We start from the raw sequence: 72089 nt of genomic DNA on the forward strand, positions 1-72089 counted from the left end.
GAAGCATTTTGTCAACATCTAATCAAATCTTTAAAACCACCCTAAGGAAAATGAAGCTTTGAACATGACAATGATCAGAGGCATTTGAGCTGAATACATCTAGCTTCAACTCCTAGCTAACCAGTTCCAAGTTGTGCGTTGTTTAACTTTAGAGGAGTTACTTTATTTCTCAGTTTTAACTCATTCACCCCTCAGAGATGGACTCTAGCCCTTCAATAAGGCAATCATATCAGAATTTATTCTACCTCCTAAATCCATCTTAAAGATGTCCACTTTTCTCCATCTGCACAGCCACAACCCAAGTTTAAGAGGCAGATCCAAAATTTGTAGTACATGCAACTCATCCAAATCAGGAGGACGAGTTTAAGGAGAAGGCATACAAAGCTCTGAATACAAAATTGGGTACATTTTTTTTAACAATGAATACATATATAGACTGAGAAAAGACATCACACACATAAAAAAAAAATTTTGAATCTAAAAAAATACAAAGCTTATAAACAAAAATGACATACTATTTTTATTAATATGTTCACACACCTCTATAATTCTTCCTGCATGTTTTGGCAGCATATTCTTTGATCACCTCTTCGTATAGCAACAATTTCATAAAAGAGTTTTTGGTAAAGATAATAAAGAATTCAATCTTTGCTCTAACAAGTTGAAGATAGTTAACTGACAGCTTAAAGTGTTTATTTCAGCATCACCACAGGTTACTATAGTGCTATGTAAATGTTTAAATTTTTTTAATTTGCAAAGATCATTTTCTAGTTTCTTTGGTAAATGAACTAGATTTCAGACCACTTCAAGTTTTCTATGTAGTGATTAATCGTAAATACTCTTTGAACTACCAAAACTCATTAAGGAGTTTGTTGTTGATGTTCACATTGAAAATGGTGTAGTATGTTTTATGTTATATTAATCTTGTCAAAACAGCCCAAAATTTAAATTTGTTCACAATATGTTTCTATGATTCACTTATCTTCATTAAATGGGTTATCAAATAATCAGCAAACCATCAATTACTTCTACTCAGAATTTGTCTCTTCCTCCTGATAAATCAATGAAATTTGAAAATTGGGGGAGTTATACAATATGCTTCTGGATGCCAGAATAATTTCTAGTGATTTTAGTGTAATCTTTATCACTTTTCATATCTCAGTTTTTAATCTCGATATCTTTGGTTCTTCAGTAAATACAAAGATTATCAAAGAAGTTTGCTTCATTTGTTTAATGGAAGTACTCCAAAACACCTTTCCAAATTTTAGTTAAAATAACACATGACCAACTCAACTTCCCCTTCACGGGATCCTAAAAATGCCCACAGCCACTCCAACATCACCCCGCCCAAGTGGAAATATGGTGAATGAGCATAATGTCAGAGTGGAAGAAAACAGTTGTTGTAATAGTTGACAGCTAAAATATCTTATTCGTGCAAATATCACAAAAATATATGAATACATTGCTCAGGCTCTGCCCCAGCTTAAGAAGGGGCTCATGCAAGCAAGGGGCCCTGGAACTTAAGGGGAATCTACCCCAGGCCACTATCATCTCTCAGCTAGGCTGCTAAAGTAGCTTCCTGAGTTGTCTCTGCACTTTGATCCTTATCCTCCTGCAGTGCATTCCCATGTGCCAGCCTGGGAGACTTTCAAAATGCAAATTAATTCATGCCCCTGTCTTACTTAACACCTTTCTATGGCTTCCCATTGCATATATAATAAAGGCCAAATTCCTTATCATCAAGATGCTGTCTAGGTCACAGAATCAACCCATACCACCACCGCCCCATTGCTCACATGCTGTCGACATACTGACCTTGTTCCCACAAGTGTCCCATGACCCCAGGGAAAGTGATACCAGTGTTTCATAACCTACAAAGCACTATATCCATGTTAACTCTTACTATTATTAGAGTCAAGAGCAGGATGCGTTGAGGAGGAAAGGCTGCACATTTTTACTTTTGTCAAGGTAATTCCTATTCTTCTCTTACTCCTGTAAACACCATTCTGAATCTCCACAAAGGGAATTGCTGCAAACACAGGTCCAGGACTTACAGCCATATAGCAAGTTACCATACATGTACACATGGTACACATGTATACATACAATATGCATAAGTAAATGGCAAGGTATTTAGCTACAGCAGCTTGCCTACACTGCCTATATTTTATCAAATGACAGTCTACACTTCGAAACCCAGCTAGCAATTAAAATAACAATGTATGGCACAGTGTTGGTTGAATTAAAATAGCAATGAAAAGTTCTAAGATTTTAGTCAATGATTTCTAACAATCCTCCTTGATCAGAAAGAGTCAATGTTTTTCAACATCATCTAGCGGTAATGTGGCTGCTCTCCCAGGTCCGAGATAAAAAGAGTGGAGAAGAAAGGGCTGATTCAGGTCATGTGTAATCAGTCGAGCAGCCAAAAAGCGCTTGTTATTCCCAGTCTTTAGAGAGCTTGTTCCCTCGACACACTGGACTTATTTCCTGGATACAGCAACATCAAGCATTTTTCAGCAACATACAACATATCAAAGACACACATGAAAATTTGGTGTCCAGATGAATATAAAGAGAATTGATAAAAAGAAGAGGAGAAACATTGCAGCAAGCCACCCAATGGGAGGTCGTTATAACGGTTCCATTGTCTGCCTAAAGAGGAAGGTGATGTGTTCACAGAACAACGGACATGAACTTTGAAAACGTCTGTAACAACTCCCATTTCATATCTCATACAGGCCAGGCTTATCATCTTTCAAATGTGACCTCTCCAGCATTAAACCACTTGGCATTATCTGACAATTATTCCTTTAGGGGATGCGCCATTTTCACAGCACTGGGTTTACATAACTTCCAGTTTCCCTCTCAATTTGGAGGTTCATCTTACCTGTATGTTCAAGGATTTCAATAGTCTTGCCAAATTTAGGTGCTGCCTGATTCAAATTTCCCCCAAGTAAATTTTATGTAGAGATTAAGTAAGTTTATTACGGTCCCCTTTATAGGTCATGATTATTCTGCCTGTTTGCTAATGTGAAAAGATCCACTGAATTAGACTCCACTACTTCTCTGTTAATCCAAAATTTACTCAACTTCCAAAATGACCCCAAATCTTTTTCCTCCATAGTCTGTCTCCAAACTGCTCTACAATGCCATTGCCTAGAAATGCCTATAGCTTGCTCTGGTTGGTTTTTCTCAGTGGTTAGAATGTTGGCCTGGGCACCAAAGGGTAGTGGGTTTGGTTCTAGGTCAAGGGCACATATCTGGGTTAAGGTTTTGATCACTGGCAGAAGGTAACCAATCGATGTGTTGATGTCTCTCTCTCTCTCTCTCTCTCTCTCTCTCTCTCTCTCCTTCCTCTCCTTTACACTCTTTAAACAGCAATGAAAAAAATATCCTTGGGTCAAGATTAACAATAACAAAAATGCCTTTGGCTCTGAAAGCATGATTTTGTGCTGTAATGTATACATTCCTCACGTGCTTCCTTAAGACTTTTTAATCCCACAATATTGTAAACTCCACAAGAATGGAGACTTTAAAAATTCTCCATAATATCTACTCTTCAACTAAGCATATACTAGACACCCATTAGATATTAATTTATATTATTAATAAAGTTACCCTCCATCCTTACATTTTTATTTTCTAATTTTAGACATCATTTTATTTTACGGTGGTATCTGGAGTCAGATTGCAAGGTTTAGAATCACAGCTCCATCGTTTACTGACTTTGTTACCTTAGACAAGTTACTTTGCCTTTCTGGGCCTCAGTTTTTTCAACTACAAAAAGAATTATCATACGAGGAGTTATGCCAGAAGTTTAATGTCAGGTTTAAATAATAGTGCTTAGTATAGTACCTGACAACACATTGTTTTCAATAAATAATGTCTAATATTATTAGTACTGTTATTAGCATTAGAATGTTCCTCATTCTAAGCATATATCATCCATGCTCATATGTACTCCACAGTCAAACATCTTCTTATATTTACACAATATTTATTTTAAAAGTTATGTATTTCATTGCTTTATTCTTATCAACATTGCTTCCTATATCTCATATATCCTTCTAGTATCATGTTCCTTCTTCTTGTAGGACATATTTAAGACACAACAGTTCACAACAGAGAGCCTTATGGATATCTAAGACCCTATCAAGGGATCCTTGATACACCACATAAACATAGGCAGCAAAATCTAGGCACTTCTTGTGGCAAAATTTTTTCTGATATATTTCCTTGAACAAGGGAAACAAACAAAATAAACAAATAGAACTACATCAAACTAAAAAGTTTTTGCACAGCAAAGGAAAATTCAACAAAATGTAAAGATAACCCACTGAATGGGAGAACATATTCACCAATGATACATCTGATAATGGGTTACTATCCAAAATTTATGAAGAACTTACAAAACTCAACACCAAAAAAAAGAAAAGGTAAAACTGAGTACACACTTCTCCAAAGAGGGCATACAGATGGCCAATAGACATATGAAAAGATGCTCAATGTCACTAATCATGAGAGAAAAGCAAAATTAAAACCACAATGAGATATCACCCCACACCTGTCAGAATGGCTATCACCAATAAATAACAAACAACAAGTGGTGAAAATATGGAGAAAAGGAAATGCTTATGCACTGTTGGTGGGAATGCAGATTGGTGCAGCCATTGTGGAAAGCAGTATGGCGTTACTGGAAAAAATTAAAAATGGGACTGCCTTATAACCTAGTGGTTCCACTTCTAGGAATATATCTGAAGAAACTTGAAACACTGATTCAATGCACCCCTATATTCATCGCAATGTTATTTACAGCAGCCAATATTTTGAAGCAGCTCAAATGACCATCAGTAGATGAATGGATAAAAAAGCAGTGGTACATTCACAAGGGAATACTACTCAGCTGTAAAAAAGATGGAAGTCTTACCTTTTGCAACAGCATAGATAGACCTGGAGAGTATTATGCTAAGGAAAATAAGCCAGTCAGAGAAAGACAAGTAGCAAATGATTTCACTTATATGTGGAATTGAATGTACAAAATAACTAACAGACAAAATAGAAACAGACTCATAGATACAGAAAACAGACTGACAACTGTCAGAGGGGAGGGCTGTGGGGGTGCTGGGTGAAAAAGGTGAATGGATTAAGTAAAAAAAACAAACTTGTAGACACAGACATAGTGCCAGGTGTTCTTATTTTACACTGACAGTTGAGGAAATGAACACCGGTTAAATACCTTGCCTGAAGTCATGCAGATTGTAAATGATGGAACTAAGTGGTAAACATGGAAAGCCTAGTTCTAAGGCTGTCTGCATAATTATTAACAATAATGCCTTATAAATTAGAGCAAATAAACAGTGAAAGGGACAAACTGAACTTCATCCTCTCTGTGCATATAATGGTGCCCAAGTAAAGCTTTTAAATACTTTAGATATCATGAGAAATGAATTTTAAGTGTTTCTTACACTATCTGATGCTCTCTGCTACTCTAACATTTACATCAGAAATAAAAGGTTCTTGTCGGCAGGTATGGCTCAGTGGTTGAGCGTGGACCTATGAACCAGGAGGTCAGGGTTACATCAGAAATAAAAGGTTCTTGTCGGCAGGTATGGCTCAGTGGTTGAGCGTGGACCTATCTCATTATTGATGTTTCTCCCTCTCCCTCTCCCTTCCTCTCTGAAATTAATACACACACACACACACACACACACACACACACACACACATATATATATATATATATATATATATATATATATATATATATATATTAAAGGCTCTTTTAATAACACAGATATCATTTAGGACAAGAAGTTCCCATGACATGATTCTTGATAAATTAATGATAGTGGCCAAAACTTAGGTAGATGCCATAAAGCTCATGTCAATACTGGTATTACCTGCTTTCACACTTGAAGAATTCTCATGCACTCAGCCAAGAATTGTGTGGTACACAGCAGTCCCTACTGGGTGGTTTTTCTTGGGCAAATATTTCAAATTACCCTTCATCTACAACTTAAGGTTAAAATGGCACCAGATCTGCAAATAAAACACTTCTTAAGATATGTGTTTGTGACTTCTGGGTTAAAATTATGCCTATTCCATCAGACTGTGAAGTCCCTGAGACCCAGTCTACAGCACATTCTTATCTGTACCCATAGGCTGGAAATAAGCTCAACAGCAGTCGGCTCTCAATTATTTGGCATGGAGTGAATAATGGTGGATGGATCATATTTAGTCTAAAACCAGAAGATAGTCTGCATAAATGGGTGTTCTTATCCTACGCATCCCATGGAGATATCAACTACTTTGGGTTCCTAAGTAAGAAAGTAAAATGTACCCCAAAGCTGAAAAGGAAAGGGATACTGTTGCAGGGACAAAATGACACTCCCCCCCCCAATAAATTTTTCTCCATTTCAGAAGTATTTCCATTTCCAATTTATATTTAATTTGAGAAATTTAAAACAAGCATAGTTTTTCATTTAAAAATATATAAAGAGATATATTCATCTTGTTTTAATTTTTTTAAAGAGCTTGGTGTCAGCAAAACACACACACACAAAAATTAAAAGTGGAGAAATACACACACATCTCTGGATTCCCAGGACGACAAAAGGCAACCACGTGTTTCTCTGATGTGTCACATTATGTCTCCAGGGCCATATGTGATGTGTTTCCCACACTTACAGCACCTCTATTAGTTATTTATAAGGTGTTTTTCTATCCGTAGTATACATATTTATATCTCCTCACACTCATTTATATCATGTATTCATAAATGCTGTGGATAACAAATTGGCAAGCATTTTGTTTCTTCATTCGTATAATGCGCACATTGTGGTATGTGCCTCTTTGGTAGGAGTTTCACAATGCCAGGTCCTCAAAGGTATAAACCAAAAATATATAGATAGCTTATTCCATCCTTATATTACCTGAGGACATACAATAAAATTCAGTTATTCAGTCACAAGAATATTCAGGACCTTGATAAAAACAGCTAATGAAAATATGTTTACAAAATGAAAGCATCTCTAAAAGTACTATGTTACTTCCTGCCTCCTAAAACCAATTCCAGGGAACATAATTAAATCTTTTGTTGGTAACTTTAGGATGAAGATTGCTTATTCCCCAGTTTTATAGGACACCTGTGAACAAATTTACTCTTTCAGTAAAGGTCTATTGATTACCCATTGTGTTCAATGGACAAAGTTAGACTCTGTGCTATAACCATATAAAGAAAATGATTCCTGTTACAACTGTCTCACAATTGGGCAGGATAACTCCCTGGTTATTTGTAATGAATGCAGCAGATCACATATTAAAGAAAAAGTGTTTAAAAGAGATGCTATTTCCCCATTTCATTTGGTCCTCAAAATAGATATTTTTTTATTCCAGCAGGTAGAAAAAAGGGCTAAGATATTCCAGGCAGGGGAATATGAAGGGGTGAGAAGAGGGAGAGAGAGCACAGAGAAAGATAGTAACAAACAATTTGAATAATGGTTAATATCATGAATTTGGAATCATACCAACCTGATTTTGAATCCCACTTATTAACTTCATAAGGTTTTATCTTTTCTGAGCCTTTTTATTCATCTGTAATTGTGGTGAGAATTCAATGAGATAATGAATATGAAATATATAGCTAAGGTCCCAAACCATAATAAAGAATAGTGGGAGCTATTATTATTGATTTATTATTCATGCTGTTTTTATGAGGAATGGCCCATATGAGTATCTCAAGGATAGGTGACTAAAGGTAATCTCCCAAAGGGCATGCTTCTCCATGCGGCAGTCTTGCCTTTTTTCACCCCTGCCCACCATTTGCCATTACCATGCCCATTACCCTAAACACTGCTGATTTTTTTCTTACCTTGATAAATATTTTCAGATATTTTCCTAACTCCCATTTTGTCAGAGCTCTACTTTCTAAGATACAAGGGTGAAACTACCAAAAAAACAAACAAAACACCTATCTATGTTCAATTAAAAATTGGTTTCAATTGAATTAGTATCCCTATCCTTGCAGAATATTTCTATGCATTTCAAAGGTTCTCTTACTAAAAGGATGTCTTAGACCCAGAATTCACTGTAATTGTGAGAATTTCAGATACAATGGCAGGCCTGAGGGAGAAATTTCCATGTGGACATTTCCAGACCCTCTAATGAATTAGGAGTAGGTGGCGTCTTCTACCAACATGAAGAGCCATCTCTGCAGACAGCATGGGAGCTGGGACCCAGCTTTGCATTCCATGCATTTCCAGTTCTGTAGGTAGAAGATTTCATGACACCATCCAGTTTATTCTTAGCATGTGTGGGTCATGAGTTATTCAGCATGATGAGACACCTATTTGAATAATAAGGTTAAGATTATTTTTAAGGCTACGGCTACCACAACTGCAAATATTATTTAGAAAGACAGAGCAACTGAAGCCATGAATACTCACAAGACACCAGCTATAAATTCAAGAAATTTGTATGAGTGCTAGGAGGAACCCATCGTGTTCCTCTAATCTGGGAAAATCCGAATCTCCCTGTGCCCAAAGGCCTTGGAAGGCCCACTTGTTGCCAACTCATCCTTTGCAGAACCAGTGGGTGTCCTATCTGCCAATCTCCAAACAACTTACAAGTTTTCTGGGATCAGATAAATGAAGTTACAAGTATCCATGCACAAGAACTTATTAATATGATTATGGGTCTTGCTTTAGATGGAGGAAAGGATGCAACGGAATGGTCCTCAGGCCTGGATAAGTAAAATAATTCAGCTGCACGTTACTTAATTTAGGAGCCCCCGACCCCACAACTTCTTCAAAGGAAGAATGGGCAGCCAGAGACTGTGGCTGATTAATGCCGTGTAGGGTGTGGCTGTCTGTCTGTAGGTGCTTTGATAAAAATATGTTCGTGCTAAAGACACTATTCATTATAAGCAACATCAGGGTGTGGTGTTTCGATGTTTCCATGTTTAGCAATTATAAGCTGAAACTATTAAGTGCTTTGAGAGCAAGCCAGAAAGCAGGCAAGCTGAAAAGAAGGCAAGGCTACACCGCTCTGTATGGACATCCTTTTCTCTGATCTTGAGTTATAACAAAAATACATATCTTCCATTCCTCTTGTCCTTGGCACAGTATCATCTTAACATGTGAACCCTAAGCAAAACTAAATGCTAAATTTGATCACCCCTGCTTCAAATAGAAAAGATTGGTATTGAGATAAAAGAAGCAAACAGTTAACACAAGTAAAATTAAATCTGTCCAGGAACCTTTATTTTAGAAAGGTTGGTATTCAAATGTTGATTCCTCGTGTTGAAACAGATGGGCTTAGCAGAAATAATTCTTACTGTGTATCACCTAAAAATTCACTATTATGTGACGGATTTCCATTTCTAGAGTGCCAGTAAAATGGCTTTACTCTTCTTTTCCCACGTGCCTTTGAACAATTCAACCACTCTTGTGGTCTCGACTATCACCCCAGGGTGAATGACTTCTATAGCCACATTTCCTCTGCCTCTCGCTTCAGTTTAACAACATTTTTGCCTACTGGTTCTGTCAGCTGTGTCTCACATTAACCTCAAACTCAAGCTGGTAGAAATGATTCATCACCTTAGCCACTAATTCAGCAAAAGGTCTGGGCTTTTAATTGCTCTCAATGACATCTCCGTTTCTGTAGTCACGGACTCAGAATTGCAAAGTCACCTTTTCTCTCCCCATTTCCCCTTTTCTTTCTCTTTCTGTCCAGGAGGGTTTCTTTGACCTCTCTGCCCTGTTGACGTTTTTTGCTCCTGGGAGAGGGAGGTTAGAGTCACTCTGTGCATTTTACAATGTTTGGCAGGATCCCTGGCCTCTCCCTGGTAGTTGCCAGTAGCAGTGCCCACTCCCCCAGTTGAAACAACCAAAAATGTCTCCAGATATTGTCAGATTCCCTGGGGGGTGGGAAGGGCAAAATCATTTAGCTATTTAGATAATCTTGAAATGTGGTATTCTGAACAAGGATATTGGGTTACAGCAAAGAATGTAAGTGTGTACTGTGGATAGAACATGGGGTTTAGGGCATTAGGTAAACCAGATGTGAATCCCATCTTTGATAATACGATGTTAGGAGATAAGAAAATCTAACACTGCAAACTTGATCTAAGGACTAGAATAACTAATTGCTATTATTTCTATATTACACCTTTTAGCAGAATGGAGTTCAGGTTATTATAAATGTGAAACACTGAGTACATAGCAGGGGCTTAATAAATGTAAAATAATAATAACATGAATATTTCATATAGATGCTGTTACAATAGCTTTAAGATGAAATTAGAGGTGATACCGTGAAGGTTCCATGAAGAATCCCATTAAGACAAAAACAATATCACTAAGGAAGTATTTAATATTTTCTGGGGAAAATGAGGGGCAAGAATGGACCTGAAGTCATTGATAGACCAGACCCTCCATAAAGCACTATACAGTAATGGCAATAATCAAATGACTTCAAAATTGATCAAAAGTCTACTAGCATCCCATAGATATTAACTGATACTGTATTAACCCTATGTTTTGAAAGCAAGATTAAAATAATTACTCTAGGTCTCTGAGAATCAGCCTGAATCACCTTTCTTTATACAACAAAGACCAACAAGAAAGGCTTCTTGAGAGGAAGAAAACACTAAGGGGAGTGTCGTGTCATAGAAACCAAAGGAAGAAATGCTTCAAATGCAACAAATAATCCAAGGATCAAGTGGTGGGGAATGGTTAAAAAAAAAGTGAAGGATTAAAACTGCCCAGCTGGATTGAGAGTCAGGGAAGTCACTAGACAGAGCAAATGCAATTGTTGGTTGGTAAGGACAATTTCAGGGGGAGGGTCATGGTGGACACCAGACTTCCGTGCACTGAGAGAACGGAGAGTGAAGCAGAGATGATAGGTGTAGACGACACACAAATGAGTTTGGCAGTGACAGATAAAAGGCAGAATGGAATTGAGGTAGGTTTTCCTAAAAGTTGAGAAAGATCTGGTCTCAATTCAACACTAAAGGGAAGAAGCTTCTTGACATGACAAAAAGAGGAGACATGCAACAGAACACGGTTCCTGACGAGGTAAAAGGGAACGTGATCTAGACAAAGGGGGAGGGATTAGCTTAGATGACAGAACGAAAAAGATACATTCATCTTTCACAGCAGCCAGTGGGAAGGAGGGGAGGGTGGGTCCCTGGGCACTGAGTCAGTCAAAGGAACTTGAAGGAGTTCCCACTGGATGACTTCCATTTGGTTCATGAAGAAGTTGCTATCTCACCCGCTCCTCTGATTTCCTTATAAATTAGATAGCATTTTTTTTTATCCATTTTTCATTTGGAAAAATAGCGTGCACCCACCCATCACATATACACACACACAGAGACACGCACACAAGGATGAATATGCACACAAAACAATTTCTAACCTGTGCTCTGACTCATTAGTGCTTTCTCGAATTAGTAATATTTATATTTAAGTTACAAATCAATTCAGGATGCACCCAATTAACATATAATTTTAGAGTTGAAGTGATGAAGTGAATATCTCCTGCAAATATTTGGGGCTTTTTCATCACAATACACAGTGTATTGGAAAATCAACCGCTAAGAAATGGCCATTACTGTACGTTTTGAGTGCAAAACAAAAGGAGTTGATCCTGTACTTGGCGAAGCTGCTTTACCTGCCTTTGTGACTGCCCAGGTTTCCCATGCCTGTGGCAGACTGGGGAGGTAGAGGAGCCTGCCAGACCAGTTGCAAAGTGCAGAACATGCCTCAGGGCCTCCATTCACAATCCAATTTGCCTTCAGTGATGGTGCCCAGTCTCAACACCGCAAGGCTGACCTTTCGACACAGGTAAGTTCAGCAACAATCACTTGGCCGCAGCCATCAATTCTGCCTAGTGCCAGAAATTCTGCAGTCTCTTGGGCGGCGGCCACTTGGCAGCAGTTTTCAGGAGCTCTGTTCTGGCACAAAATAAGGGTGTGTGTGTGTGTGTGTGTGTGTGTGTGTGTGTGTGTGTGTCCATAGTTAACATGTGATGCTTGCTGAAAGGGAGGGTGAGAACAGATATAGAGGGAACGAATAGAAAAAGCACCTCTTCTCTTTCCAGCCATTGCCACAGCACCCTAGCTATGCCCTGACTTCTATGAAGTTTCTAAAGACAAGGGAAAGGGAGGATGGAGAGAAAGAAAAGGAAGGGAGAAAATGCAAAAACTGAGAAGCAAGGAAAGGCAGGATCTGAAAGGCTGAGTTAAAATATCATTCTGGAATGTGCCTTTGGCTGGTATGTTATTTCATCTCTCCTGCCTCTACTCCCTCCCCATTCAAACTTCCAAGACACTGAAATGGATGCAAGGAAACCCCTTTTTGTGATAATTCTCAAACTTTCCATACTGATCATATTTGCATTCCTGTAATAAAATCCCCTATATCAATGGAAGAGCAAGGCACTTGTTAAAGTATTGTTTACTCGGCTCTACACAACACAAAGATAATTCTTGGTTAATATTTCCAGTGGAACAGACAACTGGACAACTCAGGCTAAAAATGTTCCTGTGACAAATGACCAAAAGTTCATTTCACATAGAGCTGGGAAAGAAACAGGTAAATGTAACAGTCAAAAGCAACTCCTTTGTAAAGGTAGTCCTTCCTTATATAATATAATTCTAAATGTGGTTCTCTAATAAAGAATATATCCACAGTACTTAATTTAGATGATTTTCTTTGGAAAAGCAAACTCCTCTGTTTTTGTTTTACATTGTGAGGGGGAAGTGAAGCAGGGTACCTACACGAGCCCAACATTGGAGGGCTCCTTGTCTAACCTGAGCAGGAAGAGAACTTAAAGTAACATCTAATGATGCTTTTAGTTCAATAGCTGGCACAGAGTAAATGGTCACTAAATGTTAGCTATTTTCATCCAAATGGGAGAAAGTTCAATTGGTGCTAATCACAACCAAAAGCCTGCATATGTGGGGGATGGGGGGGGGGGGAGGAGAAGGGGGGCCAGGAATAGAGGCACAAAGGAAAGGCCAATGGTTATCTGTAGGTAATGAATGATTTTAAAGACATTAATAAGGTGGTGAAAATAGAATCCAAATTCCAAGGAAGTAAGAGCATTAAACAATAAACCTGAGCTAAGAAAATGGAGACAAGTGTAGACTTGCAGTACAAAGACAGAAAAGTGGGTATAATACAATAGACCACTCATATCAGGCACAGCCTATCAAGGGAACCAAATTATTACCCTTCAGAATACAACATTTATTCTTCAATCAACACACCTTTTCACTTCAACAAACACTTGCTGCTATACACATACATACGTACATGTGTATTATTTATTCATTATACGCAGACACGTTTGTAGATAGATGAAAATTTGAACCTCAGGACCCAGTAAACACATTATATAAAGCCTCAAAAAGTGTTTGTTTTAATGTAACCATTTGTTTTCTTCACTCTGCCAAGGTCAATTCAAGGATAGCTTGCTATTTTTTGGCTACCACTCCTCTTTCAAAGTTATAGAGGTGAAATATGAATGCTCTATTTGCAAGTGGCCATCACTTCAGCTCAATTGTTTACAACTTGTTAAATAGCCTTCTATCTTCAACTATTTGAATAGGCTCCTGCTGAGCCAAGATTCCTTGGGACAACTTCTGGCTGAGACCCAAGTCCTTAGTGTTGATAACCTGTCTTGCTACTCAGCATCCACCAAAATTCATAGACGATGCTGTGTGAATTGTTCAAGAAGCTGTATGTGAGTCAGGTAATGTGTCCCTCATCTCTCCATTTGTCCTGTGGATGATTTTTTTTTCCCACATCATGCTTCCAACATATATCTTAGTTGCCTTTTTTTTTCAATTTCCCCATTTAAAGGACACCCAGATCTCAATGATCTATAGTGAAGTTCAAATCCATCCAGGTATCTGTCCATATTGTCTGTCATCCCATAAGAATGCTCTCCTCATGCTTATATATTTCCTCATCTGCAACTTTGTCATTAACTTTCAACTTGACCTTCTTTTATCTCCTTCTTTTATAACTCTATAATTTCCTCTATCTGAATTTCTCTCTATGGAGTGGTGAGTGAAGTTATTATATGCAGTAAGAATTATTTTTAATTATAGTTATTTTTGTTTTGAAAATAATTAAACCACATTACAAAAGATGGATATTGGAACACTTACCCCTAGACACATGAGTTTGTTTTCTTGTCTAAAATTTTTTTGCTTAGTTATAACTCTGCTTTGAATCTTTTAAAACAAATATGCATATAAATAATTACAATAGTATATGTATAGTTTCCTATAATTTTTATACTTAACATTATGACATAAGCACTTTTTCATGCTGATAAATAGATCACAGAAGTATGACTTTAATAGCTATGTAATGTGCTATAATAGAAACTACTTTATTGCTGGACATTTAATTTATTTCTAATTACTTACTAATATAAATAATGCTCCTATGCATATATTGGTAGATATAACTTTTCCTCCCACATTCTGGACTATTTCTTAAAATTATATCACAGCAGTTGAATCAGTAGGTAGAAAACAAATATTTCCAAATTTCCCTCCTAAAATTATACTATTTTGCTACTATTAGGTACAGTTAGATAGTAGTTTTGTTGTAAGCTCACAAGCACAGATTGTATTAATTTCTAGTGCTTGTTTAATATATTAATACTAGAGGCCCAGTGCATGAATTCATGCACCAGTGGGGTTCCATGACCTGGCCTGCAGGATCAGGCTAAAACCAGTGCTCTGACATCCCCCGAGGGGTCCCAGATTGTGAGAGAGCACAAACCAGGCCAAGGGACTCCACCGTTGCATGATCGGGGCCAGGGAGGGACGCGGGAGAGCTCCAGGGCTTGTCCAGCCCATCTCGCTTAGTCCTGATCGGCCGGACCCCAGCAGCAAGCTAACCTACCAGTCGGAGCATCTGCCCCCTGGTGGTCAGTGCACTTCAGAGCAACTGGTGGACCGGTCGACTGTCTGCTCCCTGGTGGTCAGTGCACATCATAGCAAGTGGTTGAGCGTCCTTAGCATATCATTAGCATATTTACGTTTGGTTGGTTGAACAGCCAACCAGATGACTGGACACTTAGCATATTAGGCTTTTATTATATAGGACAGTGATGGTGAACCTTTTGAGCTCGGTGTGTCAGCATTTTGAAAAACCCTAACTTAACTCTGGTGCCGTGTCACATATAGAAATGTTTTGATATTTGCAACCATAGTAAAACAAAGACTTATATTTTTGATATTTATTTTATATATTTAAATGCCATTTAACAAAGAAAAATCACGTGTGTCATAGGTTCACCATCACTGATATAGGATTATACTCCATAGTTTTTAGCTAAATGTATCAACATGACATAATTTTAAACTTCTTCCATGTTAATTTCTTCACTTTACAAATTCATATTCAGAATGTTTACCTTAACTGAATAAAGTCATAATGGCACAGAAAAAAGATAAGACCAAATAAAGTATTGCTACTTTATTAAAATTTAAAAATTTATAAAGATAAGGACTTGCTTATCATTTATAGAGCAGGGATCTTGTTATTCTTATGTTCTCTTCTACCTGACTATTACCAGTTGTAAAGCTCCATTAGGTCACCATTTCACATTTAAATAACCCGACTAATTAAAGCTTTATCCATTAGAAATGACCGATGTGGTATGTTTAGTATAAAGACACTATAAAATCCAATACCCCTAAGTCTGTCATAATGTTTTATTACATGAAGCACCTCAAGAGATGGACCGGATCTTTTAATTGTTCTTCAGGAATTTAAAGGTGATTAAATCACATAAATGTGATCTTTTAAATTGTGGCTATTCATTAACTGCACCAGTGGTCACTCACATGCTAACAAAATGGCCAGTATTAGGAGGATCTAGCCCTCAATGGCCTTCATGTTGCATTTGTAATTTCACAGTAGTAACTGAATCAATGTACAAAAACCCATTTCCTATATCCACTATATATCTTCCCACTCTTACAAAGGGGGAAATGTGGCTTAGTGATTTAATGAAAGTATGTTGGGGAGGCTACCTTAAAAGTGACTGAGATTCAATGTAAATTTATCATGTAACTAACAAATCTGTTGAATTTTCTTGGGTTGTATCACAGATGTTTCAGGAAAGAAGTCAAAGTCCTCTTTTGCTTGTAGTGTTGACAAATTTTTAAGAAAATGTTGATGGTGTTTACTGGCTCAGCAAAGAGTAAAGGGTTGTCTGAACTATGTGAGGTACAAATAATTGACAAAATTATGACTATAGGTTAAAGGCTGCCTCAGCATGAAAAAAGACGACCCGAAGAATACACAACCCCTGTCTTGTGCAACAGAGACTACAAAATCATTTCTTTTCAGCTGTTCATAGATATTTTTATTTTTTGTGGCTAATATCAAACTTCTTACTGCTACTTCATGACCAACAAATTTAATCAAACTTTTCTGTGTATTTTTACTAATTGGTCTATTGGGATCAAATTTTGAACTTCGGCAAAATAGCTAATCTGCAAATGACAAACAAGGATAGATTTCTAATAATTAGCTCTAGAGCAGCTATGAAATCTTATCATGAAATATAAGGCCTTATGGGTTCCTTTCCAACGAGGCCTTATGGGTTCCTTTCCAACGAGGTACAAGACACCATACTTTGTAACCAGGGAGTCAACTATATTCCTTGTGTTTAAATTGTGGCTATTCATTAACTGCTCCAGTGGTCACTCACATGCTAACAAAAACCCATTTCCTATAGGAAATGTGGCAATTTCTCCAGAGGACATCAACCTTTTTTATTTGATAGTCGAATTCCTAAGTATAGATGGAGATTCTCTGAAGAGTATAGAGACAAAGAAAAGATTGTCACAAAACCACAGTGCCCTCTGTCCATTTATCATATTTGATGATTTGCCTCTGGGTTTCATAGAAATAAAAAGGCACTAGGAAGCTTAAAAACCTATTAATTCCCTTGCTTCTAGGCATAATCCTACTTAAATCATTCTAAAAAGATTTATCTTATTTTTCAAGGGAGTGAATTTCACACACTGTATTTAGAATATGACCTTCACATAAGTAACAAAATGGACTTACAGAGGCCACTTTGGGGTTATGAAATCCTTGACACTTCTTAAAGTTGACTCATTCAAAGAAAATGATTTGAATGAATTAATGGACAGTACCCTTTTAAAGTACCTACACAATTTCAGTATTTGAATGACAGCTAGAATCGTTTAAAATTCCTGTAATTTCTAGAAAGATATAAACATTTTGGAACTCATTCATCTCTTGCTTTGTTTAAAGTCTTCAGTTTAGCCAATACATTGCTTGCAATCTCAGCCAAGTAATGGCTCCTCTTTTCATGAAAGACTGGGGTTGTTTTTTTTTTTTTAGTCCCTGCGAAGGATAAGATTTTTTGACAATACATAATACCTATTGAGTAGTTCACTTGGTCACCTGATCTGATACCAAAGGTTCTTCTATTCTCTTTCCTCTTTCATTGGCCTCAGTGTCAGGCAGAGAATATCTATATATCTTTTCCCTGGTGTTTTGTTTTCTGGAGAAAACGTTGCCACAGAAAGGCATAAATAAATCAAATTCTTATTCCCAATTTGGCTGATATCTCCATTCTGCCCTGTCTTTGGCTCTGTCATATTTCTCAGAAGTGTGTTCTGCTCTCCAGTGAGTGGTTGGTCTATGACAAGCTCAGCAGAAGGCCAAATACATGAATAAATGTCATTGGCTCTTGTTGGCCAATTTGTTTCTGCAGCAAAGCCATTATCCAAGACTTTAAAATACTCAACACATTTTCACAAATGGACTAATGTATGAAATGAAAAGTGAAATCACAGATTTTGTAGAATTTTGGATTAGTTGATAACATTCCTTTGGAGTCAGGAAAGAGCTCCTTCTCCTGGTAAAAGGACTTAGTTGTCATATGCATATTTATTATATTTTCGAATCTTAATAACAGAGTCAACAATATCCACAATTAAAGAGCTATAAACTGAAACTCAAAGAGTTAGTACCTCATATCCCAAAGAGAGCCATCCAAAGGAACACATGGATCATAATTTCTTATTTTGCAACTCACTAGATTATTTTCCTTCCCATATGGCTGACTTGGTTGCTATCCAACTGAAGCAGGATCTTTTACCTAAAACACAGCATTTTTCAATTAACCAAATACATAAGAGAGAAGGGATTCTTTTTAGAAGTCAAGGACTGATCTCTCCTGGAGGCAAGCTACTGGGTTTGATGGACCAGAGGCCAAGTGGGTAATGACAAATTCCAGGTTTTTATGTTTTGGTTCCTTGAGTGCCTGAAATCATGTGGAATGAGATTCTTTTCTGAGACACTGCAGTGATGACAGAGCGAACATAAGTCTTCAAACTCACATGGTTTTAAGGAATGAAATGTATAGGGAGCTTTGGGGAGGACAATGAAGAAGAAGAAGAAAAAGGAATGCAAGATCTGTCAGAAAAATTCCTCAACTTCTACTATAAAACTTGCCTTCTAAGAAAGACGGTCTTGACTCACAAAAGATGGCTTGTGGAAGAGTAACTGACATGTATCAAGAATAAAGAAAAACTGTAAACAAAATAAATTAAAATGAAGGGGAAATTTAAGAGATATAAAGAAAACAAGGTTTGAAGTCTATGAGTTTCCAGTAGACCAATCTGAGTGGACACTAGCTCTCTCAGTTTTCTGTGTGTGGATTTGGAACAAATTACTTAATTTTCATTAGTCCCTTTTCGCCCAATGTGAAAATTAGGTTATTTGGGAAAACAAGTGAGTTAAATTTTGACAATAATTTAGAACCATATCGTGCTTACCATATTGTGGCCAACAAATATTAATTTCTCCTATGATATTAATCTGATCTATAATCTCATTTAATAAAACATAGTTTATGTTATACATATTGTCCATTGAGGCATGTAACTAAAATTTACAATGGACAAAGAAAGATAAGACAGTATTAAAATATTTAGGAGATTAACTAAATAAAGAATAAATTAATTCCAGTTTCTAGTTCTTGCTCTACACACCTTGAAACATGGGAAATATATTTATTTTAAATGACAAACATCTTTGTATTCAATTCAGAACATTTCATAGCATATCCTTTTCTTATATTACTGTAGCTATAGAAATGTACCTACTTCAAAGGTATCCTGTTAAAAGTATTTAATTTGTTCATTTAAAAACTCACAGGTAATATAAATGAAATTAGTTGTAATTAGCCAGACCTTAATTCAAAATTAGATTTGGCCAGGGGACTTTGGGTCTATCATTACTAGATTAGTCAATATTTTTTCAAAACAAGACAAAAATCCTTATTATTATGTAAAATCTACTGTGTTAAATGTTTTCTCAAAAAATGTTTTTAACATTCCATGGTATGAAATACTCATATCAAAGCACTAAATACAGTTGATGGATCACTGCTTTGCAACCTATAGTGTGACATTATTCAAGGAAGAATGAGTTGTCTGATGTTGCAGTGAAAAATCTAAGATTTAGAATCATTGCTACTCACAGAACATGAAGTAGCAGCAGTCCTAGAAAATGAAAAGTCAATACCACAAATTGTTTGGTTACTCTTGAAAGGAAATCCCAGTAATTCAGTCTGCTTAGTAACTCAGCATTAGTTAGTTATGTGAACCTTTCTTGTTCCCAAGGATCCATCTAAGAACCTATGGCTTGTTTTAATTACTCTTAGAGTTGTTAAACTAATAAACTGTAGGTACTGCTCACAAAGAGCTACCTGGCATATTAATATGATTCATTTATACATATCTGATATTTGAGAAAATATTTTGTAACAATGAATTGTTATAAAAGTAGTCTCACTATTGTTTTACAGTTTTCTCTGATCATTCAAGAAGAATTGTCCAACTGCTATCAGAGCACAGATCCATTCTGCTTATAAATTCATCCACCCCGTTTTCCCTAGGAGTTGTTCCTATCTATTGATATAACAGTTCCAGGACAACTCACCAAACATCAATTGGCCAAAAGTTTTTTCACCAAAAATCAATGGGTTGATTGAACAATTTGCTGAATTTCTATCTTTGCTGAATTTTCAATATCGTATATTGATAATATATGATAAAAATAAGACTTCTGCTTCCTAAAAGATAGAGTCGGCATATTTTTCTTAATCCTCCCACTAATACAGACAATAACCGTAAAACATTATAGATATAACAATAACATAGAAATCAGTAAAAAACAGAGAGAAGAAGGCAGGATGGCTAAGGACTTTGGAATGACATAGTGGTGAGCTCCTTAGACTTTCTTTTTGTCTCATACAAAAAGCAATTCCAGATTTGGAACTAAAGAAACTGACAACTCAGAAACGCCAAGTGCAAACAAAAGAATAAAGGGGGAAAGGCCCCATCAAAGCTTACTCTCTCTAACCAAGGAACCAGAAAGGGGCAGACTAGAAAAAGCATAACAATTTTAAACCAAGCAAAATAGAGACAGACTCATAAATAAAGATCAGGCAGACAGCCCTGGTGGTGGTTGCAGGGGTACAGTGGGGTTGCGGGGTGGAGGGATTGAGCAAAAAAGGAGAGAGAGAATACATGTACATGGACAACAATGTGATGATTGTGGGGGGAGAAGGGAGGTAGAAGAGGACATAGAGAAAATAAATAATGACGGAAAAAATAAATTTTTAAAAAAGTTTTAAACAATGATTTCTCTACTTCTGCCAAATAACATAGGGATGTGGCCATATACATCTCCACCCAAGCCAGCAAAGGCCCAGCAGAGACTCCCACCCCACTTGAGAGCAAGGATGTGCCCTTCCCCTTTTCCATTGGAGTGGTGTCCTTAAAAGACTAATAGAATCAAGACCTTTAATACCACCCAGTGATAATGAGGCCACTATTCCCCCCAATGGTGTCAATGGAAACCATGTGATGAGCAAATGCTGTACGCTTACCTCTCCTAGCTAGGGAGTTATCATGGGGGTCTAACGTAGAGCTGGAATTCCCAATCCCTTTCAATAATATCCAGGATACAACCCCTCCCTGCTCAAGGCCAACGGGGAACCTGGACTTCTAGCCTCACGTAGCAGGAAAGAGGTTGTACCTCCTCCCCATCCTCCTGCTGGAGACGTGTCAATATAAGCCAGTTAAAAAGAAGACTTAAATAACATAACATGTCTCATAACATAATACCCAAAATGTCCAGGTTTCAACCAAATAGCACACATAATTACCAATAATTAAAAGATCCCAAATGGAATGAAAACAGACAATCAATAGATGCTAACACTGAGGTGACAGGAAGGTTAGAATTATCTCGAAAAAAAAATATTTTTAAAGCAGGCATCATAAAAATACTTTAATACACATTATGAATATACTTGAAACAAATAAGAAACAGAAAGTCCCAGCAGAGAAATAGTTAATATAAATGAAGACCAAATGGAAGTTTAATATCTGAAATATATAAGAACCAGAATAAAAAACTGAATAGATGAGTCAAGATCAGAATGAAAGAGATGGAGGAAATAAGCATTGAAATGGAAGACAGAACATCAGAAATGATCCAATCTGAAAAACAGAGAGAAAATAGACTGAAAAAAAATTAGCAGAGTCTCAAGGAAACATAGAACTAAGATTGAACATTCATGTCATTAGAGTCCCAAAAAGAAAAGAAAAAGAATGTGAGGTTTAAAAAGTACTTGAAGAAATAGTGGCCAAAAGCTCCCCAAATTTTGCAAAAGACATAAATCTATAGAGTCAAGAAGTTAAGTGAATCTTTAACAGGATAAATCTCAATAAATCCACATCAAGATATAGCTGAGTCAAATTCTTGACAACTAAAAACAAAGAATTAATCTTAAAAGTGATGAGAAATACCTTACCAATAATGGGATTGGGGATCTAATAACAACAAATTTCTCATTAGAAACCATGGAGACCAACAGGAGGTCACCAAAATCTTTTTAACTGCTGAACTAAAAGAACTGTCATCCAAGAATTCTATACCCAGTGGAATGTCTACTCTAGAAAATAGTTGCATGTGGTTTTTAAAATAAAACATGTAACATAACACACCAATTATACTCCCTAGCATTTATCTCAAAGAAATGAAAACTTATGTTCTCACAAAAACCTGTACACAAATTTCAAAGCAGTTTTATTTGTAATAGCCAACAATTAGATACATCCCAGACATTCCTCAATAGGTGAACACTTAAACAAATGCCGTATATCCATACCATGGACTATTACACAGCAATAAAAAGGAACAAAGCATCAATGCACACAACAACCTGGATGCATCTTCTGAGAAGTGTGCTGAGTAAAAAGGCCAATCTCAAAAGGTTATCCTATATAATAAAAGGCTAATATGCAAATTGTCCCCTTGGGAGTTCGATCAGGAGACAGGAAGTTCAATCGCTTGCTATGACGTGCACTGACCACCAGGGGGGCGGCACAAAACATGGCGGGAAACCAGCAGTGGCAGTGGGGCGCTGAGGGAGTGAGGAAAGGAGGAGGCAGGGAGGCCAGGAGGTGGGGAACCTGATCGGCCCTGATCGCCGGCCAGGCCTAGGGACCCTACCTGTGCACAAATTTTGTGCACCGGGCCTCTAGTGTATTATATGATTCCATTTATATGTCACTTATTATATGAAAAAAGTTACAGAAATGGGCAAGAGATTAATGGTTGCCAGGAGTTCAGGAGGTAGTGGGGGCTGGAGGAAGTGGATGTAGCTATAAAAGAACAACACGAAAGATCTTCATGGGGATAAAAATGTTCTGTACCTTGACTGTCAACATCAATATCTTGATCATGATAATGTCCTATGGTTTTGCAAGATATTACCATTGGGCAAAACTACGTAAAGGGTACACTGTGTTGTTGAATTACTTCATATGACGACATGTGAATCCTTTCAAAATAGTTCCATTTTAAAAAATAAATCTGGCAGGGCAAGGCTCTTTCATTCTTATTCAAAAGACTCTCCTTGCCTTTTCCTTGTACAGTTATAGTCAGCAGTTCCATGACACTTCACCCAGGGGCTTGGCAGGCAGCACTGTGGATAAGTGCAAGTTAGAGCAGGAAGAAAAAACAAGCAGGAGCCAAGTGATAACTACAGCTGACAGACTGGTTTATGGGATATATGGGCCGACTTTTTTGGACTCCCCAAAATAACTGGGAAACACTCGACCATGGACTTTTAGACTAGTAAGGGCTCACTTGAGTAATTGTGACTTTATTTTAAAATCATGGGCCAGTAAAAATAGAAACATCTGTGTTTTAATTATTAATGTGGCTTTGACCAGCAGATTCATTTAGTGCTTATCCTATTTACCTAGTTAGGGTAATATTATACTCTAATTCCTAGAAAAGGATACTATTGTAAACTCTCCAAGGTACAGATTAACAATGTTATGTTATCCCTACAAGTATTCACCAATTCTCTGTGTGCAGTAGAAAGCGAGGTGCTATACAAAAGAAGTAAAGAAAGGAAGTTGCTGCCTTTGGGAGTTTACAACCCAAACCAGAAAATATGTACCTGAAGAAATACAGAAAAGAAATAGCCAGTGCCTAAGCACTAAACTGTGCTCTTTCATGCACACATCGCTGCCAACACCACCAATGACCCATGAAACTATACTCTTCGTCTCCCCATGTTAAGCTCAGGCTTAGATCTTTCCATACCTGCATGAACCATCTGGGCTTCACACCCATCTGGATTGCACAGCTGAAACAGTGGTGAGGAGGACAATCATTGTCTACTTGACAATGATTTACTAAGGGCTTACTGTGTGTCATATTCCTTGGTAATTATTAGGATCATAAAGAAGAATAAAACATGGCCTTACCTCTCCAACCTCGTTGTGGAGCAGACATGTCAACAAATAACACAAATCAGAGTGATTAGTGCAACAGTACACGTCTGGGCAGGGTTGAGTAGAGGCATAAAAAAGAGGCTGCAAGGAGTGCCCAGTTTATGGGCATTATCACCTGCACTTATGCCAATCTCTTTCCTTGAAGCAATGAAGTAAAATGGGGCTGTCATTGGTGTGACCTAGGATACCTGCCTATTTCCCAGGAAGTTATGAAATCCAACTGTATAAACTATAAGGGGGCTGAGATATGTGCCCAATTGCCACAAAGGTATCGGTACTATTATGTGACTTTTGTGAACCACAGTGGCTTTTGTGAACCTCATTTCCCTCATATGTAAAACAAGAGGGCATATTGGCTCTAAAAGACCATCCCAACTCGAAGTCACTGCCTAATCACCATCTACTATTTATAAAAAGCAATTAAAGCAATCTCAGCTCCTCTACTTTTTGTGAGGTGAACTTAGGCAAGTCACTATCTCGCCATGCCTTGGTGTCCTCATGGGCATAATAAGATGACATCTCATGGAATTGTCAGGAAGATTCCATTGGGCTCACCAATGTACCAGTAAAGTGCTTAGAAAGGTACCTAGCACATACCAAGAGCTGTATTGATATAACCGACACCATTCTTGTTTTTATTATTTTAGATTTCCAATGATATTTAAGTATTTCACTTCAAGTATTGAGAAACTTGACTGTACATGTACAAACTGTTTGTATATTCTTCCCAAGAGTCGCCACTAGGAATTCGTAAGTTAACAAATCAAGGAATCCGATTCTGCCAAAAGCATATTCCTGAAAAAATAAAGCAGGTTCTTTGGGGAACCACATAATTTAGAGGATGTTACAACAATATTTAATATTAATATATAAAATAATTCCCTCCTGACCTAAAAAAAAAGAATGCATACTTCAAAAGCTGTCAAGCACTCAAAATGACCTGAACACCTATTTTAGGATCCTCTAGGTCCTTGCCTTTCAAGTGTAGTCGGCATTCCAGCAGCATAGGCGCTGGATTCAGTGAGTCTTACTCGGGGCCCAAGATTCCACATTTGTACAAGCTTCAAGGGTCACTGTGGTGCTGGTCCACAAACAGTACTTTGAGTAGCAAGACACTAAGCTGTGGCAATCAGAAACAGACTTCAAAATAACTGAAATGACTGAATTCGTTGTGCCAAAGTCCCGTTAATTGACCGAATCTGGAAAATGTCTTACTCAACACATTGTTCAGTCACAATCATGCTTATAAAGTATTTCAGAACTTAGATGGGACTCTGACATAAGTACATATATAAACATAAGAGGTTCCGCATTGGCAAACATGTGGCTTGTGATTTAATTTATATAATAAAATTTTCACAGTTAGAGTTGAGCTGACATAGTCTTCATAAGTGGGCACACATGACGGGGGAAATACCCCCTGATTTTAATTTGGACGACTGTGGGAAGGTCTTTATTTAAAGACGTATTACAATCATTGGGAAAATGGAATTTCAATCTAAGCATGGTATTAAAAAGCGATTGTGGTATAGTCTCTGCTTTTTAAAAGTCTAGTAGGGCTTGTGTTTTTCTATGAATGGTGTGAATTTGACCCTCAGAGCACTATCTGTCAGAATCTTAATAGTTAGTTGTACAGTGTCTAAAGATTTAAGATTAAAATTACATATATCTGGTTTAAAAAAAAAAAGTGGCCTAATTCCCAGCAGCTGGAGTATAGTGTGGCAAAGGCCTACTTTTTGGGTGGACTTGAAATTAGAATTAAAACCTTTTCTTTAAAGACATAAAAATGGAATTTTGTTGAAGGGAAGGAATACTGTAAGTGATACAAAAGGGGGATTTAGGAAGACGTGCAAAGCAAACTATCTTTACAACCAGCTCTGAGAAAAAGACCAAACAGTTAGTTGCTACAACAGATGCAGCAAAGTTACTACTCTCCGAGCCGCTGAGTACTTTGGATGCTTGAATAAACCCCCTCCAAGCCTTGGAAGATGTATGACTTTGGGATTTCAGAGCTTTCCAAAAATACACGAAATGCAGAAACACTTCCCTCCTTTGCCAAAACACGTCGGCCCTTTGTTTACATTACATTTTCCCTTTCTATATGTTGGAAATAATAAGGCCCCTCATACATTGATAAGATTGAACATCGGGTAAGGCAAGTGGGAGGCAGCTCAGTCAAGTCTGTCTTGAAATCTTCCTTCACACCTCTCTCTGAAATGTAAATATGGACGCGGTCCAGCTTTCCCAGTCCAATGACTTTGGCTGAGGGCGGTTGGTATGGAAGTCATTTCCCTTCTAGGTGCAGTAGCTGCTTTCCACAGACTCAACAAAGACACGAAATATCATTAACATCTGATTCTGAAAAGGTTGACAACCACTTCTTTGTTTTCCCCAGCAGTCTGGGGAGAGCTGCTGCATATTACTCTATCGTGAGCAAAATTATACCTATTGGGCTCTGATATGAGTATTGGAATATTTCTCTCGTTTGTGCACAGCATTGGAGCTTGAATGTGCCTATTGTTTTCACAGTATCCATTACATATTTTAAATGGCATGGAATGATCATATATGTAAACATTACTTCAGCTGAGGCTGAGTGATGCTTGGCAAAGCAAGAGTGGCTGTCTGACCTCCTTGGGCCTTGGTTTCAAGGAAAGAGGTGCCAAGGGACTTTGGGGGTGGGGGTGGCTGATGGGTACAGACAGGAGAGCGATGGATTGACCAATGGGTGCGGCTGCATTAAAGAAGTCCGATCCCTTCGTTTGACACAGATGAAAAGCTGCAGGCCTCCAACCAGCCTCTCTAGTTTGTGGCATACCGAGAGAGGATGAAAGGCTTGCCTGAGGGTCTGAAATAGCACGAGGGAAGAAACTGGAAGAAAGGGGAGAAAGCTGACTGGTTACAGCTTCAAGATTCATGAATGTAAGAAAGGTGGAGGGGGGGTGCCTCCCCATTTAAAAGCATTTCTAAAATAGCCATTAATAATCACATTCTCTCAGATAAAAGCAAGCATCCTAAGCTGCTTTTTAAGCACTGATGTTTTCCTTTCAGTGTTCAGAATAGGAAATGGAATTAGCCTGAAAACATGAAATCAACTGATTAAGAATTCTTGAAACTTCCCAGGGTCGTGAGGCACCCTGGATGGCTACACTCCTTGGGGTCGCAGAGCTTGTGAGCAGAAACATTTCTGCACACAGGACGTTGACGCTTGCAGCAACCTGTAATCGTCATCACTGACAGGGCTGAGTGTGCGCCTTCACCCCAACAGCTCAGCCCTGAAGCCCTCTATTCATGTCGGATTGTTTATTGATATTTTTCTAAGCAACACTCTCAAAATTACCCTTGCATTTGACTCCCCATTAGTCTACATGTAGACGGCATTTTCTGCCTTTTTAGATTAGATTTGGATTTCCCTCATAGCCAGGAACACAAATGCAGGGAATAAGGAATAAGTAGTTATTTGAAGAATTCGGACCCTAGTGATAGACAAAAAAATCTCCTCAAGGCCAAATGTACACAAAATGTTTATTGTGTTAAATAATTCTTTTTCCTTGATAGATGGCTCACACTCACTTTTAGTCTGAAAACCTGGCCCCGGGCAACCTTACAATAACAAACTAATGGCTGTTTACTGCTGTGAAAAGAAGCAAAATTACTTCTTTAACTCTTTACGAAAGTTATTCTACAGCAAATCAAGTTGGCAGACATATTTTTTAGCGCCTACCCTATGGAAGTCCATGTGCTAAGAAGAAAGAAAAGATATATGAAAGAGTGTCTTGTCCCCCTCTAGATTTTAGCTTCTTGTCGGCAAAAACATAGTCAAACTGCAACAAAAGATTTAACTGATGAGAAAAATCAAAACAAGAAGAGACTCATTGGCAAGTGAGTGATAACAGACCATAGATGCCACTGGACGTCAAGGCAGAAGTGATCTCCTGGCAGGGGAGGGCTTTATCAAGAAAGCGAGGTTTGCCCACCAGTAAAATCATTGCTATTTATCAGAATTAAAAGATTAGCAAAAGGTAGTAATGTTTCCCAGAACAATATTTTAAATCGTTTTCTTTCTGCTTGTCTGGCTTTTTTCTCTGTTAAGATTTCTTTAAATAGCCACTCTGCTTGTCAGTAGGCTGTCTCTTTTTAAAAACATGAGACATCTTAATGATCGATCAATCCAGTGACATTGCAAAAGATAAGCTACAGCACTAGCCTTTTGGGGAAACTCAGCTGTGCTGTCTCCTGCCTATTATGCTGAAATGAGACGGAGGCAAGCTGTCCTCACTGCCACCAAATACACTCCCCCAAGCACATCTGCACCATCACACTCCAGGGTCCAGGCCCTCCAAGCTTTGTTTATTCTTTATAGAACTACATGCTCAGTTACCCCCATACATGTATATACACACACGCGCACGCACACACACACACATTGCACAATCTTGCTCAAGCAATAGTGTAGCTATAGCCCATAAATATAAATAGATAAGTTTTCTTTTTGAGCAATAGAAGAGAGTTTCTATTTCTACAGACATTATTAAGCATATGGGAAAGTCCAATGTGTAAGCACCATACTTTCCAATGAGGTTATGATTTTATTAGTCCCAAATAAAGGGTGACTGCGCAGTAACTCTACCATTAGCTCACGCCACCCAAAGGACAATGGTGGCAGTGTTTCCCAAGAGCTGATGAGGATTCCAGGTGTTTTGGACTCGGGTGATTATTCTCACAACACCGGCCACTAGTCAAGTTGCTGTTTTAAGTCCCAAGTGTAAAGTATTTGTTTGTAATGTCCAAGGCAAAGTAATATCTAGATTATTTGGGGGGGGGGGGGAATAGTTTTGCAAAGAGAAGGGCTGCAATTTATTAACTCTTAACAGGTGTGAAACAGAACCATTTGAAATTGCCGATTTGTTATTCAACCCAACATGCCTTAAACTGGAAGGACTGTATAAAAATCTACTGCCATTCAGAGGAAATAAGCCAAGGAGTTTGTAAATCTTCGCTAGTTCTTAAGCAATCTAGTCACATTTCGTAGTTCATAACACTGACTGATCTCTTTTCCATGAAATGAAATCTGAGCTAAATTCCATTAACACCTCTTCCCTTAGTTGACATTTCTCCTGCCCCAGGGCTCTCCCCTCTTTAGAGCTCTTTCTCTAACCTCAAGTAGGAGGAGCACAACCTGGGGAGTAAAGATGCTACAAGACTCAACTTGGTACAGGATTCTTGCCCACCTTTGCCCCTGATGAACTAGGTGGTCTCATGAGTCCAGTTCATTGATTTTTCTGTCACTCTGGATTAGAGGATCACTTAGATCCCTGACAATGCTAACATATGTCTCCCTACTTCTCCAAGAAGTATTCTTTCTCCTCTCATCAACCTTTCCCCACTCTTTTGGGACTCTCCGCACGTTGAAAGGGAGCCACCTGAGATATCATCTCTTGTACTTGGGAAGCCAAACTGGGTTTTCCTCAACCTCCCACCTTCACCAGCTCAAGCTTGAAAGAAAATGCACAGATTCAGAAGGTCAAGCAGCACCAAAATTATAAACTCAACCCAGAGCTGGCCTATGCAATTAGTATATAAGAAAGCAATAATTAAAGATAAAGGGTAGCTTGTAATGTTGTAAACTGACTAAAGAGGAAAAGCATGTGGACTTTTGAAGGCAAGTTGTAACAAGGGTTTGATGTATTACCTTGAATCAAGTAGAGTCTCGTGTATTTAGCAGCCAGTATGTAGTTATACACCAGAAAGGATCTTCGGATCTAAACCCCTATAATGCAGGAGGAAGGCGCGTACTTAGTTTATTTTCTCAGATTAAATATCCAGCCCTAAAGTGATGCCGTCATAATTGACATTTTAATAACAATCCTGACAAAGTACCTTCTGCATGTTGGATAATATACAGTTATTTGATACCATGGGTAATAAAATTGTATTTTAAATACCACAGATTCCAAAGAAAAAGAAAGCTTCCACTTAAAACTAAATCTCAACAAGGAAAAAAAAAACCAACACTAATTACTATTTTTCCCCAAGAAGCTCTCATGCTTTAAACCCAGTGAGGGGAGGATAAGACACTTTCTATTTGCAATGCAATATTCGATTTGCCTTATCTTGATTTAGGGACCTCTGCTCTGGCTGCTGTTTTTGCTTTGAGTAATAAAGCATCTGTCTCTGACCTGGAGACTTCTGTCCTCTGTTGTCATTTACATAAAAAGCTGTGGCAGCCTCACTTGTTAGGGTCCAAGTAGGATACAATTCAGACTCTTCACAGGTTTTAACACCCTCTGCCAATGCCTTCGCATCGGTCAGAAATATCTCCACCCCTGGTTTCTTTTCTTTCTCCCCAAAGGTCACTCATCTTCTTTCTCTCTCCCCTATTAAATATGTCCTCCTTTCAGTCCTTAGAATAATATAAAACTCAACTCTAATGCTGACCCTTTTCTGTTTAAAGCCTTTTGGAGAAACACTCACTTTAGGAGAGAAAATTAAACTTCTTAGCAAGGCCTTACACCAGCGGTTCTCAACCAGTGGGTCGCGACCCCTTTCACAGGGGTGGCCTAAGACCATCGGAAAACACATATATAATTACATATTGTTTTTGTGATTAATCACTATGCTTTAATTATGTTCAATTTGTAACAATGAAATGGGGGGTCACCACAACATGAGGAACTGTATTAAAGGGTCGCGGCATTAGGAAGGTTGAGAACCACTGCCTCACACAATCTGAGTCCATCCTGACATGACCTCAAAACCTGAGTACTCTCTGACATTCTCACCAGTGCTATCCCAAACTCCCTTGCTTCTCTCTGCCTGGAACACCCTCTACCCCAAGGCTCCCCAACCCATCACTATTCCCCATGATGAATGCCTAGTGATTATTTCTATACCCAACTTAAATACTACCTCCTTTGGGGAGCCTTCCTAAACTCCCCAATGAGTTAGCTGCTCTTTTTGGGTTCATCTGAACACTGCATAGAAGGCTTATATGACGCACTGATTAATATTCTTTGTTCATAGTTTTGTCTGATCTCCCAGATTGTGAGCTGTCTCATTTAAACATGTGTTTCCCCTGTAATACAGAATATGCATTCAGTTAGCATTTGTTGAATAAATGAATGAGCAAAAGAAAAATCACTGAAATGTTTTCAAAGGCCTTAGTTCTCATCCTTTCCTCGTTTACATGACTTCCTCCACCCCCAAATCTTGTGATGGTTTCCAATGAAGTCACACATGTTCTCTTCCCAGGCTCCAGAAAGATGGGGCAAAGAATGACAAGCAAGGCTATTTATTGTGCCTTCGTTACAAAGTGCTTTTCACATCACACGTCTGCCACCATTTCAACCACGGGCATCCTTCTCTTTCACAAAAATGAAAGTGATCTCGAAGATCTGGAAGAAAGCTAACTGAGTAACAGTTAACTTAGATAACTAAGTCATGTTTGAAACATTTAAGGCTTTTGCTTATTAACATTTTATTGACAAAGACTTCTGAATCCCCATTCCACTCAGTGGAAATGAAGCTGTTTCGTCCAGAGATTCAATCCGTTCTTCTAGCCTTCAAATTTAAGTGGCAGGGAGCCTGATGAACCTGATTCTTACGCTTAGAAGATCAGCCTATTTGGCTGTGCTGCTGGATGCCAAAGGAAGAATAATTTCACTGGAAAAAATGATCAACCGGAGCCACCAATCATGAAGGTAAAAAACACGGCAAAGACTGAAAAACTGAAAACAGGAGGAGGATATCAGGTAACATTTTCATTGGGACTGAAATTTTAATTGGGAGGATAAGTGCTCATTACAGACTCTGTCCCTGGAATATTTTGGCTTGGAGATTCCAATGAGTGTTAAAATCATTACCAAATGGCCCCAATCTAAACAAACACCCACCTTTTCCATTTCACACTGAGATGAAATTACTTTGCTGTGTACAACTGAACAAAACCTGGGCTGGTCGGTTTCTCCTTTCCCTGAGGGGTTGTGAAAGCTTTTGCTCTTTCTCCTTATCCCTCTGCTTTTCAAATTTAGATGTTGGTCTTCTGAAAAAGTTTGTATCAAGCACTTAGACTAGAGCCTGACTTAAGTGACACCGGCATTTCTGCCCAGTGCAGAGCTCGTTTTCCATCTGAGCACACACACGGAGGTGCCATAGGAGCAGAGGAAGCTCTGACAAGCATCTTACAGGGGAAACAAGCCCAGGGCTGTTTATAACAAGTCATCAGGCAGCAGAAGCCAGTTTTGCCAGAGGGAATGAAGCAGCGAGAATTGACAAAGACGATGATACTGAAATGCAAGAAAGGTGTGGTTTCGGTGGGAGAAATGTCCCTCCCGTATTTTTAATTACTCGGGATATCTGTGGCTTGTTCCTAATGGACAGACCAGGAAATGCAAAGTCTTTCTCCGCTCAGCCAGGATCATTAGCATGCAGGAACCTGAGGCTTTGTGCCTAGAGCAACTTTTTATTATAAAGAAGATAAAAATGATGTATTGTCTATTATATTCCATCAGCAGAAATCGCGAAGATCATAATACATGAAATATAGCTTTGCCTCGCCTCTCCTATCAATAGATAGATTGGGAAGTTCAGTTTGAGGGCTCCAGCTCGCCTTCCTTTTGATTTCAAGAAATGCACATAATGAAACCTGTAGAGCAAATCACTCAAAAGGGGTGATTGGAAACAAATTAAAAAGAGCCGTGTTTAAATAATTAACACCTGCCAAACGAGAAAGAAGGCCCTTATTGCTAATATTAAATCACCTCCTTTAATGTCTGAAACAGATGACAGTAAGTAATTCCAAACAGTCAAGACAGGAAGCTCATTTTTAGTTCTTGGAAAGTTGAATAAGCTTCAATAAAGTTCACCAAAAGAAGGGGGGGAAAGCTCCATTTTGATTTAGTTAATTCTACAGAAAGCTGGGCTTGCATTAAACCTTTTCTTGGTTTAATACACTATAAACGAACAAACTTTAAGTCATGGTTTAAAATATATCCATTATTCAGTAAGCTAATGATGTATTTCCACCTGGTCGCCGTGGAGCCTTGTAAGTAAAAATTTCTGTTACCCAGAAAAAATATTAGCCTTGCCAAGTTTCCAGTCAATAAATATAACTCACAATAGTGGTGCCAGATAGGCAAATAAGGATGCCCCCTGCCTGCCCACCCACCAGCAGGAGAAAACCAAAAGCAGAGTATTATCCTAGTCTGGACCAAAACTGAACATTTTACAAGCACTGAGCAAATAATCCTTAACTCTACTAATGCATAAAGAAAAAAAAAAAAAAAGAAACATACTAGGGTTGGATTTAAAGAGAACTAATGAAAACTCCAGCAGCTCTGCATTCCTGTCTCACCTGGGGTTTTATATCCAGTCATTGAACTAGACTTGAGTGACATTGAACCAGATTCATAGCCAAGGGCTCCCTTCCAACTCAGCCCCTTGGGCTGCAAGAGTTGGGAGCTGCCATGAGGTGCTCAGCTCCGAATTCCAACACCTTGCCTAACCCTGCCTCCAAACCAGGCAACAGTGAGACCTCTGTGGTCATGCTTCATTTCTCTTTTTATTTTAATTATATATTTTTTTCATTTTTATTGAACTTAGTGGGGTGACATTGGTTAATAAAATTATATAGGTTTCAGGTGTACAGTTATTTAATATATCATCTGTATATTGTACTGTGTGTTCACCACCTCAAGTCACATCTCTATCCATAACCATTTATCCACACATTACCCTCTTCTACCTCCCCCCGCCTGCCCCACCAACACCCTTTCCCTCTGATAATCACTCTACTGTTGTCTGTGTCTACGAGTGTTTTGGGTTTGTTTTGTATAATCCTTTCACCTTTCCAGCCAGCCCCCCTCCCTTTTAAAAGTTGTCAGTCTGTTTGTTCTCTGTATCTATGAGTCTGTTTCTATTTTGTTTATTTTGTTCATTAAGTTCCACATGTAAGTGAAATCATACTGCACTTGTCTTTCTCTGACTGGCTTATTTCACTTAGCATAATATTCTCCAAGTCCATCCATGTTGTCACAAAAGATAAGATTTCCTTCTTTTTTTTTACGGCTGAGGGTATTCTATTGCGTACCACATGTACCACAGCTTTTTATTCACTCATCTACTAATGGACACTTGGGCTGCTTCAAAATCTTGGCTATTGTAAATAACGTGGCAATGAACATAGTGATGCATACATTCTGTTGAATCCGTGTTTTGGGTTTCTTCAGATATATTCCCAGAAGTGAAACTGCTGTGTCATAAGGCAGTTCCATTTTTAATTTTTTGTGGTAACTCCTCAAAAAATTCAACAGTGGTTGCACAAATCTGCATTCCCACCAACAGTGCATGAGGGTTCCTTTTTCTCCACATCCTCACCAGCACTTGCTCTTTGTTGATTTATTGATGATAGCCATTCTGACAGGTGTAATATTTGAACTCATTGGGGTTTTAATTTGCATTTCTTTGATGATTAGTGATATTGAACACCTTGTCTACTGGCCATCAGTATGTCCTCTTTGGAGAAGTTTCTATTCAGGTCCTTTGCTCATTTTTTAATTAGATTGTTTTTTGGTGTTAAGTTTTATAAGTTATTTATAAATTTTGGACATTAACCCCTTATCAGATATATTATTAGCAAATATATTCTCCATTCAGTGGGTGTCTCTTTATTTTGTTGATGGTTTCCTTTGTTGTGCAAAGTTTTTTTTAATGTAGTCCCATTTGTTTATTTTTTCTTTTGCTTCACTTGCCTGAAGAGACATATCAGAAAAAATGTCTGAGATTTTACTGTCTGTTTTCTTCTAGAATTTTTAAGGCTTTGAGGCTAACATTTAACTCTTTAATCCATTTTGAGTTTATTCTTGTGTATGGTGTAAGAAGGTGGTCTAGTTTCATTTTTTTGCACATATCTGTCCAATTTTCCCAACACCATTTATTGAATAGACTATCTTTACCCTACTGCATATTCTTGCTTCCTTTGTCAAATATTAATTGACCAGGAAGGTGTGGGTTTATTTCTGGGCTCTCTATTCTGTTCCATTGATCTATATGTTTGCTTTTATGCCAATATCATGGTGTTTTGATTACTATTACTTGTAGTATAGTTTGATATCAGGTAGCATGATTCCTCCAACTTTGTTCTTCTTTCCCAAGATTGCTGTGGCTATTCAGGGTCTTTTGTGGTTCCATATAAATTTTTGGAATATTTGCTCCAGTTCTGTGAAATATGCCATTGGTATCTTAACGGGAATTGCACTGATCTATAGATTGCTTTGGATAGTGTGAACATTGTAATGTTAATTCTTTCTCTCCATGAACATGGTACATGAATTCACATATTTGTATCTTCTTCAATTTATTTCTTCAGTGCCTTATAATTTTCTGAGGATAGACCTTTACATCCTTGGTTAAATTTATTCCTAGTATTTTTTTATCACATTTAAAAATTCCTAGGCAATTTTTAAATGTGATTGTTCTCTTAGTTATCCTTTCTAACAGTTCATTATTGGTATATAAAAATGCAACTGATTTCTGGATATTTATTTTGTATCCTGCTACTTTACTGAATTCATTCATCAGTTCTAGTAACTTTTTGGTGGAATCTTCAATGTTCTCTATATATAGTATCATGTCATCTGCCATTAATGAGTTTTACTTCTTCCTTTCCAATTTGGATGCTTTTAATTTTTTCCTTCTTGTCTGATTGCTGTCATTTTCCCCTCACATATCCGATCAGTGCAGAGCCCTCCCTTCACATGGCCAAAACTTGGTTTTAGGCCTAGTAAATAATGCTAGACACACACTGATGGTTCCCTGAGCCTCCACCCCACTACAAAAGTGTGGGAGCACCCCACGGGTGGCAGTCAGGCCTGGTATACGCTGGGGCATTTGCTGAGTGGCCTCAGGCTCAGCACTGGCACTAAATTTGTACCTTTATCAGTTGGGTGAACACCACTCACCCCTACCTGGTGTCTCAACTTGAGTACTGCCAGAGGCACTTTCAGGGACTGAACCTAACAGGCAGCCAGCAGGTGGAGGCAGGCGGAGGTGGATCTTCAGCGACAGGACTTTTGCTGACCTGTCCCTTAGCCCAGTGCTGATAAAAGCCAGCCTTGGTATGCAGCTTAGTCCATCCTACACACACCCAGGCCTAGCAGAGGCAGCCACAAACTGTGGATCACTTTGTAGCACCAAACAGGTTGCCCAGGGCCAGCCACAGGTCTGATACTGGCCTGCACCAAAGTCCCTCCCAAGAGGCCCCTGAACCAACACACCCAGTGGCCAGCTTCAGACATCAGAAGGGTGGGGCTGTCGGGAGTCCGGAGGGTTGGGCTAATGAATCTCCCATGAGGCGAAGGTACTCGTCAGGCTTGGGGGAAGGTGGGGAAGTGGCCCTCACCCCAGAGCCACGCAACTCAGTCTGTCCCAGATTCTGCCCAGACCTCAGCAGGGTGGAGCCACCGGGAGTCGGGAGGGTGGGGCCACTGGGAGCCTGTAGGGTAGGGCTAGCAGATCCCCCATGAGGGGGAGGAGCCAGTTAGGTTCATGAGAAAGTGAGTTGAACGCCCCCCGCCCCCCAGAGTCACTGACACCCCCTGAGTCTGCCCAGACCTCTACACCCTGATCCAGGCAGCTGACTACTCAGCAGTGTGCAAGCTCTGCAAGGTGGGGCAAGAGGAAGTCCAAAGGGTGCGTCTATTGCACTCCCCCAGGCTGATGCCATATGGATGTCTGCCCAAAGATGTCTGTGGTATGGCAGAGTGACTCAGTACAGGGATCCTGGTGAATGTCTCTTCAGCAGTCTTCCCAGAGCCACAATCCCCAGTCTCTCCTCACAAGACTCAATTCCTCTCTGCCCTCCCTCCACCGGAGCCCATGGTGAATGGCTGAGATTTTGTGCATTGGCCCTTTAAGAGGGCATCTGTGTTTCTAGCAGACTTCCATCTCTCCTTGATGGACAGAATCCCAGCTGATTTTCACAGCCAGAAGTTACGTGGGCACTTCTTCCCTGCTCTGGTGCTCTGGGCTGGGGAACCTGGCTTGTTGTTGAGACCCCACACTTCTCAGAGGAACCTTTGCAGCTGAGATATTCTTCCAGAATCTCAGATACTGCATGTGAGAGCAGGGCCAGCCCTTTATGTATCTCCACCCTTCCCAACAGTCTCAACGTGTCTTCTTTTGCAAATCCCTGTTCATAAAACTTCTGTTCAGCTAGTCTTCAGTTGGTCATTCAGGTTGCTTGCTCTATATTTTAGTTGTAATTCCAGTTTGGTCCTAGGAGGAGGTAAGTGTAGTATCAACTATTTTGCTGCCATCTGGATCTCCATGTTTCATTTCTCATTTTGTTTTGTGAAAGGTAACAGTTGAGGAAAATAGAAGATGTTGATGACGGCTAACTCCCCTTCACATTAATAGGACGTGTATCATTCATTTTAATTGGCATCAGTGTTGCAGCCTTCCTATAGATTAATGAGGTTCTTTGACAACCCAGATGCTTCATATTAAAACATGTTTAGAAAGTAACTACTTGCACCTCAAATGGTCCACTTGACGCATCTCAGCTATTTAACAGTTGTTCTTTTTTTCCTTTCCCAAAACTATAAATGGACACTGTCTCCACTAACAACTACTTGCTTGTAAAAACCTGAGCCTTGTAAAAATCAACACAATGTGAATGTTTCTGATATGAGAACCAATGAACTTGTTTACATCCCTTTTCTCAAACACAGCTTCATTATTATAACAACTTTCAGAAAAAATTATTGTCTGATCTAATAGCACATTGCCCAGAAAGGAGATGGTGCTGGCTACCATCTGATCACAACTCATTGGTAATCTGGTTCCTGGGGCGGGGGGCGGGGGGGATATGACGGGGATATGACATGAGCACCCTCCTCTTTTTCTTCTTCTTTTGTAAAACCAAAACTCTTCAAACAATTACATTTTCACAATGTAGTGATTGTGTTCTTGACAGACAGACTATAGAACCCAAAGAAATGCTTCCAGTGAAAGGCTCCTGGTTGATGACAGAGTCTGAAGAGGTTATTCATCCCCCCAAAACCCAAGCATGACTTTATTCCATTATCTGGACAAACACTATACAAAATTGTTAGTACCACTTAAAGTAAAAAAAAGAAGAAAAGAAAGAACCTAGTAACTCTTAACCAAGAGTAGGCAGGAAATGCTACCTAAAGATAGACACCCAAGCCCACCTAATTCCACAAAAATATATTTTTTAACATAATCCTATCTCTGTGGAAAGCTTCTAAAACCCTGATATGTTAAGTTCCATTATTATTCCCAAAACATGAAAAAGTAAAGTGAACTAAGTTAAAATATAAAGGCAGTAAGGACTTTCAGGCTACCCTTCATTCTCTTTCACCTTTACTTTAAGAAATGCGTTATTATTCATTATATCCTGTAAATCAGTACCCATGATTGAACCCAAGATTTTGCTTAGGACTTGTGGACATATCAAAAAACACAAGGTACTTGAAGTTATGAAATGTAGATTTCTTTCCATCTTCCCCTCAAAATTCTCAAATTACATAATGACTGCAATGACTTAGTTTTCTTATGTGTAAAGTGGGAACAATTATGTCTGCATAATAACATTATGTAGGTTATAGACATGATAAGGTTACAAACAAAGGTAGAAATGAAAAAATAAATTTAAAAAGTAAGAAGAAAGAAGGATGGGGGAGAGGGAGAGAGAAGGAAAAAGACAGGAAGAAAAGAGGAGGAGAAGGAAGGGGAGTGGAGGGGAGGGGAGACATCTCTACCCAGTCAACATATTACATTGCATTTTAATGGTATGCCTCAGCAAATTAGAAATGTTGGCAATTTGAATTAACTGAACCGAATTAAAACTAGCATGAGGGTCATTCTCATATCAGAATATTTCCAGTCTCTAACATAATGCTGTAATTTTCAACTTTCATGTTTGTGATTCCAAAGATGGCAAGCCCTGGAGTAGACAGTATGAAATAAGATGACATCCAACATAACTTATTGTATTGCTGACTATTCCATGAAAGTTAGTCTTGCCAGTCTGTTCTTTTATAGAGCAGAGAATTGGCATTGTCACAGTCTCTGCTTAGTCCCAAGAAAGCCTAAGACAAGATTAGCTATGAGGAGGAGACCCACAAGTTTTGCCTTAGTAATAGTTTCAGATGAGTTGCTTTTTCCACACTGCCTTTTTTATGTTAAACTTCATATTTCCATCTTTCCCCCCTCGTTCCATTTCAAGTTAACTCACAGGGCAGCACAGTAGTTAAAGCTTTGGAATTACACAGACTGTATTAAAATCCCAGTTTTTGTCTCTTGCTAGCTATATGACTTGTGGAAATTATTTAATTCTCTCATTCCTTTCCTGGACAGACATTTATTGTGGACCTACTGTAAGCAAGCATTGCTCCAGGAAAATTAAGAGTGAAAAAAGAGATAAAATTGCGTCCTTTGTGGAGCTCACATATGAGTATGCTCCAAATCACTACCAAAAACAAAAATGAGTTTTTAGAAAATGAAATCCAAGCAATTCACTTAGCTCAGTGCTTGGAACACAGCAAGTGCTCCATCAATGGCAATTTAAAAATTGTGTCACCAAGGATGACAGCTGAAACAGGGAAGCTCCTCCCTCTCTGAACAGTATCAAGAATTATATAACCATGACTTCCATGTGAAATGATGGAGTCAGTCATATGTCCAAAAGAACAAACGCAGCTGGTCGGTTCAAAGTCCCAGCCTGGGTATAATATAGTAGATTTGCCACCATGCCTAAGCCACAGTTCTTGCCATCAAACATATGTAGAAACAGGTCTTTTCAGAAAAGTATGCTCTTGAGAGAAATAGTAAGAGGGAGTACAGCATAGTAGAACCAGCCAAGCATATTTAGGTATCATTATTAGCCAAATTTCTTACTTTCCTTGAAACCCCATTATAAACATACTAATTGCATGCCTTCTTTCATTTACTCTGCTTGAAATGCTCTTCCCCAGATACTTGCTTGCCTTTCTCCTACAATGTTGAAATGTCTGCTTGTCTTAGAGAACTTCCCTGATCAACTACATAAAATAGCAGCCACTCACACCCCAGTCATCCTCTATCCCCTTATCATCTTTCATTTATGTTCCCAGCATGTGATCCCACATGGCATTATAGTCTTGTTTGTTTGCTTGCTGCTAGCCTCTCCACTGGAGAATGTTACCAAAATTTGTCTTTCTAAGGACTATTGAAACCTCAACACCTAGAGCAGGTCTTGATCCAAGGTGCTGCTCCATATATATCTGCTTCAAAAGTAAAATAAATACATTAAAATTGCCTATAATTTCACTGGGATCACAGACCTATTGAAATCCATTTATTAGATGGTGTTGTGCTTAAGGGTGTCCTTCGACCCCAAGTTACAAATCTCTACCTGAATCCTAGCTTGTTTGTTGAACATTATAAATAATAAACAATTAACTCTGGTATAGCAAATATTGTTCTCGGGTTTTTTTAGTTGAGGTCCTTTCCAAATATGAAAAACCCTATAGGCCCCAATACCTTAAGTAAGATAAACTAAAAACACAAGAAAGCCTCTTTAGTTTGATGTAATCCCATTTGTTTATTTTTGCTTTGGTTGAATTTGCCTGGGGGGGACATAGCCAAAAAATATTTCTAAGACCAATGTCAAAGAGTTTACTGCCTATGTTTTCTTCTAGGAGTTTTATGATTTCTGGTCTTACATTTAAGTTTTAATCCATTTTGAGTTTATTTGTGTATATGATGTAAGAAAGTGGTCTATTGGGGGGGGGGGCGTTGTATGTAACTATTCACAAAACCATTTATTGAAGAGACTGTCTTTTCCCCATTGTATACTATTATCTCCTTTGCCATAGATTAATTGACCATATAAGACTGGGTTTATTTCTGGGCTTTCTATTCCATTCCTTTGATCTATGTGTTTGTTTTTGTGCCAGTGCTGTACTATGCTGTTTTGATTACTTTAGCTTTGTAGCATAGTTTGAAATCAGGAAGTGTGATACCTCCAACTTTGTTCTACTTTCTGAAGATTATTTTGGCTATTCTTTTGTGGTTCTATATAAATTTTAGGATTATTTGTTATAGTTTTGTTAAAAATATCATTGGCATTTTAATAAGGATTACATTCAATCCATGTACTAGTATTGCTTTGGGTAGTATGGAAATTTTAATGATATGAATTCTTTCTAACTAAAAAGCTTTTGCATAGTGAAGAAAACCATCAGCAAAATGAAAGGCAATCAATTGAATAAGAGAAGATATTTGCAAAATATGTATCTGGTAAGGGTTAATATCTAAAAATATATAAAGAACTCATAAACTCCAAAAAAAATCTGCTAAAAATGGGCAGAGGTCCTAAATAGACATTTCTTCAAAGAAGACATACAAATGGCCAGAAAACACATAAAAAAATGTTCAACATCACTAATCATCAGGGAAATGCAAATCAAAATCACAATGAGAGCCCTAGCTGGCTGGTGTGACTCAATTGGTTGAACATCATCCCACGCACCAAATGGTCGCTGGTTCAATTCCGGTCAGGACACATACCCAGATTGTGGGTTCAATTTCCACTCAGGGTGCATATGGGAGGCAACCAATCGATGTTTCTCTGTCACATGGATGTATCTCTCTCTCTCTCTCTCTCTCTCTCTCTCTCTCTCTCTCTCTCTCTCTCCCTCTCCCTCTCCTACTCTCCCTCCCCCTCCCCCTCTCCCTCTCCTACTCTCCCTCTCCTACTCTCCCTCTCCTACTTTCCCTCTCCCTCTTCCTCTCCCTCTCCCCACCTTTGTCTCTAAAATCAATTTTTAAAATCCCACAATGAAATATTACCTCACACCTGTTAGATTGGCCATTATCAAAAAGACAAGGAATAACAAGTGTTGGCTAAGACGTGGAGTAAAGGGAGCTTTCGTGCACTGTTGGTGAGATAGCAAATTGGTATACTGGTAGCCACTATGGAAATTGGAAAATGGAATTACTATACGATCAAGCAATTTTACTTCTAGATATCATCCAAAAAGAAAAAGAAAACAATTATTTGAAAAGATATATGCACCCTTATGTTCATTGCAGCACTATTTATAATAGCCAAGATATGGAAACAACCTAAGTGTCTAACAATAGATAAGTAGGTAAAGAATAATAAAATATTACTTAGATGGTAAGAATGAAATCTTACCATTTGTGATAACATGGATGGACCTAAAGGTTACTAAGCTAAGTAAAATAAGTCAGACAGAAAAGGATAAATATTGTATGATTTCACTTACATGTAGAATCTAAAGAATAAAATAAACAAAACAAAACAGAAACAGACTCATAGATATAAATTCATGGTTGTCAGAGGGGAAGAGGTGAGGGGAAGGATGAAAAAGGTGAAGGGCATAAGAGGCACAAATTTTCAGTTATAAAATAGTAAATAAATCATGGGGATGTAATATATAGCACAGGAAATGCAATCAATAATATTATAATAACTTTTCAGGGTGTCAGATGGTTACCAGACTTATGGTGATTAGGTGTTAAGTATATAAATGTTGAATAGCTATGTTGCACATATTAAACTAATAACATGTTATACATTAACTATCTTTTAATAATAATAAATTTAAAAAAGCCTAGCCTGGCCAGTGCAACTCAGTGATTAAGCATCAACCTATGAACCAGGAGGTCAGTTGGATTCCCTGTCAGGGCACATGCCTGGGTTGTGGGCTCAATCCCTACTAGGGGGCATGCAGGAGGCAGCCAATCAATGATTCTCTCTCATCATTGATGTTTCTATCTCTCCCTGTCCCTTCCTCTCTAAAATAAATAAAAATATAAATAAATAAATAAATCTCTATATAAAACCCTGATATGCAAATAGACCAAACGGCAGAACAACCGAACAACCAGTTGCTATGACGTGCGCTGACCACCAGGGGGCGCACGCGGAACATGGCAGGCATCGGCCGCAGCAGGATGGTGGAGCAGGTGAGTGGGGGCGCCAGACAAAGGCAGGGCACCAGTCGCTATCATCAGGGTGAGCCTCTGGTGGTTACTGAAAATTCTTTGCTCCTGCGCGCGGTGGTCCCACTGGGTGCTTGCACCTGCTGCCGGTGCTGGCCCTGCTTGCACCCACTGCTGGTGCTGGAGCCGCCTCTCGCGCCCACTGCTGGCACCCAGTGCTGGACCCAATCACTCGGTGCTGTCAGCAGGTGCAAGCAGTGGCTGTCGGCCCCGATTGCCCCTCAGGGCTTCTCCACCTCCCCTTGTTCCTGAGGGGTGATCAGGGCCGCGGCCACCTCTCAGACCAGCTGCTGGCCACAACCCCGCTCTCACCCACCCACTGCCGGTGCCCAGTGGCAGGAGGGGCCAGGTAGGGGCATGGAGAATGGGCTGAGACCCGCCCCTATGCCCACCGCAGCCTCACAGCTCACAATTCCTTTCAAGGTGCACAAATTCGTGCACTGGGCCCCTAGTAAATAAGTAAAAAAGCCTGTTTACCATCTTTCCTTCATTCTCTAAACAAGTAGTTCTCTTTAGCCAGCAACAGCACCATCTGGAAGGCCTATGAAAATGCATATGGTTGGGCTTCACCCCCAAAGCTTCCTGTTCAGTAGGTCTAAGGTGAGACCCTAGAATTTGCATTTCCAACAAGTTCCCAAATGATGCTAATGCTTGCATTTCCAACAAGTTCCCAAGTGATGCTAATGCTGAAAAAAAATAAAAACAAAATAACTGCTACAGCCCTTTACACTGTCACCCTAACGTTGCCTCCATTGACTCTATAAGAAAAGCAATGATCACATTTACTCCCTGATTTAACGAACTTGAAAGTTATGTTCTGGGAGTGTGGGAATTTTTTTTGTTTTAGTTTCATAATGAAATCTAGGCTTCAGCATCATTAAGCAATCTGCTTCATAATGAAAATTAATTATTATGGTCATTAGATTAAATGGCTTCTGTCATCTGCAAAGGAATAATTGGTACAGAAGATTGTTTCATAAGTAAGAAATAATCAATCAGCAAAGGCTGGCTGTACCCATGATTTTTTTCTCTCTACTAATTTCCATTGGACCTACCCAGAGTCACTTAAACTGGATATCACATTTTTAAAAAACACATACCAATGATTCATTAAATTTAAGTATTTTAAAATTATTTTCTGTGCCTGCCATATTCCTGTATACTATGCATTCTCTTTGAGTTAAGTTTTCATGTTGCTAAGGATCTGGGATGATGACTTATTTTATATAACTGAAAATATGTTTCTTTTGCCCTCACTATTCATTGACAATTCAGCTAGATATAAAGTTTTAAGATAACAATTATTTTTCTGCTCGTAATCATTTTCTAACATATATATAGAGATAGAGATAGAGATAGAGATAGAGATAGAGATAGAGATAGAGATAGAGATAGAGATAGAGACATATACAAATCCTCACCCCAGGATATGTTTTTATTGATTTGAGAGAGAGAAAGAGAGAGAGAGAAAAATCAATGTGAGAGAGAAACATCGATCAGTTAGTTGCCTCCGGTCTGTACCCCGACTGGGACTGGGAATCAAACCCACCACTCAGGTATGTGCCCTGACTAGGAATCAAACCAGAAACCTTTTGGTGGATGGACAATGCTCCAACTACTGAGCCACCCCACCAGGACTCTTCTAACATATTTTTGCTGAGGTGGAAAAATCTATTTTTTTCTAGATATTTTATCTTTTCTTTCTGGTAGCTTTTATGACTTTCTCTTTATGCTCAGTATTATGTAGCTCCTCACACTGTTTCTAGTTGGATGTATTTTCTTTATCTGATTGTTATTTATAGTGCCTCCTAAATATATGGCCGTGAGGAATAAAATTTTAAATGAAGCTGGGGTCAAAAAATAAGGTAAACTCTCAGGAGAAATGAAAAGATCTATTCAAATCAAAATTTTACAGTAAAAGAGGAAATCTAAAGTTAAGAGAGACATTCAACTATTGAAATCAACTATTGGAAGATTAATTTTGTTCATATGAAATCAACAAACTGAAGGAAAGCACTTTCTCCCCAAGGCACATTCAATAAACACGGCACCCTTCAGCAGATTTAAGGTAATGTGATAACATGACATTGGAAAAGCTGGTAGTGAAAATCAATGAAGGGAGCAATGGGAAATATGTGTAACTGAAATGTCAGAAGTAAAACCATGCAATGCTTAGAGGAGAGGGTCATGGGAGAACACCTATTCTATGAACTCTAGATGTAGGTCCCGCCTCTTCCACCCATGCTGCTGAGCTTCTGATGGTGGCACTTTTCAGGAAAGGGACTCAATTGCCAGAGGGGCCTCCCTGGCAATCAATATCCTTCAAAGTTTTAAAACTGCTTTTTTTCATTTTCATTGGCTTTTTTTCCCTATTGGTTTCTAAAACTCAACCTACTAGAAACTGGCTCTCCCTCAGAGGCTATTTACCTATTTGACTAAACACACAAATCTACAGTCACCTAACCAATATCACCAATATTGATTTCATACCTACGTCGGTAGGGTATCAAACTTAAAAAGTACATATTGGTGAGTGGGACAGGAAAAAGGGACAAGGTTATAAAAAGAAACAGAAAACTTTTTCTCTATCCTTAAGAGTTTAAAATCTGCTTTGAGAGACAAAAACAAACAAAAGTAATTACATCAGAATAATACAAATTAACATATCTCCCAGTAAGAATATAAAAGCAATTCAATTAGAAAGGAAATTTTTTCCTTATGGATTAGCATAAAGCGTTATCAAATGCAGACTCAGATGCATCTGTGGGTATAGATAAGTATTCCTATGAATGGGAGGCTGATTTTGACCCCAATATACTCACAAAACAAATGGATGTTGACATATGCAAAGACAACTGGGATCATTTAAAATGATAAATAAATGACTATATTAAGCAGCCTCAATCAAGCATTCTTTGCAGGGGTACCATGCTACCAAAGTTTATCATATTTGCTTTGAAAAAAAAAAGTTCTTTATACAGAAATGTGGCTAATTGTACATTGTTCTAAATAATATCAGATGTAGAAGGTAGCAATTTAGAGAAGATTGCTCCTAGGATAACAATATTGAACAAACATAATAATAATGGCCTAGCATGAATCCCAAAATAGGGTCAGCTATTCTACATATGCCTCCCTCCCTCCCAAGGGGGGACCAAGAGGGGCCATGTATTGAACCCCAGGCAAACTGAGCCATGCGCTTTCCATTTTGAGCGAACTTCTTGCTCCGATTGCAGTGTAAGCATTTGACTTTTTTATGAACGGCTTCATCAGTACCATCCAGAAAAGGACTCGAATACAGAGAGTCCTGTGACCATGCAGTCTAATAGTCTTCATTAAAATGAAGAAACTGATACATCCATCTACCTCAGTGGGAGTCAGTTGCTTACATGTATCTGAGGGACTTGGCTGAGTACTCCCCTGCCCCCAATTCCCATTGTTTATAACAAGTCTTTTATCATCTTGAAGTCTGAGTTAACTTTTCTGTCTCTACCAGTTTAGTTGTTTTTCCATTTGGCAAACTCTAGCTTTTTCCTGTTGTCTTCCCCTTGGGGCATGATTTAGCATAGTTGCGCAATGTTTATTGTTTGTTATTTTTTTGATTTTTTGATGTCATCCTTAAAGATCTCAAATCTTCTTCCCTGAGTGGTATTGGAAAAGCCAAAGATTTCCATGCAGGGGGAGTTTGGGAAGATGAAATCGTTGATAGAAACCTGGGGCTTTATTGGTAAAGCTGTTTTAAGTATATTCAGCAAGCTGTTCTCCTAGGGGCTATTTCAATAGACTCCCCCCACCCCTGCTCCTCAACACACACACACACACACACACACACACACACACACACTCCATTGTTTCAAATATAAAGTCAGTATAGCAGCTTCTTATAAGGCAGTTTCACATAAGGGAGGCAGGAAGTAGTGTGGTAGAAGGTCCATCTCTGGAGTGAAATATCTCCCAGATTCAAATCCCAGCACTGTCCTTTACCAGCTGTGTTACAGCTTACTCAATCCCTCAGAGACTGAGTTTCAATGCTACAAAATAAGGGGGGAAAAATACCACCCAGGAATATTGTGAGAAATAAATAAAATAACATATAAAATGTTTAGCAGAATACCTTCTAGGCACACTACTAAGATACACAAATATCAGTAACGAAAGCTCTTTAATGATTATGATAAAAGCTTAGAAATTGGTATCAATTTGGGTGATCAAGGGGTAGATTATTCTCTTTGTAGATTATTCAGTAGCCAGATTCCTTATCCTCACAACCGCTCATTGCCCTATTCATACAAACCACCTCATTTCTTCTTCTGACAACCTCCTCTAGACTGTCAAAGGGACAGAAAGTAAAATCACTTCTAGTACTATTTCATAGCTCTAATACAGCTTCATTGGGGAAGCCGTTGAATCAAAAAATGGAACATTAGCTTATTAAAGATTCAATTATCTCTATTCTTCCTTCTCCCACTTGAGGAAAGTCAGCAGGAAGGGGGTGGGGGCGGGGGAAGACATGCATTAATGTGCTTTAGGACTGTCTTGGGGGGAAATAAATATGCACTCTATGTGCAAGGTATCATTATATTATTATCACACTGCATTCATTTAATAGAAGATTAAAGTGTTCTGGTTCACAGCAACTAAACTTGCTTCAAACTTTCCCACGGTTTCTTTGATATTCTTTATTTGAAGGAAGCTCCCATTTAAGACAATTGCTGCAATATGTTGGTTTTAAACTAAAGCCCTCCTGGAGATCGGAAGTACCTTTAATCCAATCATAAAATTAACTGCTCACTTGGTTTCCTAGACTCACTTCTGCCTCACCTCATCCTAACAGACCAGTAACAATCAGGACAGAGTGCAGCCCCTTATTCCACTATATTCTAGGCCACATGCCCTCACCCCTTCCTCCTAGAACTCCAAGGGCAATCCCACATATGCTGAGAGGTCTGAAAACTCTCCACTTTCCAAAACCAGACACTAAGAAGGAGTTTTAGGTGCAAGATTTTTAGTAGAGATCGCACTTGAGAAGGGAATGAGAGAAAACAGGGTAGAGCAGAGGAGGAAACCAAATTTTAAAAATCCCACAAAGCCTCAACCAATGTGCTCTAGAATGAGTGTTGCCTGTCAGAGTATCTCCAGTGGTGCAGAATGACTAGATTTTTATGTATTCATTATTTATTTGTTTATTTATTTATTTATTTATTTATTTATTTTATTGATTTGATTTGAGGGAGGGAGGGAGGGTAGGGAAAAGAGAGAGAAAGAAAGAATGAGAGAAACATCAATGTGAGAAGATACATCGATTGGGTGCCTCCCATACACTCCCTGACCTGGGATCAAACCTAGATATGTGCCCTGACCGGAAATTGAACCCATGACCTTCCGGTGCATGGGACAACACTCTAACCAACTGAGCCACACCGGCCAGGGCCAAAAAGCCTAGATTTTTACATTCTCATCTTGCTCAGGCATTCCACAGAATGAGGACTGAAGCGAGAAGCCCTTCCTTGAAGGAAATCTGGGCACCTCATCTCCATTTTTCTCCTCTCAATCCTGCCCTCCTTCCCCTAAGGCATAAGATACCAGAGGAGAGAAACCTATAAATGGGTGACCACATGTTTTCATCAAGGTCTAAGACTGTGTCCCTTCTAGTTAAATTCTCTGCTAGGAGGAAGAATAATGATTATAATGTAGTGGAGATAAAGGGGCAATGGATATTCCTGGGGGCATTATTATTATCCCTCTGCCTTCTAAACTTATTCCTTTTCCATTAATCATTTCACTGCTGAACAAGTATCACCTACCCATTAGTCCATGGTGGAAATGTAAGAGACATCATTGACTGTCCCCTTCCTTCTCCATCACCCAAACTCTATCCTCCTAATACTTCTACTCTCATCCTCATCTCTTTACCCACTAACACAACCTAAGATCAGCTCTTAACAGAGTAAGTGATAAGGACATGTTTCAGTTTGGAAAATACATAAAAAGTATTATATAAAATTTAGCAAAAACCTACTCATAGTTCAATGTAATATTTCATAAGACAAGATCATAAGGCATAATATTTCACTGGATAGAAGCAACAACAGAAGACAGGCCCAGCCCTGCAAGACCTCACAGTCTTCTTTTTAACAAAAGGAGTATCATTCAACTCATTAAGAAGAAAATGAAATAGGCCTTGAGTCCTTGCTGATATTAGACACATACAAAATGGATGAGGAAATGAAGCATCATATTTTATACCAGATTGTGTCATTCTCGGTCTTGTTCATCTATAAAATGCCACATCAACTCAGAGACAGACATATGATAGTGAAATAAAGTGATGAAAGCCTCTTAGGGAAGACAGACCCTAAGGTGGCATATAAACATGAAAAGGTGTGCAAGGGGAGGAAGTCAGTTGCATTTCTAGCAGATGAGTGAGATATGAGCTTTCATACCAATAGCATTAAAGATATAAGGGATGTAAGACACCTTGAAATGTGTAAACAAAAAGAACTATTATCATTAGAATACTCTATTTCTTCTTCAAATTCCTTATTTCATCTCCATTTCCTCTAGTCTATTTTCCCATCTCTATTCCTAATTGGTAGACATTACTTAGTTCTTAGTCCTTAGTTCTCTCTTCTATTTCACCACCCATAAATTACCTTTCAAAGAATTCTAAAATTCTTATTTGATTTGCTGCTCTGTAGCTTTCACACAAGAATTTCAGGTTAAATCTACTTATATGAAAGTCACTTCCAGTGATATCTTTTAAGTCCATTTTTTCTTTTTTGTTCCCACAACCATGATCTAATCCAGGTTGATATCTCTTCTATGGACGATTGCAATAGTTATCTAAGTCTGAATCATCCCAGACACTGCTGCTAAATTGCTGTTCTTGAGTAGGTTGCCCCTACCCAAGTGTTTCTATTCTTCACCCTAGTCTACAAACTAAAGACTTTGAACTTGGACTCTAAACTTGGACCCTAGCCTCCAAACTTCTCTCAGATATTCAAGATCTTCTATTATCTGACTCTACCTACTAACCCACATTGTTAGCTGCTCCTGAAATAAAACCTTTATCCCAATCAGCTCACCAAATCTTTATCCATCCAGTAGCTCTGATGCATGCCAGCCACTCTACTAATACTGCTTAAATATGTTAAATGCTTTTAATCAAGGACATGTTATCAAAAAAATAAAAAAGGATTCAAACTTGAGTCTTTCTTACTCCAAAGTTGCCCCCTTACCACTACTACTGAAGTCTTTTTCATCTGAAAGCTGGCACTCTTAATCACTCTGTCCTGTCTTTCTTAATCACCAAAATAAGTATAAGTTACCAAAAAAAGTTTAGCTCTCATTAATAACTATATTGGCCAAGACTTAACATTGTGCGATTTTCAAGGACAAGTATATATTTAAAAACTGATGCCTTATTTGAATATAGATGCTAAAATAAATGAAAGTGCATTTGACTGATCCTAGCTCCTTGATATGAAACTAAACATGTATTAATCAAAGACTTCTATAAAGTCAGAAAATAGTTAAATGAGCTAATGAAGACTTTAAAAAAAAATAGCTTCTGAAAGAAAATACTAAACCGATATATACTTCTACATTTCTCTCCTTACTAAGACAGTGAGCTTGAGTTTGTTCTCTCTTTCATGCAAACATATGTGCTTATGAGTTTATGTCAGTTTCATGCTCTCCTTATACTAAAATCAAAGCATATGAACACAAATGTCTCCTCTCTTGGTAGTGCTAAAATCCCCTGAGCAGGCATCTATCCAAAACCTATAATACTATGTTTGTCAGAACTTGCAAAGTGGTGGCCTGAAGACTCAATCTGGCCTGCACGTGTGTGCCATTGGCCCACACAGTGCTTTTCCTTTAATTAAATTAGCCTCCACCATTCAAAATTCAAAATATTTCACATAAAAGTCCAAATTTCCAGATTTTCTTGGAAAATAGATTTGGGAACACTGGGCACACATTCCTTCCAAATCACTGGCCGCTTGCTCTAGCTGGGAGTTGGCTCTATAACTCACCACAGTCCCACTCATGGCTCCTGTCTTGTCTTATAGGCATTTCATTCCACATCCTCAGGTTTTATGGATGATTAAAGTTTTGAAGGGGAAAGCTCAGTCAAGAATGTAAGAACAGAAATAGGAAATCAGAACATTATTACTGGGTTTTTGTTTTGTTTATATGTGCCTTTGAAATTATTCATTGAATTGCTTTTCTATGAAGATGAGAAGTACCTTAAAATTCCTTCCACACTTACTGCTCCCTTTCCCACCTATGTCCTACTCATAAAAATATATATATATAAAATATATATATGGTAAATATATATATAATATATATTTTAAAAGAAAACTAAAGAGATAAAATTATTTTAACTTCCTCCCACAGCTCTCACCGTTGTGCCCCCCAACCATAATTTGGGAGACAATTATATTCCTAAGGTAGTCATATTTAGAAATTTTTATATTTTAAAAATAACTTACAGAACAAACTAGAAGGAAATGACACAATAGTATAAGGAAAAATCAAATTATAGGCATTGAAAGTAACCAAAAAAAAAAGGTTCACAAACAGAATGCTGGGGATTGCGGCAGGGGGTATATAAATGAAGCAAAGAAGTCAACAAGTCCTTCCCTTTTAAAGAAGTCTTTAGGAAGGTTATTTTATTTTATATATGTATTTCAAATAGGCAGTCTCAGCAATTTCCAAGGGTTATTATGTCACTCCTGTCTATGAAGTTGAACAAAAGTAACCTGTGATTAAGTAGCAATTCATGATTTAAGGAACAGATAGAATTCATTGAACATTTTATAAGAGCGTTTCTAGTGGCTTCTCACCTCCGAAGAGCTAGTTTCGATTTATACACTGTAATTAATCAGATAGCCAGAGCCAGAGAGCATTTATCAAAGAAAATGGAAACTTATTTGGGGGTAATTAGCTACTCTGGTGATTGATCAGTTAGTTACTTCTTTATTTCTTCTGTTCACTACCAATTCCATTTATATATTTTATCTTATTATCTAAGAATCTCCAAGTGGAAAATACCTAATAATTTCTCAAGCCCAGCGTCGGCATCAAGGAAGAGGATAATAGGAGAGAAGCAATTTGGAAAACTTGTTTTCCAAACTTTATATGTGAACTCCTTTTGAAATATTGAAATTCTATCCTGACATTCTAATGGAAGAGGCTGAGTCAGAGAAATATAAGGACAAAACAACAGAACAAATAATAAAGCAAGGATTTATTAGAAAATCGGGATACTAAAGAGCAAAGTGGAATTTCTGGCTTGAGGTTAGAGCAATCCATTCAAAAGCTTCTGGAGAAGAACAAAGAGGAAACTTACTAATTCAAAAATTATTAAATTATTGCCATTTTTTTCCCAGATCTGCCACCAATGCATTAATGCCCCTTTTGAAAAAAAAAATCTCTTAAATTTTTCATTTGGCAAACAGATTTTCCTCTTTGCTTTATACTAATGGGGGGTAAAGGGGAGTGATGTCTTCTTATGCATAAAGTAAACCATATGAATGTGTAAATTTAGACAAATGGGAAAATAAATGGTTATTATGCAAATAGAAACAACCAAATGGATATGTAAAACTTCTTAGACCACAGTGGCGCCTTCTCAAAGAAATGTTCTTTTTTGCTTTTGCCTTTGAGCCCTACCATCCTTAAGAACCAAAATCACCTCAAGAGATCTAGTGTTCAGCCTTTAGCTTATATTTATTTATGTTTCTTTGTTGTCTAAAGTAGATTGGACAGTCCTACCATATACAGGCCTCTCTCTATAGGGAAGATAAAAGAAGTAAGAAATAAGATTTTGCTATAAAATGAATAAACCATGTTTGAGCAGTCCTTTCCTCAAGTCTACCAAACGAACGTGAAACCAACCGTAGCAAAGTACCTTGAATCTTTAGATAACATTTATGCTCAGTCCCTCCTAACATGAAAAGCACTTTTCAGCTATGGATTCATTTTCTTTGAAAATGGAAGGATCTTAAAAGGGAAGTTGGAACACAACTTTCCAATGGGCATGTTTTGTAAGGATTCGATTTTCCAGGGATGGCAACCACTACGTTTAAATTCTGGAAACTCAACTGTTTTTAAACTTCCATTGTCCTTTGCAAATTGAAAACTAAGCTACCTTCTCCTTTCCTGGCCACTCACCAGATGGGAGCTGCTCAGACTGTTGGTGTGCGTGTCCCGTAGGAAGCTCTTCCCAGCCTGGGAGCCCAGGAGCTTACATTTCCTCCCCTTTCTCTGTAAACCGCATAAATCAGGCTTCTTTCCTTTGAGTCCATTGAAATGGCACTACTAATGGCCATTATTAACTTTAAAAAAATTATTGATTAACTTGAGAGAGAGAAAGAGGTCAAGATCAATTTGTTGTTTCACCTGTTTATGCATTCATTGGTTGCTTCTTGTATGTGCCCTAACCGGAGATCAAATCTGCAATCTTGGCCTGTGAGACGACACTCCAACCAAATGAGCTACCTGGCCAGGGCCCACTACTGACTTTTTAAAAACCAACACCAGAAGATTTTTTCTGGTCTTCATGATCCTATATCAGGTGTTTCTATTCCACATCACTGGTCTTCCCTACCTTCCAGCCTCTCTGATGATACCTGAAGTTTTATATATCAATATATATTACAGCATATATTAATATTTGACATTTTCCTTTCTTGACCATTAGATTAACTTCCTCCAATCTCAACTACCTATCACTTAAATGAGAAATACTTTATTTTTTTAACCAATGGGTACTTGTTACAACCTCTATACCTAAGATGAAGGTGAGGTATAACCTCAGGCTCAGGAGACCCCTTTTCCTCCCTCTTCTCTTCCCTCTGCCCAGGATTTATGTATCCTCTCTTTTCCCCCAAGTAAATCAATAGAAGAGAAATCAGAGACTGGGACCTCCTGTTGACATGTAGACCCATAGTCCCTGACCCTAACCGCTCAACCACGTTCTTGTGTGGGTCAATTTTATGGCTTCGGTGGAGCTAAAAGATACCCTAAATTGCCCTCAATCCTCATGTATTCAGCAGAGCATGAAAAAAGTGTACCTCTAAAAGGTTGGCAGCCAGCCAAGGAAGTTGCAGAGTCAACTCTTATCTGCCATTACTGCTTGGGCAGTAACAGGGAATTAGAATTAATAGTATCATCCAAAGAATAGGAGGAGATACCAGGACCAAGTTCTTAAAAGTGCCCAGGACTCTCGTCAAGGTATCTTTTGTTTGCCTCTTCAGATTTACTCTCCAGTGTTCTCCAGCCTGCCCTGGGCCAGGAGGCTGGCCACTGCAGACCACATCTACAGGGCTCCCGTGCTCCCTGCTTCCTGGTTGTGTTTGATCAATGCAGCCACTGCCAGGAGATTAAAGGAGGAAAAAGGGTAGCCTCAGCATATTGTTTCCCCAAAAAGCTGCTGTAACCACAAGAATCTAGGTGGACTTCTTCACCAACTCTTTGCTTCTGGATTCCAGTGACCCTTTCCTTTCAGGCCCATGGTGACAGATCTTCCGCTGCTAGCTCTCGGGTCCTACAGAATCCCTCAGGGCTCACCTACACCCCAGCCACATCGTTCCAATTAAATAAATAAATAAATAAATAAAGCCCATGAGTAAAACTCTGTGAGTTATCCTAATTGGAATATCTCTGCTATTTTCACTTGGGAATATGACTGACATTGCCAAAAAAAAATCACATAAAGTGATCTCAGCCCAGACTGACTGAATCAGAACCTGTAGAGGTGAAGTCTGAGAATCATTTTCAACAAGCTTTTTAGATGATTTTTGAAGTGTTTATGAGCCAGGAGTCTTAACGCAAGGGTGGCAGAGGAGGCCCACAGGCCAAATCCCACTTGCCCTCTGTTTTGGTCTAGCCTGTAAGCTAATTATGGCTTTTAATTTTTAAATGGCTAAAAAAAATATCTAATAAATACAATGATTAAGTATTATATGAATTCTGCCCATTTATAAAGTTTTATTGGAACACAATCATGTTCATCTGTTTATAGTTGGTTCTGGCCACTTTAGTGCTACAAATGACAGAGTTGAGTAGTGGCAGCTGAGAGCATCTGCCCACAAATCCTGAAATACTTACTATCTGGACCTTTACAGAAAATGTTTGCTGATTCCTGGTCTTTTTTGTTTTTCCTTTAAATTTATTTTAAGTTATAGTTGAAATACAATATCACATTAGCTTCATGTGTGTGCAACAGAGTGACTCAACATTTATATATCACCAAGTCTAGTAACCATCTGTCACTGTACCAAGTTATTATTATATCACTCTATACATTGTATATTACATTCCTGTGACTTATTTTATAACTGGGAGTTTATACTTCTTAACCCCCTTTCCTTTGATTCCTGGTCTTAAGAGAAGGATATATTCTTATTCTTGATTTCTTCTTGAGACAAACTCCTATTATCTATTTGGACTGAACACCAAGATTATTTATCAAATTATAAAAGCGACTTACTATGCAAAGTAATGCTGTCCTATCCAATTGGAATGACAATTCTAACTTTTGTGTGGTTGTGGATATATTTAATCATAGGGATATTTTACCTGAGGACATAGTATGTGTTTCAAACATTTGAACCAGAGCTAGTGAACAATACAGTTTGATACATTTAAGCATCCAGGCTTAGAATCCTTGTTCTGCTACTATGTGTGGTGTGACTTTGGGAAGTTGCTGTTTTCAAATTTATGTCATTTACTACCTGCTCCCTAAATAGTCATAAGGAATAAAAGAGAAAATTTTATGAGTGTGGCACAAGACACTTATTAATAGCCCACAGCTATTAATTCCTTTCCTCTACCCTCATCTCATCCCACTACCATTTTTGCTCCTTTATACACTAAAAAAAAATCAAGGGACAAGGACATATCTTTCACTGGGGACTTTATCTAATGAACTGAAAGTTTCCAGATTATTTGCAAAGGCAACATAGGCCTTAAAAATGCAGTATTGAGAAAATAAGCATCACAGAGGGTTGTTGTTTTTTTTATCTTGTTTAATACAATAGCCCGCACCCTGTGGACACTCCATAAACACTAACGGAATTGGATTTTATTACACTGTTAGACCACAGCCAATTCCTTTGCTGCCTCCATCATCAGAAAAGCTGGCTTGCAGTATATGGAAATAAACAGTTTACCCATTGGTCCCTGCTTTGAAAGGCAAGCTTGCATGTAGCAGTTGAGACATCATGCTTTGATAGATTCTACCCTTGGGGTCTGTTTTAAAAGTGTAGCTTCAGTTTCTCTTTTATCAGGATACAAAGGTTTTCCAGGAAACATGAAGACTTTAAAGGCTTGCCACGGCATACATCATGTCATAGCATCAGCACAGCACTACCAACTGAAACTGGCTGGAAGACAAATGAAGTCTTGCCACGACCTAAGAATAGACGATTGAAAACTAGAGGTAAATCTATCACTGAATTCTCCTTTTCCACATATGCTAAAAAATATAGGAAACTATCCGTATAGTTCCTGAGCTGATAAAACCTCAGAGATGATTTCTTCAAAGGAGTGTCACACTGGAGCCCTGGGGGCCTTTGGCAATAACTCAGGAGACAGAGAGAATCAAATTAGAGAGGTCTCTTCACCCCAATCATTTCTTCAACCACAGAAACTTTGTTTTCATCTGGTTTGTATATTGGAGTTGTGCATAAGTTTTAGTTTGAAAAATAGCTCTCACGACTTTTTTTAGAAAGTCTGAAAGCTGGTGACCCATCTCTCTTACATTGTGGATTGGGATCAGCAAAAGTTTTCTGTAAAAAGCCACACTGAAAAGATTTTAGGCTTTGCCTGCCATATGGTCTCTGTCACAACTATTCCACTTGACCATGGTAGGTGAAAGTGTTACAGTAGGATGCCTTGTGTCCCCAGCTGTAGCTGGCGGAAGTGGAGCTCTTAGGCTACCACGGGAATAAGAATTTCCTATGTCCCCCACAGGAGGAAGAGGTATTGTGGAAAGTTTTATTGATGGTGTAAAGTTAAGGGAGGTCCCTTCGAAGGTCCCCTATCTCCCTTCATCCCACCATGGACAAAGCCCAACTTTGTCTTCAGCAGAGCTAGGATTAAAGCCACTGCCCAGAATTTCTGCTCCAAATCAAAGCACAGTCCAGTCCAGCATCCGGCTAGTTTAGCTTGTGTTCCCAGCTGCGGTCCATTGCATGTGGGGTCTGCATGGCCCATGGTGGGCTAGCTCGGCAAGGAGCAAGCAAGTACAAAGAAGCAAAAATAAAGCAAAAAAAACCCAAAAAACAAAAAACCACAAGACTGAGAGAATTCTTTGTTTGGGAATTTTCACTGGGAGCTTAACCAATGAATCTTTCAGGATTTCACACATTTGCAGCGGCTCCACCCCCTAGCCGATGATCTTTCTAGATTAGACTCACAGGCAAGTATCTTACCTATGTCCATCTTCCCCTTCGTTGGACCCTCTTCCCCCAGTGATTTGCAGAGAATGGACTGGTGGTTCCCTGGGGAGCATGAAGTGGCAGCTTCCTGGTGACGTTGCCCAGATGACCATGTTTATTATGTCTGGCCTCCCCTTTGCTCTCTCCCTATTATTAATCTTAACTAGCTAGTTATAGTAACAAAAGAAGCTTAAATAGTACAAAAATGACTGAGAGTAGCTGTGTTCCAATAAAATTTTATTTACAAAAACAGGTGGCAGGATGGATCTGGCCTGTGGATCACAGTATGTTGACTCTTGTTGTAGATGACAAAAATAAGTTCTCAATAAGTTACAATGACTAACCCACATCACTAACCAGATAGTTAGTAATACTAGTAGCTGTGAGACCAGGATTCTTTCCAGTACATGGGTAAGGTACAAGATATCTTTTGAAATGTGGTGAATAATATATATATATATATTTCAATAAGTACTTCATGAATTCCTAGCCTGTGGCTAATTCTGCGTCCTGCCATAATCCCAATCAATACTTATAATAATTTGTCTATTACTATACCTAAAAAATAATGCCTCAAGGTGAAAAAGGAAATCTGTAATGCTCTTTTGTAATCTGACTCACTTGGTTTTGCCAATGTTACTCCGTAAAAGCACATACTCTGTATCACTTAATGAACTATCGATTTGATCAATCTACCTATACCAAAAGGCATGTAATGTGTTGTAAGTAAAAAATTATTTGATCTCTGCAACCCAGTAGTTATATCATGAGAGGGTTATTAAGCCTCAAGCACTCCCTAAAGGGGAATGTACTGCTCTCTTTCTCCCTTTCCATCTTGTTACACCTTTGGCTGCAATGATTCCCAGCATTAAGGTGCTTTTTTTTAATAAAAGGGAGGCTCCCTACCCGATTATTATAGTTCCATTCATGAAGGTGCAATTCAGGAGATTTAGCTGCTGCTCTGGGGATCCTGTCCCGCCCGCCCCCCCCCCACACACACACACACCACCACCACCACCCCCATACACTCACTTCTGCAGCTTTTATCTAAACATAGAGGAAGAGAGGCCACCAAGAAATAACAAGTAATGCAACCCTATCATCAATGCCTTCTGACACTCCTTCTTTATCCCTAAATTCAGTTCTATTTTGACCTTCCCTACATCGTGATGTTCAGTTTCTTATTACACCCTCCTCCTTCACAGGTTAGTAAAAACCCAACTGAAGGACAGTAAATCAAATCAGAGCGAGTGGAAAATACCACATACCCCTGTAATTCACAGAACCGATGAGGCAACGAGAAACAGGAGAAACTAAAATTGCTCTTGTGTACATCTATTCTTATGACACTTGCAATGAAAATGGAAAACACTTTTAGCATCACATTCCAGTTAAGTCTCAAGATAGCTGTGTTGTGGTTTTCCTTGGCTTATTTTGCTCACAGACAACAATAGAGATCTAAGATTTCTTTAGGAAATAACGACAAAGATTCACCCCTCCGAATGTCCATGAAATATGCATCAGAATTTTTAAACAATCTAAGGAACAGAACTCGTAAGTGTGTTCTCATCACCTTAAGCCACGGAAACTAGGACTACCTCCTACTTCTCTAGCCAAAACCATAGAAAAATCTTTCCAAAAGAAAACTGATCATTTGCATTTGGTTTACTCTTTAGAGCAATGGGGTCTTAACGCTAGAAAGGGTATTAAAAGGCATCCACTCAAGTACCTTGGTTTTATTCTTAAGGAAACTGAGATGCAGGAAAATTAATAAGTGTTTCCCAAGATCACAGTGTTGGCTGGCAGCAAACGCAGGTCTACTACCCAGGTTCTCTAAACCCCATTCAGAAATTCTATTTGGCCTCTTCTCTTCCAATCATACTCACCACGATTACAGTGTTAAACAGAATCTTCTTTAAAAGCATCTTTTGCTTTGATAGTAACGCAGTCAGTAAATACTCCCCACATCTTTTCGTGGGTGAATCATTGGCAGGACGAAACCTGATGAAAATTGTTTAAGATGACTCAAGAAGTGTTTAGTAAAGACAGAAAAGATGGGTTTTGGTTTTCATTTTCTGTCCACCTCTAGATCCAAGTTATCCACACTTCTAAATAACGTAGTTGCTGTTTTCCATGAATTTGTTTGTGTTTAGCTCATGACTATGAATGCAGGTAAATCGCCAGAGCTTTCCCTCACTTGCCTGCCCATCCCACCCCAGCACCCTGGCATCGACTCCTATACATGAACCTCTGCTGCTCTTGATATCCTTTTCAGTTAGGGTGTCTTTTAACATTCTGTTTCCCATGAAACCTAATTAGGAGTTCTTCATTATCACATTTCCACATTCTCCCTTCTTAGCTGTAGCCCTTTGTTAGCACCTAGTTAGAGCCTCATTACTATCTCCACCACCCTCCCCCTCCCGGCAGTTATGTGGCTTCCTGAAGAACCTGCTCACAGAAAACACTGGATGTTCCCATCAGGCAGCCAGACAAATGTCTGGCTAGGGGAGAGCGAGCAAAAACAAGGTCCTATTTCAACTGAACTAAGAGAGAGAAGTTCTTGACTCCCTAGAAATGGAAGATACTAAATTATTAATCCCCACGCCCCTGCCTATTGTGTTTGTTTTTTGAGTTTTGTTTTAATGAAGCATAAAACCTATGTGGCCTCTTCAACTGCCAAACCCAATATTTTGTTTCTTGTGTAAAGGTGCTCTGCTTTCAGAGAGAAATTGAGTCACACCCAGAAGTTAGTTAACTCATAGAGACGTTGTTGAGATAGTGGTCATAGCAAGAGCAATGGAATTTACATAAGCAACACAGAAAAGCATTTGTAATTATTTATACGAGTGAAACGAAAACTTGTGAGCAGACACCAACCTGTACGCAATGTTACTAGCAGTTTTATTCGTAATCTCCAAAATCTAGAAACAGCCCAAATGCCCTTCTACTGGTAAGTAGATAAACAATTGTGCTACATCCACACAATGGAATACTACTCACCAATCAAAAGAAACAGATAAGGACCTATGCAACACCATAGGTGAAGCTCAAGTAACACGATGCTAAGTGAGAGAAGCCAGACTCAAAAGGCTATATGCTGTGTGATTCTGTTTATATGATATTCTGGAAAAGGCAAAAATGTGGACAGAGAACAGATGAGTGGTTGCCAAGGGACTAGGGGCTGCACGAGGGGAGCAGGGGTTGACTAAAAAGGACCACAGAGGAATTTGGGGGAAGGGCAGTGATGAAAAGATACTAATTTTTTTAATGTGGTGGTGATTACATGATAAACACTTGTCAAAACTCATAAAACGACATGCTAAACAGGGTGAATTTTATATGTAACTGTGGCTGGAAAGGGGATTCTACGTAAAGTAACCTCACAGGATAATCTGGTTATAAATAAATTCCTAACTGGGCAGGTCATGGTGGGTAGCCACACCCCAGGCCTATAACTTCTTTAGGAAAAGGCTTATCTTTGCCTTAAGCAAGCTCTGTCCATTGTTTTTGTGCACCTAGGTTAACACACATTTGAAATAAGCAGAACCATCTCCAAGAGAACACATAATCTTGTTAACTATTCTGTAACCCAATCCCCACCTTGCTTTCTCCCACCTACGGGTAATCTTCCTTAAATTCCCTCTTTAATTTCAAATGCATAAAAGAAACTGCAAAACCATGACTCTTGGGAGCATTTGAGATCTTGTTTCCCAGCAATTGTCATCAGCCCTGGCTCAAATAACTGCTTATGAAAATTCTCTACAGGCTTGGATGTTCTTATGTCAACATAAATTATACCTTAAAAAATAAAAAGTTCTGACTTGGACACTATTAAAAAGAACCCCACTATCTCTGTCCTCAAACATAGAAAATTTCATTTGGAGAGGCTGGTAAAATTTTATAAATGATTGATAACTGCAAGCTATCCTAATTCTCAAATAGATAGCAGACCTAATTTTCACATCATTTAGGACTCAGGTTACAAGTTGTACTTTCAGTACAAGTAAATAGAAAAATATATATGTGCATATTGGGTGGCCCAATACAGGGTTTGGGTTGAGGTCAAGGTTGTATAGACAGTAAGTGCAGAGGAGTTCAGAAAGAAAGCAGGCACAGTAACAGTGGTGCATACTTAGTACGCCCCTGCTATGTGCCAGAAACCTCTCTGTGAGCTTTACTTGTATCATTTCATCTTCTCTGCAATGCGGTGATGTGAATGTTATTCACCATCATTTTGCAGACAAGGAAACAGAGGCCCAAACTGGTAAGGTAAGTCCTCTGGTTCTCATGCTGAGCAATGAAACTAGGATCCTTATGTGTTGTGCGTTGGGAAGTTTGAAGAAAAGGGAACTGCACCTCTTCAAAGGCACCTTCAAAGGTGTGACGAAGGTTCAGAAGGTGTGACCAACGGTGGCACAAAAAGGAAAATGACTCAGCAGGTATGGTTCAGTGGTTGTGCGTCAACCTATAAACCAGAAGGTCATGGTTCAATTCCCAGTCAGGACCCATGCCCGGGGTGTGGGCTCGATCCCCAGTGGAAGGCGTGCAGAAGGCAACTGATCAATAATTCTCTCTCATCAATGATGTTTCTATCTCTCCCTTCCTCTCTGAAATAAAAAAAAAATATATAGTTTAAGAAAAGGAAAATGAGTAAACCAGCTCAACTGGAGCAGGAGGGTTTCTTTAAAAAAATAGTAGGTGACAACATTAGCAAGTTAGGAAAAGAGCAGCTGTTAGAGGATACTAATTGGCAGACAAATAAACTGGAAATTGATTCTGTGGTTCCTTGACCTCACACCTTTGGAGATGTTTGGCAAAAATAGGGCAATCATGGAGAGATTTGACTTGAAGACGCCAGTACAATAATCCTTTTCAAAGATTAACCAGAGGGCGGTGTCAGGAATGCCACTGGGTTCCCTGGCTGCAGGGAGAACCATCATGATGTAGGTGCTGTAGTAGCTCTTTCCAAGTATTATCTCACTTCAAGTCCATTTCCACTCCCTGACATGGGCACTATTATTCCCAGTTTATGGATGAGATGACTGAGGTTGAAAAAGGGTAAATGATCTGCATTAAAATCGACAGCTGGGTAGAGACAAATCTGAAACTGAAGCCCAAGTGCACGTGACACTTTTTGTTGATGTTGTTAATCTTCACCTGAGGATATTTTTCCATTTATTTTTAGAGAGAGTGGAAGGGAGGGGGCAAGAAAGAAACATCTATGCGAGAGACACACATAGATTGCTTGCCTCCTGCTTGGGCCCCGATCAGGGTCAGGATGGAGCCAGCAACCAAGATACATGCCCTTGACCAGAATCAAACCAGGACCCTTCAGTCCGCCGGCTGATGCTCTAGCCACTGAGCCAGACCAGCTAGGGCACACATGACACTTCTTATATACATAAGGTTGAAACTCCTAGAGGTGAGGGAACCTATTAGGGGTATTCATGGTAGTAAGGGCACTTAATATTTCCTAAAACAGAAGAAAAGAGCTTAACAGATAATAAACAAAAAGTTGGCAGTACTTTTTGACCAGTTGAAGATGAGAGAAAGGAAGAATCAAAGTATCTGAAGGGCATGGGGAGCTCGGGGTCCCATTGACAGACACATGCACCGGAATGCCGCACAAATAAACTTTGACATAACCTGACACTCATGAACAAGTTACTTAAGTGCTGAATTGCTATTGGTTTTACCAATGTGGGATGGCCTCACCTATACATCCAGTTTCCATCTCCTTTTCTTTGCCATTCCTACTACCTCTTTGCTTGATCAAGAATGCCAAGAAAAAGCAAACCATCTGAAACAAATACGCTCGCCTATGTGCAGACTAGTGTGCAGAAAAAGTGACTGTGCAAGGCTTGTCAGCTACCCAAGGCCTCAGATCAAAGGTCACTAGGCCAGGGAAGGTTGATTTTAAGGATTCCTTAAAAAGTCCCAAGTGTCGCCCTAACCGGTTTGGCTCAGTGGATAGAGCATCGGCCTGCGGACTGAAGGGTCCCAGGTTCGATTCCGGTCAAGGGCATGTACCTTGGTTGTGGGCACATCCCCAGTAGGGGGTGTGCAGGAGGCAGCTGATCTATGTTTCTCTTTCATCGATGTTTCTAACTCTCTATCCTTCTCCCTTCCTCTCTGGACCAGGCACTGTGTCTGTGTTAGGAATACAAAAAAAATAGTTTACCATTCTTGCATCCACAGAGCCCACAGTTGGGTCATCAAAAAGAATTACAAATACAACCTCTGAAAAACCAAATCTACGTCTTTCCAAAATATTCAGAAATGGCAATTTTCCCCCTTCTTTATCATTTAAGTTCACTCACCCATTTGTTCAACAACAATTTATGAGCATTTTCTAAGAGTATTTGCTATTGTTTTTGTTTACTCCTTGCTTTTAAAGAGGTGGAAAATGAATCAAGTACCATGATATACAGGTGGTGGCCAAGAGCACCACTCAGATCTCCTTCTGTGGGGAACAGTGGTGACTGACTGGTCCCAGCTGCTGTGCTCTGAACACACCACGGTGTTCAGGCTGAGGCCATGCTCCCCACAGGCGACTCCCAGTCAGTGCCTGAGCCCTGATGGGTTACTAACAGGCCCCATCCTGTGAGACAGGGGAGATTTGGGCTCCAGGGCTCCCCACAGACCTGACTACAAACTTTCTCATAAGGGGCTGCAGTCTAAGACCCTTCCTTCGACCCTTCCTGCCCTCCCCCTCTCCTTCCTAGGGGTCAGATCTGCATCAGGCTCTGGAGGACAGCCCCACCTCCTCCAGCCCCCTGCCTGCCCTTTTCCCCCTCATAGGCATTGCCCCGGTCAATCTCTCACGTCTAACCCATCTTGGTGTCTGCTTCTCAGAAAACCCACGTCAACATGCACAGTAATTTTCGAACCTGCCTTCTAGAGTAACCCCTCCCTCGTTCATTCTCCTTTAGGTGTTCCCTTAAAATGTTAAGTATCCTATTCATAGCAACTTGCTGTTTTATAGCTGTACAGGTGTTTTTAAAATATATTTTTATTGATTTCAGAGAGGAAGGAAGAGGGAGAGACAGAAACATCAATGATGAGAAACTTTGATCGGCTGCCTCCTGCACGCCCCCTACCAGAGACGGAGCCCACAATCCCAGCATGTGCCCTTGACTGGAATTGAACTTCGACCCTTCAGTCCACAGGCCGACACTCTATACATGGAGCCAAACTGGCTAGGGCACTATATAAGTATTTTTGAGGTTTCATGAGTATATACTTTGTCTTTGGTACTATGCAAAAGAACCTGTTGTAGTCTACTAAGAGAAAAGCACCGTATTCCTCCAGTTCTGGTCGAAGCAGAGTGGAGGGGCACTGCAGTTCGTGGGCAGCTGTGTACTCTGACCTCACACTCTCTAATCCTGGTTTTCCTCTTACTGACCATGTGACCTCAGACAAGCCATACAACCCCTTTGAACCTGCTTCCTCTCTAATATGGAGATAATAATATCCTCCTGGCTGACTTCAAAGGACTGTTTTAAGAATCAAATGATTTAATTATGTGAAAGTGCCTTGCAAACTGAAACACTGTACAAAAGTAGGATATTATAATTATTGTCTTCTAAATAATAAATGTGATTGACCAACTTTACTCATATTTATGAAGGAACAAGCCCTGGATATAAAGTGTACACATCTCAATAGCGGCGGGGGGTGGGGGGATGAGGGGGGAGACTGGGGGAGGCGGAGTTGGAAAACTGGAAGCATTGCACATTGAGTTAAGTAAGCCAATCCCAGAACATTGAAGTAGGCTACAAAATTATAAACCAAAAGCTCCAATGAAATTACTTTAACTCCCACAGATGAGAGTAAATATAGGATGCTTGTTTAAGTAGGAAAAAAAGAAAAATTTCAGTGTAAGGTGATTTCCAAACCACCGTGATTTGGATGAACCTTGGCTCCAAATATAATCCTTCCAACCTCCTTGATTTGGGGTAGTAATAATAATCTCACCACACCAGTAACTTGAGGTTTTTTCTTGGTTTGGTTATAAATCCCTTTTCACAGGAATAAATGAAGAAAAATATCCTCAAGGGTCTGTGGGTAGATGTGAATATATGTCTGTTTTCACCCCCAATATTGTGGTTGAATTCAGGTGTTTCTGTGTGATGCTAAAGTTAGCATTAAAAAAAGGGATACAGTGTAAACCCACAGGGGTATAGGTTGATCTTTTAGGTAAGTATAAGGATTACAAACAGTATAGGACTAAAGCCTATGAGACATCTCTTGGTAATGCTCTTAATCTTAAAAGCAGTAGCTTCCATTTAAGTTGCAACTCTCCATAAAAAAACCTTCCCCAAATTCCCTTCTCCCTGGTTAATAGCAAAATAAACAGATATCATGAAGGAGGAGGTGGCTTCCTTCTTTGTTGACTGCCTTGAAGTGAAGGCAGTACTTGGGTGGTGCGGGGACTGTGCTAAACCAACCATTTCCTTCCCTCTGTGTTTGTTTGGGTTTCCCATTTTATTATCTAGGTCAAGCCTGTGAAATATACCTTCAGCCATTAAATAGAGACGCCATGCGACACAGTTGGGTCTGAGGCAAAGAAATGGACTCCTCGTCTTCTTTTCTGTTTTAGCTCTTCTACCAAAGGGAATACATGTAACACAGCAAATTAAGAGGCAGCTGCCTCACACTTTCTGGATGGAGGCAACTTTGCTTCAAAGCAAATGGAACCTCTTACTCCATCCACCACATTGATGACATTTTTGAGACAATCAGAAAGAAAAATGAACCCAGTCCCTTGAGACAGCATAAAGGTACCTTGATGGATTGATAATAGCTAAAGTTCACCTGAAGGAGTGTGGCCTTTATTCTTTAACTGTCAGTAATCTGGATTTGCCAGTCCTTGCAAACTCACCTCAAATATACCCTACCAACCCCCAGAAAACTTCCTTCAAAGATGTTCTACCCAAACACCAGGACACTCACCTCTAACACCAAAGGCATACATGATCAGTCTCTAAAAACAAGACAAAAGAACTGAAGAGGCCTGAGAATTTGTACTCATAGAATGTTCTGGAACAAGAACAAAAAGAGGTCTGAGGGTAATTAAAGGTCTTTTTTTTAAATCCAAAATGCATTCTTCACAGGAGAACCAGCTTTCATCAGCTTTTCCAGGCTTCCCTGTTTCAGATCACCCCCTGCCATGTGCCCATCCAAACAAAGCTTCTAAATAAATCTAAATAAATACAAACAAATGCATTCTTAGTGGGGTTGCACTTTCAGATGAAACACTGTGAACTTGCTTATGTGCATGCAAATAAAATGTCATGCTCATCAGGGGAGCATACTTTGGCATCAAGTAGTATATGGTAAATGGCACATAATTTGATTGAGGGAAAACATCTCTTTGCCTGAAGGGAGAGTCAATTTGGCTGGATCTGTTTGTGATAGAATTGACGTGTCACAGTCACCACAAGCAGAGACAACCTTACCATTTCACATGCAATGACACACAGGCATTTCCCTACTACCAAAGTTAGTCCTGTCTGTTGTTTTGTGTGTGTGTGTGTGTGTGTGTGTTTGTGTGTGTGTTTGTGTGTGTGTGTTTTATCCATTCATTCATCAAATATATTCTGAGCACCTACTGTGTACTTGGAACTATTCTAGATATAACATGCTCTATGCCTGTCCTCTAGGGCAACAAGTTCCAACCTTTTTCATCTCATGGCACACATAAACTAATTACTAAAATTCTGCAGCACACAAATATATTTTTTGCTGATGTGACGAAAAAAGTTATTTTGATTCATTCACACCAGATAGCTATTGTTGTGTAGACTTTGTCATTTTTTTATTAGACAATCTAAGGGAAAAGAGGTCATTGCCCCTTACTAGTCAGGTATTGCATGTTTTAAAATTATTTTTGGTACATTGGTTGAAAATTGCTGCTCTAGGGGTTAAAAGTCTTGTCAGAACTTCACAATTTATATAAAAAGCAACAAAAAGCAAAAATGCCCTCAGTGCATGGGAGTATGCATAGGACAAAGCCTGTCAAATAGTAGGTGCTCAATAGGTGTTAAGTGAATAAGTTGAATAATTATTAACAGAGTCCTAGAATATACAGAGCTTAGAATCATTCCTAGCACATTATAGGAACACAGTAAATATTTGTTGATTGAGTAAATGAAATAAATACTAGGAGCACATAGAAGAAAATGGCCTGACACAGCCAATGACTTCCCTATGAAGGTGACATTTAAGCTAGATGAAGAAGGTGTGAAGAAAATTCTAGGCAAGGAGAATAATAGTAATTGGTCAGTTAGATGATTTACTTGAGCTGAAGTATTAACTCCAGAATGTAGCTCACTTACTTCATGCTGCTGATTGTATGACTGACTACCCAACGATCTGAATCATGACCATGTAGTTAATTTCACTGAAGCCGTGGAGAGGATCCAAGACTGCAACCTTCAGGTAGGGTAATAATCAATAAGGGTGACACCTTCCTTACAGTGAAGGCCCATTTGTTAATGGTGAAATGCAGGGTACATCATAGGGAGCAGGATTATGAATTTTCTAGAAAAAAGCCCACTAACTCACCAATGAGTAAGAGAATAGAAGACTTGGACGATAAAAGGCAAGAAAGAACTAAAGGAAGATGCTTGCCTGGAGTGGTTCTGTGAACAGTATAGAAAACCAGAAAAAACAGAGACACCAACATTGAACCAAAATATTTAACAGCATAGAATCATTTTATAGAACTTCAAATACTTCAAGGATATGCTCCTGTCAAAAAGAAAATTGGTTTCATGAAAATAAATGCTCAGGCTTTCAAAGGGAACATTTAACTGGGAATAAAAACAAGGCGGTAGAACCAGAGATTTCTTTGGTTGCTATGGGATGAGCATTATAGGAGAGGGATGTGCAATGTATGATCAGTGAAGGCTTCCCTACAAGCAAAGTTTTAGACTACGATGTGACACTCTATTTGCTGAGGATTTATAGTACATATATACTAAATATATAATGAAACCAAATGGCAAAATGCAATTCAACTTACTAAACTTTGTTTTAAAGACAAGCATTCAGGTACATAAGAATTACTCCACATGCCCTAACCGGTTTGGCTCAGTGGATAGAGCATCGGCCTGCGGACTGAAGGGTCCCAGGTTCAATTCCAGTCAAGGGCATGTACCTTGGTTGTGGGCACATCCCCAGTTGGGGGTGTGCAGGAGGCAGCTGATTGATGTTTCTCTCTCATCAATGTTTCTAACTCTCTATCCCTCTTCCTTCCTCTCTGTAAAAAATCAATAAAATATTTTTTTTAAAAAAAGAATTACTCCACACAGTTCATCTTGCTCTGTTTCTTTTCTCAAAGGAGTAGCAATTCTCAGTAGTTGTCACAGCCATGTGACATATGACTTGTTAAAGCGGCTTCCAGGCCACATGACTGTCCAACCTGCAGGGACATCCTTTCTTCACAATAAGCCCACCTCTGACCGATTTACTGATGAAATGGAGATGGATCTACAGTAATCCAAAAACAGTAAACTGCTTGCCTTAATTCAAAAGAAACAGCATTCACTTAGGCATTGTTTTGCCTGTTATGCTGCCCCATCATGACTGTTCCACTTTGCTAGGGTTAACACCAATAAAATCAAATGAGGAAACATAGTAAAAACAATCTTAACACCCACTATCATTAGGGACAAGTAGTTTTCATAGTTTCTATAACATTAAAAAATAAAATGATGAAGAAAATAATAATGTTTCATTTATTTTCTGTTTCACAGTTTAAAATTTTTTTTGCCTCATTATTGTCTCTTATGAACTTTATGAAATACCCAAGTAGGTGCTGAGGGTTAAAAGAAAAATAATAAAAATTACTATGTCACATCTGTTTCTAGGAAGATGGAGTAGATATCTTTTCTCTATTCCTCCCACTACCAGAAAGTATAGTTAAAAGCCCTGAACATTATATATAAACAAATACAGAAGACTCTGAAAGGCACAAAGAACAAAGCAGGCCATAAGGGACCTTAAAATATAGGAAGGACACAGTGGTGAGTTCCTTGGGTTTTCATCTTCCATCACATACCTCAGCCTTACAGCTGAAGAAGCTGTCAATCTAGAAACATTAACAGGTTTAGAAAAAAATAAAAATATCAAAATGCTGCTTCCTCTAGTCAAAGGGGCATTTTAGCAAGACAGAAGAAAACTTTTAGACAATAACCATTCTACTCCAGCCAAACATTGTCCCCTCTCCCCCACAAAAAAAGCAAAAACAAAACAAAACTGGTTTCACCTCCACTCATGGCGACAAAGGTCCAGCAGGAAACCCAGACATCTACCCTCACCTGGCTGTAACAAGGCACCCTACCCTTCACAAACCACCCGCTCACCGAGGTGGTATGAAAGAGGGAAGAATAGGGGGCCAGGAATTTTATCCTCTCCAAATCTCTGTCACAGTGTCCATGGAAACCAAGAGAGAAGGTTGTACTTCCAACCCGCCTGGGTGTAATGACAAAGAAAGAAAAAAATTAGCAATTCCAAGAATGCAAAAAGGGTCCTAATTGCAGAATCTGCAGACATCCAAAGGACATTACAGGAATACTATAAATTCTACACACATCAATTTGACAACTTAGAGTGAATGGACCAATTTCTTAAAAATACAAACTACCATGACTCACTCATCTAAAAGAATTTGAATAACTCCTTAAGTACTAAGGAAATTAAATTCATAATTCAAAGATTCCAGAAAAGAAATCTCCAGGCCCATAAGTTTTCACTGGAAAAGACTCCAAACATTAAAAAAGATTTAACAAAAGTATTTTTGTTCAACAAAATCTCTTCCAAAAAAAATAGAAGGGAACACTTCCCAATTCATTTTATAAAGCTATTATTATCGTGATATCCAAACTATTCAAAGATAGTAAAAAATATTCCTAATGACTATAGATGCAGAAATTCTTAACAAAATACTAACAAATAGAACTCAGCAATGCATAAAAAGAATTATCCATCATAACCAAGTGGACTTTATTCCAAGATACAAGACTATTTCAAATCAATAAGTGCCATCCAGCATATTAATTAATTTTTATTACATGATCATATCAGTTGATGCAGAAAAAGCATCTAATAAAATTTAACATTGGATCATGACAAAAATTCTTATAAAAATAGGAATAGCGGGGAAAATTCTTCAACTTGATAAAGCGCATTGCATAAAACCTACAGCTAACACCATACTTAATAGTAACATTCTGAATGTCTTGCCCTAAAATAAAAAATAAGGCAAGGATGTCTGTTCTCACTGCTTTTAGTCAACATACTGCTAAAAGTTCTAACCATAAGACAAAAATGGATAGAGATCAGAGAAGAGAAAAACCTGTCCCTATTTCCATATGCCATAATTGTCTATTTAGAAAACCCCAAGAAAACTAAAAAAAGAAGTAACACAAAAAAACCTCATATAACATAATAAGTAATTTCAGCAAGGTAGCAAGATATAAGGTAAACATAAAAATATTAATTTTATCTTTATATGCTAGCAACAAAGACATGGAAATTAGAATAAAAAATATAGCAATACTTACAGTCACTCAAAAAATGAAATTCTTAGGTGTAAATCTAACAAAACATGTACAGGACTTGTCTGCTGAAAACTATAAAATGCTAATGAAATAAACCAAGGAAGATATAATCAAATGGAGAGACAACTGTATTCATATATTAGAAGACTTAACATACTAAGGATGTAATTTTCTTTAAAAGATATATAAGTTTACAATTCCTATCAATATCTCAGCAATATATTTTGTAGACATGTACAAGATTATTTCAAACTTTATATGGAGAGGCAAAGGAATTAGAATTGCTAAAATGTTTTTGAAAAATAAAAAGAAAGCCCTAGCTGGTTTGGCTCAGTGGATAGAGTATCGGCCTGTAGACTGAAGGGTCCCGGGTTTGATTCCAGTCAAGGACACATGCCTGGGTTGCAGGCTCGATCCCAGTAGGGGGTGTGCAGGAAGCAGCTGATCAATGATTCTCATCATTGATGTTTCTATCTCTCTCTCCCTCTCCCTTCCTCTCTGAAATCAATAAAAATATTAAATAAATAAATAAAGTGCAAAGAAACTAGCCAATATCAAGACCTATTATATAGAGAGACTGTGGTATTGTCAGAGGAATAGACACATAGATCATGGAACAGAATAAAGAACACAGACATAGACCCCCATGCATATATTCAAGTGATTGTTGACAAAGGTGCAAAAGCAATTCAATGAGGGAAAGACTTTTCAGCAAATGGTGTTGGAGCAATTGAATATCCATAGGCAAAAAATGAACCTCAAAATAAGTCTCACACTTTATAAATTAATTTATAGTGGATAACAGACTTAAGTGTAAAATGTAAAACTATAAAACTTTTCAAAAATATAGAAGAAAATCTTCAGTATCAAAGGCTAGAAAAATTTTTTTTTCTTTTTCTCTTTTTTTTTTTTGGTTAATCTTCACCAGAGGATATTTTTTCCATTGATTTTTTTTTAGAGAGAATGGAAAAGAGAGGGAGAGGGGAAAAGAGAGAGAGAGAGAGAGAGAGAGAGAGAGAGAGAGAGAGAGAGAGAGAGAAGGAGAGAGAAAAAGAGAGAGAGAGAGAGAGAGAGAGAGAGAGAGAGAGAGAGAGAGAGAAATATTGATGTGAGGCACATTGATTGGTTGTCTCCCACACA

The sequence above is a fragment of the Myotis lucifugus genome, unplaced genomic scaffold (assembly GCF_000147115.1).
Source record: "Myotis lucifugus unplaced genomic scaffold, Myoluc2.0 scaffold_17, whole genome shotgun sequence".
Taxonomy (NCBI): domain Eukaryota; kingdom Metazoa; phylum Chordata; class Mammalia; order Chiroptera; family Vespertilionidae; genus Myotis; species Myotis lucifugus.